The sequence below is a fragment of the Pongo pygmaeus genome, chromosome 12 (assembly GCF_028885625.2).
Source record: "Pongo pygmaeus isolate AG05252 chromosome 12, NHGRI_mPonPyg2-v2.0_pri, whole genome shotgun sequence".
NCBI lineage: Eukaryota > Metazoa > Chordata > Mammalia > Primates > Hominidae > Pongo > Pongo pygmaeus.
This window is the reverse complement of record NC_072385.2, coordinates 35768235-35840323: the sequence shown is the minus strand read 5'-3', so window position 1 is coordinate 35840323 and position 72089 is coordinate 35768235. Positions and strand designations below refer to the sequence as shown.

At 39.7% G+C, this 72089-nt stretch overlaps 1 long non-coding RNA gene across 1 annotated transcript; it reads right to left on the bottom strand.

Moving 5' to 3' along the window:
- Nucleotides 1-32883: 32883 nt before the first annotated feature.
- LOC129030285 (uncharacterized) lies at nucleotides 32884-56586 on the bottom strand. The gene is made up of 6 exons (XR_008500604.2): nucleotides 56403-56586; nucleotides 54263-54414; nucleotides 53014-53167; nucleotides 48927-50190; nucleotides 35456-35539; nucleotides 32884-32914 (listed from the first exon to the last, which is right to left on the bottom strand). It is a non-coding gene; the product is annotated as an uncharacterized LOC129030285 (long non-coding RNA).
- Nucleotides 56587-72089: the final 15503 nt, after the last annotated feature.

Genomic DNA, 72089 nt, shown 5'->3' with positions numbered 1-72089 from the left:
AAAATAAATGAGCTTGAAGATGGGCTATTTGAAAATACACAGTCAGAAAAGACAAAAAAAAAAAAGAATGTTAAAAAAATAAAGCATGTCTACAGGACCTAGAAAGCCTGAAAAGGGCAAATCTAAGACTTTTGGCTTTAAAGGGGAGGTAGAGAAAAAGATAGGTGTTCTTCAAAGGGATAATAACAGAAAATCTTCCCAAACTTAGAGAAAGATATCAGTGTCCCAGTACAAGACAGTTATAGAACACCAAGCAGATTTAACCCAAAGGCATTTAATAATCAAACTCCCAAAGGTCAAGTATGCAGAAAGGATCATAAAAGCAATAAGAAAAAATAAATAAATAACCTATAGAGGCACTCCAATACATCTGGCAGCAGACATTTCAGTGGAACGGTTTTAGGCCAGGAGAAAGTGGCATGACATATCTAAAGTGCTGAAGAGAAACATTTTTTTATCCTAGAATAGTATATCTGGTGAAAATACCCTTCAAACATGAAGAAGAAATGAAGACTTTCCCAGACAAACAAAAGCTGAAGAATTTCACCAACATCAGACCTGTCCTACAAGAAATGCTAAAGGGAGTATTTCAGTCAGAAAGAAAAAGATGTTAATGAGGAATAAGAAATCATCTGAAGGTGCAAAACTCACTGGTAATAGTAAGCACACAGAAAAACACTGAATATTATAACACCGTAACTATAGTGTGTAAAGTACTCTTAAGTAGAAAGACAAAAAAAGAACCAATCAAAAATTATAACTACAATGATGTTTCAAGAGATAGTACAGTAAGATATAAACAGAAACAACAAAAAGTTAAAAAGCAGGGGTATGAACCTAAGGCATAGAATCTTCATTAATACTTTTCTTTTTGCTTGTATGTTTGCTTATGCAAACAGTGTTTGGTTGTTATCAGCTTAAAATAATGGATTATAAGATAGTATTGGCAAACCTCATGGTAACTAACACCAAAAAACATATAACAGGTACATGAAAAATAAAAAGCAAGAAACTAAATCATATAACCTGAGAAAATCCCCTTCACTAAAAGAAAAAAAGGAAAGAAAGAAGGAAGAAAAGACCACGAAACAACCAGAAAACACATAACAAAATGGCAGGAGTAAGTCATTACTTATCAGTAATAACACTGAATGTGAACAGACTAAAACTCTCCAATCAAAAGACAGAGTGGACCGGGCACAATGGCTCATGTCTGTAATCCCAGCACTTTGGGAGGCCAAGGCGGCTGGATCACCTGAGGTCAGGAGTTCAAGACTAGCATGGCCAACATGATGAAACCCTGTCTCTACTAAAAAATACAAAAATTAGTCAGGCATGGTGGCGGGTGCCTGTAATCCCAGCTACTCAGGCGGCTGAGGCAGGAGAATTGCTTGAACCCAGTTGGCGGAGGTTGCAGTGAGCTGAGATCGTGCCATTGCACTCCAGCCTGGGTGACAGGGTGAAACTCCATCTCAACAACAACAACAAAAAGACAGAGTGGCTGAATGGATAAACAACAACAAGAAGAACAAATTATCAGTTGCTTATAGGAAACACACTTCACCTGCAAAGATACATACAGCTTGAAAATAAAGGGATGGAAAAATATATTCTATGCCAACGGAAACCAATGAAAAGCAAGAGTAGCTATATTTATATCAGACAAAACAGATTTTGAGATAAAAACTATAAGAAGAGAGCAAGAAGGTCACTATATAGTGATAAAGGAGTCAATTCAGCAAGAGGTTATAACAATTACAAATATATATGCACCCGGCACTGGAACATCCAGACATAGAAAGCAAATATTTGAGCTAAAGGGAGAGATAGGCCCCAATACAATAATAGCTGGAGACTTCAACACCCTACTCGCAGCATTGGACAGATCTTCTAGATAGAAAATCAACAAAGAAACACTGGACTTGTCCTGCACTATAGACCAAATGGACCTCATAGATATTTACAGAACATTTCATCCAACAGCTATAGACTACACATTCATTTCCTCAGCACATGGATCATTCTCAAGGATAGAGCATATGTTTGGTCGTAAAGTAAGTCTTAAAACATTCAAAAAAACCTGAAATAGTATCAAGCATCTTCTCTGACCACAGTGGAATAAAACTAGAGATCAATAACAACAAAAATTTTGGAAACTATACAAATACGTGGAAATCAAACAATATGCTCCTGAATGACCAGTGGGTCAATGAAGAAATTAAGAAGGAAATTGAAAAATTTTTTGAAACAAATGATAGTGGAAACACAACATACCAAAACCTATGGGCTACAGCAAAAGCAATACTAGGATAGAAGTTTATAGCTATAAGTGCCTACATCAAAAAAAAGAAAAACTTTGAATAAACAACCCAACGATGCATCTTAAAGAACTAGAAAAGCAAGAGCAAACCATACCTGTAATTAGTAGAGGATAAGAAATAATAAAGATCAGAGCAGGAATACATGAAATTGAAATAAAGAAAACAATACAAACGATCGATGAAACCAAAAGTTGGTTTTGTTGAAAAGTTCAACAAAACTGACAAACCTTTAGCCAGACTAAGAAAAAGCAAGAAGATCCAAATAAATAAAATCAGAGATGAAAAGGGAGACATCACAACTGATACTGCAGTAATTCAAAGGATCATCAGTGGCTATTATGAGCAACTATATGTCAATAAACTGGAAAGTCTAGAAGAAATGGACAAATTCCTAGAGACATGCAACCTACTAAGATTGAGCCTTGAAGACATACAAAATCTGAACAGACCAATAACAAGTAACAAGAATGGGGAAAAACTGAAATCCTTTCCTCTAAGATCGGAACATAACAAGGATGTCCACTGTTATTCAACATAGTCCTGGAAGTCCAAGCTGGAGCAATCAGACAAGAGAAAGAAATAAAGGGCATCCAAATTAGAAAGAAAGAAGTCAAACTATCCTTGTTTGTAGATGGTATGATCTTATATTTGAAAAAACCTAAGGACACCATAAAAAATCTATTAGGACTGATAAACACATTCAGTGAAGTTGCAGGATACAAAATCAACGTACAAAAATCAATAGCATTTCTACATGCCAACAGGGAACAATCTGAAAAAGAAATAAAAGTAATCCTGGCCGGGTGTGGTGGCTCATGCCTGTAATCCCAGCTTGTTGGGAGGCCGAGGCGGGTGGATCACGAGGTCAGGAGTTTGAGACCAGCCTGGCGAACATAGTGAAACCCCATCTCTACTAAAAATACAAAAAATTAGCTGGGCGTGGTGGTGGGCACCTGTAATCCCAGCTACTCGGGAGGCTGAGGCAGAAGAATCACTTGAACCCAGGAGGCAGAGTTTGCAGTGAGTCAAGATCGCGCCACTGCACTCCAGCCTGGGTGACAGTACGAGACTCCATCTCAAAAAACAAAAACAACAACAAAAAACATAATCCCATTAATAATGGCCACAAATAGAATTAGGAATTAACTTAACCAAAGAAGTGAACAATCTCTATATTAAAAACTGTAAAACACTAATGAAAGAAATTGAAGAAGACATCAAAAATGTAAAGATATTTTATGTTCATGGTTTGGAAGAATCCATGTCATTAAAATGTCCATATACCCAAAGCAATCTACAGATTCAGTACAATCCCTATCAAAATACCAATGACATTCTTGAAGAAATAGAAAAAAAATCCTAAAATTTATGTGGAACCACAAAAGACACAAAATAGCGAAAGCTATCCTAAGCAAAAAGAACAAAACTGAAGGAATCACATTAGCTGACTTCAAATTATATTTCACAGCTATAGTAACCAAAGCAGCGTGGTGCTGGCATAAAACCAGACACAGAAACGAATGGAACAGAATAGAGAACCCAGAAACAAATCCACACATCTAAAGTGAACTCATTTTTGACAAAGGTGCCAAGAACATATACTGGGAAACACTGTCTTCAATAAATGGTGCTGGGAAAACTGAATATCCATATGCAGTAGAATGAAACTAGACTCCTATCTCTCAGAATCTACAAAAATCAAATCAAAATGAATTAAAGACATAAATCTAAGACCTCAAACTATGAAACGTCTGCAGGTAAGCATTGAGGAAACTCTCCACGACATTGGTCTGGGCAAAAATTTCTTGAGTAATACCTCACAAGCACAGGCAACCAAAGCAAAAATGGACACATGGGGTCACATCAAATTACAAAGCTTCTGCACAGCAAAGGAAACAATTAGCAAAGTTAAGAGAGAACCCACAGAATTGGAGAAAATACTTGCAAACTAACCATCTCACGAGGGATTCATAACCAGAATATATAAGGAGCTCAGACAATTCTATAAGAAAATAATCTGATAAATTTATTTAAAAATTGGCAAAAGATTTAAATAGACATTGCTAAAAAGAAGGTATGCAAATGGCAAACAGGTATATGAAAAGGTGCTCAACATCATTGATCATCAGAGAAATGCAAATCGAAACTACAATGAGATCTCATCTCTTTCCAGTTAAAATGGCTTATATCCAAAAGGCAGGCAATAACAAATGCTGGAGAGGATGTGGAGAAAAGGGAACCCCCTGCTACTACACCGTTAGTGGGAATGTAAATTAGTACAACCACTATGGAGAACAGTTGGGAGGTTCCTCAAAAAACTAAAAATAGAGCTACCATATGATCCAGCAATCCCACTGCTGGATATATACCCAAAAGAAAGGAAATCAGTATTGGAGGAGATATTTCCCATGTTTGTTGCAGCACTGTTCACAGTAGCTAAGATTTGGAAGCAACCTAAGTGTCCATCAAAAGGCGAATGAATAAAGAAACATAGCAGTTATACACAATGGAGTACAATTCAGCCATTAAAAAGAATGAGATCCTGTCATTTGCAACAACATGGATGGAACTGGAGATCACTATGCTAAGTGAAATAAGCCAGGCACAGAAAGCAAACATCACATATTCTCAACTATTTGTGGGACCTAAAAATCAAAACAAACTCATGGACATAGAGTAGGAGAGTTACCAGAGGCTGGGAAAAGAGTAGGGGATTGTGGGGGAGTTGGGGGTGGTTAATGGGTACAAAAAATAGAAAGAATAAATAGGACCTAGTATTTGATGGCACAATAGCGTGCCTATAGTCAACAATAATTTCATTGTACATTTTTAAATAACTGAAAGAATATAACTGGATTGTTTGTAACACAAATGATAAATGCTTGAGGGGATGGATACCCCACTTTCCATAATGTGACTATTACTCCTTGTATGCCTGTATCAAAACATCTAATGTACCCCATAAATATATACACCAACTATGTACCCACAAAGTTAAAATTTAAAAATTTTAAAAATTCAAAAAAGGTATAAGTTGCAAACTGAATGTTTTTAGGAATGATTTAAATGTGAAGAAAGCAATTTTTTTTTTTTGACACAGAGTCTCACTCTGTGGTTGGAGTGCAGTGGCACAATCTCAGCTCACTGCAACTTCTGCCTCCCGGGTTCAAGCAAGTCTCCTGCCTCAGTCTCCCAAGTAGCTAGGATTACAGGAGCCTGCCACCACGCATGGCTAATTTTTGTATTTTTAGTAGACACATGTTTCACCATGTTGGTCAGGCTGGTCTTGAACTCCTGACCTCGTGATCCACCCACCTCGGCCTCCCAAAGTGCTGGGATTACAGGCGTGAGCCACTGCACCTGGCTGAAGAAAGCAATTTCTATATTGGAAGAATATGGACTAACTATACAAAGGATGAAATTCCTTAAGAGAAAAGGGTGGGTGGAGGAACAAAAAACCATGCACAGCACTGAAGAGCTTATTTGGTCATCTGCTTTGTCACTTTCAGATAATGGAATCAGAGGATAAGCATCGTGATGCATCATACAGAATCTCCTTTCAAATAAAGTTATGAAAATGGGGATGGCATTTCATTTCCTGAAATGCATCAATGCAGGTTAGATAACTCATTAAATATAACTTCAGTTTTCAGGTTTTAGCGAACAATCTAACATTAGTTTATTAATTTTAAAAGCTTTTCCCCCAGTAGAGGTGAATACATTATTTAAGCAAGTCAATAGAAAAAAAAAATCCAGCTGTCAATTATACGTTATTTTAGAGACATAGCAGAAAGAGTACAGCAGTGTTCCTCCAACTGGAAGCTGAGGACATTGGGGTAAATTAGAACAGAGGAAATGTTTGGGGTTAGGTATTTGGAAGGGACAGTGGTTGATGGCAGTTTTAGAACAGAAGATCGCTTAGAGGGACCTAGGAGGCTCTTAGGTTGGCAGAATAGTCAAGGTGACCCAGGTGTTGGGCTGGAGGGCTTCAAGAGAGGCAGATGAGGCACATGGACAAGTGAGGGTCCTCAGCTTCTAGTGGCAAGACGGGGCTCATAAAGCCACAGCACACACGGTGGGGTTGACACATCTATAGTCTCTCACAATGAAGACAGGGAAATAAGCACATATGTTTTTATTAATATTATTTTATTATTATCATTGTCATTTGGCTGTGAGACTACATGGTGTATTGCATAGCTGTAGAGTCTACTGTCAGGTTTCAAATTCTGGCCCCATCTCTTCCTGGGACAAATTACTAAACCTTTCAGTCTGTTTTCTCATGGGTGCAATGGGACTGTAAAATCCGGGCTGTAACAAGGATGAAATGAACTAACATTTGTAAAGCACTGAGCCCATATAACCTCTATTATTATTTTTACTCTTATTATGTAATGGGGAGCTAAATAGATGATGCATCATACTTACCATTAATTTTGTGCTCTGTTCCAATGTAGGGTTATGATTACATAAGGACTTTTTACACATTCAGAAGCGCTGACACTGGGCCCTTACTTTTAACTTTTTGTGAAATTCGGTATAGGGTCTAAGTTTTGCTAGTGTTTAAATGTTGAAATATAAATTTCATAAGGAAGGAAGTAACATATGCTTTTATTCATTTAATTTTATTGGAATATCGAAAAGGCATCTTAGATTTTTTTTTATATATTCCTTCAACTCTCATTCAACAAGTGTCTATTGAGTGCCTCCTGTGTGCCAGGCACTGTTCTAGATGCTTGGGAGACAGAGATTCCTGTCCTTCTAAAAGAGTTCTGAAAACCTAAAGAAAAACTTGGTAGCTTATTTTTTTATAAGCAATTTGCCAGATATTGGGGCTCAAAAAATTCTGGGGGGCCGGGTGCAGTGGCTCATGTCTGTAATCCCAGCACTTTGGGAGGCCAAGTTGGGCAGATTGCTTGAGGTCAGGAGTTCAAGACCAGCCTGGCCAACATGGCAAAACCCCCTCTTTACTAAAAATATTAAGATACTAAAAATACTAAAAAATTAGCTGGGCATGGTGGTGCATGCCTGTAATCCCAGCTACTTGGGAGGCTAAGGCAGGAGAATTGCTTGAACCTGGGAGGTGGAGGTTGCAGTGAGCAAAGATTGCCCCACGGCACTCTAGCCTGGGGAACAGAGGGAGACTCCATCTCAAAAAAAAAAAAAAATTCTGGGGGAGAACGTATTTTACAAGATATGATGCAAAGTTCCCTTCTCGCAAATGATATGTAGATGTGGGATGAACAAAACCAAATCTTTATGTTGCATTTTGTGTCATAAATGTTACCCAGATGTATAGGTCATTATCAGATGCTGAGATTCCGGGTCTACCATTGTGGAAATAAACATGCAGAAAATGAGGGATGTGAAAATAAGACAAAAAATAATCCTGGAAGATTGCTCAAGCAATAATTAAGCAAAATAATTGAAAAATATAAAAGACTTAAAATTTGTTACAAATAAGAATAAACTATTTTAATGAAGTCCAGGGTCCCCGATTTCTCAGTATAAAAAACAGGGATTACAATTCATTGAAAATCAGAAGAGGAGAAAAAAAACCTAATGTGTATATAGTGCTTATAATCTATGCGTTGTCCATATTCAATCTTATTTAATCTTCACTCTCAACTCTGAGGAGGATTTTATCTTCTTCACTTAATGGAAGAGAACAGAGAATTGGAGGCGGTGGTAACTTCCTCCAATCGTATTCCAACTGGGTAACCCCAGTTGGAATATGCTGGAGAGAGGGCCTGAATTTACCCTATTTGGCTGCAGATCCTAAACATGTCTTTAACAAATAACACGCAATCCTATGGGCTCCAAAAATTATATTTGGCTCTGAAAAATGATTCATTCTCAATTTATCATAGTTTTATATTCTCAATGCAACCATCTACCCTCATGAAAACTTTCCTATTCTGCTTCAGGTAGGGACTGAACTAGCTACCGGGCCGCACATTCTTCATGCGCTCAGGCATTCATTCCCCAGTCTCACTCAGCACCTTTATGTTAGGCACTCTGTTAGATGTTGGTGATATAAAAATAAATAAGACAGAATCCCTACTCTCAAAGGGCTTACAGTATAATTGGACAGGAGACAATTACTTTAGCAAATAATTTTATGAGATGCTAAGATATGCCAATGTGATTATTATGAAACTCTTTTAATTTAGTTTTTTTCAATTAAATGCAGAAAATACTTATTAAGTGCCGACAGACCATGTGCAAAGGAACTGGAGTTGCAGAAATAACCAAGCTCTGAAAAAGCAGCATACTACATAGGAAACAGTGCAACGAGGAGAAACATATTGATGCTTACAGACTTGGCATTTTCACAAAGACAAAACTGGCTTTGCCTGACAGGATGTTTTAGGAAAACTTACCTAAAGATTTGTCCATGTAGTTTTCAGCAAGAACAAAATTTTCACTTGAGTTCACTAAGGGCTTAAGTGTCTTCCCCCAGGGTGTGCTCAGGTTGAGAGATCAACGGAGCTATTTTCAATTAGGACAGAAAGCACAATTTGTTTGGCTCAACCAAAATTGTCAGAGTGTTATAACAAGGTGAACTCAAACTAACTATTATCTGGACACCAATTTAGCATATTGCTGTGCCTTTTTTTTTTTTTTAAGTGTATGCTGCTCTAACAAAAAGGCTTGTCTAAAGGCATTAAAGGATACGAAACAATATTTGGTTCTGAATTGATATATCTTCCATCAGGAGACCAAGTAATATCCAGAATTATTAAATTAGATAAAAACGTGCATGAGGTTAAGTACAGCTACTATTAGATTATTGCTCTAAGATTATGGTTTTTTTTTTTCTGGATAATTTGTCCTTTGTATCTAAAGTTTTGTTTTTTATTTTAATTTAGTTTTAACTTGTGTTAACCTGTATATTAGCATTTAAGATCATCCATTGAATTTGAAGTCACATGTCTCCATATGTTAACTAAAATAAAAACGCTAAGATATATCTATGGAAAATGGATTTGAAAATATCTAAGTGTTCTAGGTAAAGCTATAAACTCTGAGTACTTTTTATAGGGTTGAAAGAGTTAATCAAAAGAAGTTTTTGAGTCAGAGAAAACTCAGTTCCATCTTAATTTCTACTAAAATGAGACCTTAAATTCTATTGAAATAGAATTTGACACAATTCAGGTCAGATTTCCTATCAACACCACCTTGCACTCTGGGACACATCTGTCTAATTAAGGGACTTCCTTCATTAGTCACCCTGTGTCTGGCAAGCTAAATCCAAATCTGTGGAGGAAAAGCAATGAGATGTTTTAAACAATGATAAGAACATCACAAATAATCAATTTCTGTGTCATTACGAGCTACCTGGTCAAGGAAAAGTCTGTAAGTGCAAGAATGTATTGTAGAACTCCAGCCCGCCTACTGGGCATTGATTCTTTGCAGTGTGCATAGATTACTGAGTTTAAAGAGAGATTCCTAATGATGCTCACCTTTAATTTTTCCCCTCACATAAAAAGAAAACGAGTTGCCCATAAAGGCTTCAGTATAAGCAAATCAGTGTCTTTGTGGTTGTAAAGATGTATTGTGAGACTTTTCACAAAAATAGGAAACCAGCAAACTGCTTGGGAGTAATTAGACGTAATCTGATGCATGCAACCTCATAAAGGAGGAAGAGCTAATTACAATTACAATGCACCGTGCTTAGAAACATATTTATTGTGCTTATTTTTAAGATGTTTACTTCACCTGAAAGAAAAGGCCTACAAAAGCATTTCCGTGTAATCAAAACACAGATCTTCTTTTAGCAACCACATTTATTTCAATTTCTAAAGTTCACGGCAGACAGCAATTTAATCCACATTAACCTTTGGAATCCTTACATGTTCCAAAACTAGCGTCGCTTAAGAAAAACACACATATTCACCCCCAGCCCTACCCACCACCTCTCTATGCTACCCCCACACTGGAGACAGAATGAAATACAATGATTTGACACAATAATTTAACCATAACTTCCTCAAGAAAGGGCATCAACAGACTTATATATTCATTAAAGGATTAAACTTGCATTTAATCCTCAAAACTGAAACAAAACACAAAGATCCATAGAACTTTCCCAGCACACTTTCATACACGCTGCCCTCACGTGGAATATTCATTACTCTCTTTAAAGTAATAACAACTGGAACCAAAATCTACGTTGTGACTTTAAAGTAGAAAAATGGAGATGGATTAATAATATTCTCATTATTCAGGCTTCACTTTCAGTTACTAAGAAGCAAAATAAGGCAAAAAAATCCACCCTAAACCCCAAGTTAATTTCCTTTTAATTCTATCCAGAACGTGACTTCTGTGTTGTATAGAAGATACCTGAAATTAAAGTTTAAGTTGAAGGAAAAGGAAATTAAAAGAGTTAAGCAGATGATTGTAACTTTCAAAGAATTCTGGGGCGATGCATTTGTTTCCTTTAGAGCATGGCTCGTGGAGGCAGGAAACGGTGGCCGTGGTTAGGATTCTGCGCATCTCTAGCCTGTGCCGGGAAGAGGGAGCGCACGCGCAGGTGGGCGCTTCGGAGACAGTCTGTCAGCTCCACCTGGAACGATGACAGCAGTTCCTGACTGTCCCTGGCACTCTGACCACACAGCTTGCAGAGTTCATTGTACAGTCAGAAGGAGAGGCCGTACCTGTGACCTCCCACGGCCTCCTCTGTGATGCAGCCTCCGTCCTCTCAGTGGCCTGAATGCAAACCTGCTCCCTGGAGAGGGCAAATCATTGAACATATGTTTAGTCTAAAAATATAGCTTGCAAAAAATGCACTTTTGAAATGTGCTAAGATATTTCCTTACAGTAGAACCTTCTCTTTGCCCCGAAGATTTGTCAAATGGAATTGAATGCACACACATCAATCTGCACATTGTTGCCAGACTAGGATCATTTCAGTGTGTCCTTGTGTATTTTGCAGAAAATGCCAGCCATGTTGAAACAAGATGCCTTACAAAAGTTGTGAGCACATTACTACTCCAGGTTTCTTCCCATAGAAGATTTAAATTTAGAACTCCCTGAATTAACATTTTATTTTAAGGCATGGGAAAGATATGCAATGTGCCTTATCAATAGTTGAAATGGGATTGGAGAATATCTCTCAAGTTTATCAATTACTAAACAAAAAGATGTATATAACTTCTCCAAGATTAAATGCTTAAAGATTTAAGATGACAGACATATTTTTTATAACAAAGATCTACAATAAAGCATTGGTGGTGTTTAAAACAATGTCCAGATATGTAATAAAGACACTTTTAAAAATATCATGAGCCAAAAATTAAAACAGCAACCATTTTTTTTTTAACGTGGCTCTTTGGTTTTCTTCAACATTTATATTCTCAAAATGTGAAAACTGTAGGAACCACTCGAGAGAATGACTGAGTAGTAAGAAAAACGGGGTTTTCCATAAAGCTTTGGTACCACCTAAAGCAGCTTTAGGTCAAAACCGACGACTCTGAAACAAATCAGAATTCAAACAGCCAGGCCACGCTGCTGAAGGTACACGCTTACTGTGAAGGGCACACTCCCCACCTGACATATTCCACATCTACAGAGAACCTATCAGACAGAGACTCAGACATGACCGCTGACACCAGAATCGAGTTTTCTCACTGAACGCCACATCAGTGGGAGGGACTGTAATGACACACACACACACATGTTCTCTGCCTCCCTCTCTGCATGTTCTCGCAGTGAAAATAACACACGTATAATACGACAACCTTGAGAGAGCACAAACTGCTGGGAAACATTACCTTCTGTGCTGCAGAGAATTCACGAGTTTTCACCAGCTGCCTGGATCTGTCCGGGCATGTTCCAGTGCTCATCCTGTTAAGACTGGCAATTAAACACAGTATTACAGCTAGGAGACCCCAAATTTGATTCCATCCTCCTCTCCTCTTTGCAGAACCCAATTTGATTTTTGTCCCCACTAAAAAAATGCACGCGTAAGTTTAGCTGTATACGTGTGCATGAGTGTATGCATTTCTGATGCACCTAAGCAAAAATGACAACTCTACAATAAAACAATAGGAATTCCTACCACGAAAGAAAATGAGTTTTACAAAAGTACAAGTTCTTCATAGCTGTTTTAAACAACTGTGTGTTTAGCAATACACCTGCTTTGATATTGTCTTTTAACTGTCTCCTCTTGCTACTTAGGCTGGCAAAAGACAGCCTCGATGGTGAATTGCCGAATGTACAGAGAAATGAAATGTGGACTTTTAAAAGAGTAGTAAGCTGGAAAGAAGATTAATAACAAGTTAGTAAATAGGAAAGTCTTGCAAATCTATGACATTTTGCAAAGGGAAAATAGGAGCAGAATCTGTAAAATGTTACCAAAATACAAAAAGAACCTAGAAAAGGAGCACATTGGATGTTTATTTGAAACAATTATTTGCTAAGATGAAACACATTTTAGCAAGGGACTGGTGGGATAGGCAGATTGTCAGGGGAGCTGAAAATGCAGCAAGAATGACCAAAGTTAAGAGACCTAATGACTCGTGACATCTTCCCTTAAAAATAAATCCAAACAGGGTAAAGGAATAATAAATTTTAAAATCGCTAACCGATTGGCAACCCAGATTTTGCTTTATTAGGGAGGGCAAGTAAATTTTATGTGATAGTTTGTTGTATTTAAAGACAGTGTAAAACTCTCATTGCAAACAGTTGTTTACAGTGCGTTTTTCAGCACCGAGCTGTTTTAAAGCTCAATTGTGCATTTTGCAGATAAAGTGGGAAAACTAACTGAAGGCTGTATTGTAAGCAGTGGTTGCCGTGGAAACCCCAGTTTCAAGAGCTGGTTCTCCATTACCACTTAATTTAGGCTTCCTAATTGCATTCCACTAAATCGGTAGCGACAATATCTGCAGAGCAAAACTGCATGCCCAGTCTAGCGCAAACCTCTTTGAAACAGGCTTTTTGAAAGCCAGGAGCTATAAAAACTCAGCATGACGTGGAGCATATGAGAAACCTGTAGTTCAAATGTACTACTGCCTGCTTTCTCATCCTTGGTAACTTCAGTGCGCTCCACACCAATCTATTAGTTCAGTCTACCTTAAAGATCATAAAGCTCTGCCATGTGGAAACTCATCTGTCCAGCAACACATTGGTGCAAAATAGATTTAATTGTACTCCCAACCCTGTATCATGTCCACCTTATTTTACTGCACACCAGCAGGTAGCCAGTGCACAGTCTCACTTCCCTTGAACTGCCCTTGCTCCACAATACGAGGAGAACAATACTTTCTCAGTTTAAATTATTTGCCACTGTTGGGCTGTGCGGAGAGCTAGACCGCCCATATGTGACCTGAAGAAGAGGCTTGTCAGAACCACTAGACATAAAAGCATTCCAATTATCAACCACACTGCTTTAATAGAGGAGGCAACTAATATGATAGTGTAAGTGACTGTACCAGTGAGGAGCTCTTCGTCACTGTCAGATTAACACTTGAGTTAAACTCTTGTAAATCAGTCACATTATGCTGCTGGTGGAGAAATAAACACAGACCTATTAGGCTTAGGATTCCAGAGAGCTCTTTCTGCAAAAGGAGTTACACTGGATGCCTTATTAATATGAAATTTGCCATGTTTATTATTTTGCAATTACTAATATGGGTAATGTTGGCAAATTTAAGTTGCCTGTGATCAGATTCCGAAAGAGAAGCAAGTGTCTTTGGTGGCCAGAGAGCAGGCCAGCCTGGCTCCGTGGCAGGGCACCGCAGGGCACGGTGGGCATTCTGTGTGAGCGGCCAGTGGGAGAGGAAGTTGGCTGACTCTTGATTGACAAAAAACCCCACAATTCTCGTTTTCTCTTTAAACAACGAATGCTTTCAAGCAAAACGCTGTGCTATCTTGGAGCACAGGACTTCATGCCAATCCCCGGCGAAGCTCATCATTTCCTCACTCAGGACCTGAGGATTTGGCATCTATATTGTAGGCGAAGAGACTCTTTTGCTCCAGAGAGGCAAGTAAACAACTGCAGCGTTTTATCCTCTCCCTGGCGTGGGTGCATGTTGCTAAAGCAGCCCAGGCACTGCTGCCAAGCACTCCACTATTGTCTTCTGTCTCCCAAGGTTTCGAACGCCCCTGCCCTCCCAACGGCGGGTCTTCTGCAGGGATGAATGAGGCATTTTCCAGGACAAGACTTTATGAATGAGACAGACTGTGTATTACAAGGCAAGAGGCTCCTGTGCATTTCCTGAAGAAGAAAGCCAATGTGAAGGAAGTCTGCATCCCAGTTTCAGCAGCAATGTGGAGGAGAAATCAACATCACTGACAAGATTTTGCCAGAAAGCCTCTCCCTTAGTCACGATACAAAGAGGAGATGACCGATTCAAAGGCCAGGCATGTAAAAGCCCTGGACAAGGTAGATTCTAAAGGATAAATAGGTGCTCTTCCGAGGTAGTGGGGAGGGGCGCCCGCTGTTGGACCATTTTAATCAACAGAAAATCAGGTGCACTGCTGTGGGTGTGGCAGCTGCAAAACATGGCAGGATTGCAGGTCATCTTTGGATGAAATATAACGACTCATGGTTCTGTGACTGAGAACGTGTGATCTTGGAGACAAAGTTTGAGCAAAATTACGAGTGAAAGTTCTGGGATGTTAGTTATCCTGAGTCATGGAGACCTAATCGAAGTACTCCTTTCCGATCCCCTAGAGTTTCCTTAAGAAGCCCTTGGCATGAGCTTCAGGGTGTGAATACACTTCTCTATTTCTGATGCACCTGCAACCTGGGTGCTACAACCATTCTTTTCTGTGTGTTTCTTCCTCACTATGGATGGAGAAAAGTAAACAAGTGTGTTTTGTACGTCACCTTCATGTTGCCACTCTTCAGTTAAGCAAGTAAAAGCTAGCCCTTCCTCCCCAACCTTGCTTTGTGCCTCTGTTCCCAGAGCAAGGTTCCAACCCTGTTGAAACTCTGTTTTAGTCCAAGTCCAGGGCCCTCAGAGATTTTTTTTCTCCCTGAGGGGATAAGCAGGGCTTTAAAAAGATTCTACTCCCTTTCCAAGCCCACGAAGTGCTCAGAAGCATCCCCCAAAGGAGCCAGCAGGGAAAAGCAGGCTCAACTTTGTCCAAGCATCAGGTTCCTGCTAATTTCCTCTCCTGCTACCCTGATGAAATCACCTCTGATTTTATCTGTGTTCTCCCACTTTGCCACTGCTTATCTCTGATCCACCCATGGAACTAATAAAATAAAGGACTAATGTTTCCTTCTCATCCTTAACAATTAATTCTAATTCTAAAACTTCTTTGATCTCTCTATTATTCTAAAATGAAACCCCAAATCTTTGGGCTTAAAATCAAGCCTTGTTTCAGTACATAGCCTAGGTACCCCATGGAAAGAAAATTGCAGCAGCCACAGAAAATGATTACTGCTGAATTACAAATCACAGAGAGTTGCATAAATAGTTAGGAGGGAAAATTGCAGGATAATGCTGCTGATACAATCAATAGCATGCTTGATAGTGATAGGCCCAGGGGTTCTATATATTATCTATCCACCAAAATGCCAATATAATAAAACCTACAGAGGAATTTATATCACGATCCATTCTCTGTTAATTCCCAAGTGAATAATAAATCAAATTGGATACCTGAAAGATCGTCTCCTCTAATTGACTTGTTTAAGAAACTGGTTATACTGGCCATTATGCTATTCCAACTAATGTGTGTTAGGAAGCATTTCTCTCTCTTTTAAAATTAATAAAACAATTTCACATACGACCCATGGTGCAAAGAAAAAATATATATTCTGTAAGTAGTTAGAACTCATTATAATTATATTTACTAAAATGTTTTAGGTTTACATCATTTCTCCTGGAGCTGCAGTCGTCAGTAAGGGGCCCAGAGTATGAGAGGTTTCCTATTAAATGCTTTTTGAAAAAGCAAATATACGTTGATCAGGCTTTCTTTATCTTTAGCTATCACTGCTCATTTTCTCTTCTTTCCTTTCATTGAACATCTTTTAAATTAATTAATCTATGAATTTCCAAATGTTAGATAGCAATCTATATACATTTCTGTAGAAAAATTAAAGATGCATTTTAAATGGAATCCTTTTGTGATCCCAGAATGACACCACAAATGAGATTTCCATAGGTCTGATGGTTAAGGCAGGTGTCTTTGAAAGTGGCAAGAATTCTCCCAGCTCACTAGGGGATTGATGATTAAATCTTACTAACACAAACATAGCTTTCTTATATATCACTTTACAAGAAATAGATTTTAGAGCTCCACATCATGGCCTACATATTGGAACAATATTTGGTATAATAAAATTCCAGTAAAATAAACATTTCTCTTCTCTCTCTTTTTTTTAAAACAAATCCTTCTACTCCATTTATTTGTTTTGAGGGGAATTTGTCCTGATTTGAATAATAAAGCAGCTATTTCCTATATGTCTTAGGCACCAAAAAATGTTATCGGAAGTGGTCTTGTGGCCCTAGGCTAGGGGCTAACACGTGAAGCCCCCAGAGCTTCATCTGGTGGGTGTTAAGGTCTTCAATAACGTGGTCCTTGTCTTTACACAAAACCTAAGTATCAATTCCGCTTGAAACAGAGGATATTCAAGAAATTGTATTTCAAAAAGTTTAGATTTGCTACTTTAATTCTTAGGAGAAAAATCACATGCAGTCTGGGCAGGACTGGCTACCCAATTTGAGGAGCTCTGTGCAAAATGAAAATACAAAATGTATTCCCCCTGTACAAAAATGGTAAAAGTGAATCTCATGACCGCAACAGCAGAGGATTAAACCAAGCATGGGCCCTCCTGGGCACAGGGTCCTGTGTGACTGGAGGCACGGCACACGCCCACAGCCAGCCTTGGTTTGGAGTCCAGCTGAGGCTCCTCCTTTCTTAGCTGTGTGATCCTGGCAACTTAACCTCATGTAGCTTGGTTTTCTGTGGCTTTCAAGCACACTTTACCATACACTGGTATGGCACTTATGAGCATAAAATGCAAAAGTGTTTTGTAAATTCTGAAGCATGATGTAAAATAACGCGTTGGGATATCATTATTTCATTATTACTTTTAAATTGTTGGGTCATGATTAGGATCGGGAACAGACAAGACCATGACGTCATCAATCCAATGTTGGCTTCACTTTTCTTTTTCTCGCCTTAGAGTGAAGTGACTTGATACTCCTCTCAGCCTCGTTGGGCATCAGGTCACACGAATAGACTGTCTTGTTCTTCTCTGTCACAAAAACCACCACCGTATTCTATCCCTTGTTGTGGGTCCCTGCTTTCTCTAGTCATGGGACCCAAGAGTGAGTCAGTCACTGAGAAGGTGTCATACTGAATTGATGGGATGCCTGGACATATAAAATGGTGATGTTCCCACGAACCATTTTTCTGAGCCCTCATAGCGTAAATATAATGCACTCCAGTTGAACATTGTGTCAGAAGGACATGATTCTCCCCTCAGACTCAGGCAAGGACAATGCTCGAAAACCACAGCCACTACTCCCATCTAAGCTGAGTAGCTCCAGGAGTGAGGGCACCTCCTGAAGGTCTCTGAAGCCACTGCCCTCTCTACGGGTTCCCTGACATTTCCGTTGCTTCTAAGCAAAGGGACAAACCTCAGCCTTCCTTTGTGTTAAGACACTTCTGATCAGATTGGCTTGTGAAGTGGGATCCAGGAGGCTTAGAGTTGAGTCTGATTATAAATTGCAGTAGCTTAACTGAGTCTAAGCAACTTCTCTGATGTTTCCACAGAACTTTTGTGTGCAGTCTTGGCCTAGGAGGTCCTATCACCATGGAATCACTTCAAGATGTCAGATGTCTCAAAACCCATGTGGGCAAAAAACACCATAAAGAGATTCCAAAGGCAAACCTTGGCAGACTTGTATGATAAAGGCTAATGCCATTCATCATAAAGAGCTCCTAAAATTTATGAAGAAAAGATGAAGAATCTGATGGAAAAATGTGTGAAGGACATCAGCAGGCAGTTCCTAGGAGAAAAGAAAAGGCCCTCAAATACAGGAAAAGATGCTAGAGTGAAAGAAACGCAAATTAAGAGTACACTTAGACACCAGACTGGCAAAAACTCACGTATGTCAGCATCATTGGTGGGTGAGCCTGTGAGGAAATAGGCCCTATTCTATATTGCTGGGAAAGGTGTAGAAGGGTACAACCCCTTATGGAGGGAAATTAGGCAACATCCAGAAAACTTACATAGGATTTGACCCTTTGAAACAGAGCTCTCACTTCTAGGAATCTATCTTGTAGACACACTGCCAAAAATACTATAAGGCTTATGCACAAAATTATTAATTGCAGCATATTTGTATTAGCAGAGGATTGGAATCAACCCAGGTGTCTCCATTAATAGGGGACTGTGGGAATAAACAATAGAGCATCCACACAAAGAAAGTCTATACAAAAAAAAAGTGAGAAATGTAGAACACAAACCTTTTGTGTAAGAAAGAGAGGCAATATAAATGTATTTACTGATTTGCTTATATTTTCAAAAAGCAACCCTGAAGAGATAAATGAAAAATAAATATAAATCATTATCTGTAGAAGAGGGAACAGGAGACAGAAAGAAAGGAGATGCCTCTGAATCATGTCTATGTTTTGTAGATTCAAAAAACATACAGTTTAAATTTCAAAATATACTGAAATTGATGTAGAGTTGAATGAGCCAACTCTACATCAATTTGTAGAGCCAACTCTACATCAATTTGGTGACATAATCACACAGAAGAAATAATGATTTCAAGTGACTTTAGAAGACATTATTTAACCTGTGCATCCATGATGCAATATTTTATAGGAACAAATAATGCTGCCACACAGTGTTCAACTCCATTCTGCAATCTTACTTTTAGTAGTAACATGTAGTAATCATACTTTGTGATAATTCTACATAGTTTGTATGATACAGCAAATAATTTGAAGCCAATATTTTTAACATAAGAGAAAAAAAAAGTACAAGTGTAAAGCCAAAGGAGATAAGAAAATTCCTGCAATATAATTGAAAATATCAAGATTAACTCATGATTTATTTATTATGTTTTTTTACTAGCCCCACCTAAAAGCAAAGGCAACATTGCAGCACTAACTACTCCTAGTGCCTAAAGGGTGGTCTGTAAATACTATTTCCCAATGAAAGAAATCAGTTTTCGGACAGAAAATACATAAATGAAGTGGGACATTTTGGTATGTCAGAAAAAAATGGAAGTTATCGAGGACTAGTGGGCGCATGTCAAAATGACACACTAGACAATATGCAAGGGGACCACTGGCCAAAGACAGAGCAAGTTGCGCATCAAAAAATGATGATTAATTATTGAAATACACTAAATGTGTAAAAACATGAACTCTCCATGATACTGACAGAGGGAGTTTAGAAACAACAACAAAACAAAACAAAGTGCACACACGAAACAAAAGAATTCACTGGTGACTATTGTAGGTAATTAGGACTTCAAATCCTTTGAACGTTGGCAATGGAAGGAAAGGAACAAAGTATTTATTGTGACTTTCGAGGACTAGTGTGATAGCCTTAGCTGATGAAAGAAAATTATTTACAAAAAAGGTGGAAAAATAAACCAAATTAGAAGGTCACCCTTTACGACATGTAATGGATGATCTGACTTTGCAAATCACACCAGTGGAGGACACCATGAGATGAAAGTGTGATGGGAACTTTATGGTGGAGGGATTAGGCTGTCACCACCTCATCTGCCCTCACATAATTACGATTGTGCTCCCAAAGATGGCCACAATGGTACTTCCCATCCTCTTTTGCACTGTGACCTTGTGACCTCCCCAGAAAGAGGTAGAGTCTATTTCAAATCTTTTTGATTTACAATGGTCCCATGACTTGTTCTGGCCAATAGAATGAGATGGATGTGATGCTCTGTAACTCTCAAGGCTGGGCCTTAAGAGACCCATAGCTTCTGCCTTTATCACTAGAACACCCTCTTCAAAGCCAGTCACAAAAGCAACCCAGAGACCATCACACTATAAGGAAGGCCAGGCTAGCCATTTGGAAAGAGAGGATGACCACTGAGGAGCCAGGCCCATGAGCAAGACCTTGTTGGACTTGCCAGCCCAGCCACCAGCTGGGTGCAGTAGAATGAAAGAATCCAGCTAATGCCACATGGCTGGATCAGAAGAAACTGCTCAGCAAAGCTCTACCCAAACTGTGACCTATGGAATTATGCACAAATAATTGTTTTAGGCCATCAAGTTTTGGGATAGTTTGTTATGCAGAGCTACTGCATAATTTAAAAGTCACTGTTTTTGGAACTATCATGAAGTATCTGATTCAGAGGGGCACAAATCATCAATGAGGAAACCAATAAATGCAAGTTTGGTAGCGATTTTAATATTGGAAAAAACGGCTGTCACCATCTGAATCTTACTAAGAGAGGGACAGCCTGACAGTAGGGGTCTTTTGATAGGATGTAATAAAGAGTGCCCAGCTTCACTTATGAAATATTCTTATAGCACTTTGGGAGGCCAAGGTGGGTGGGTCACCTGAGGTCAGGAGTTCGAGACTAGCTTGGCCAACGTTGTGAAACGCTGTCTCTTCAAAAAATACAAAAATTAGCTGGACATGGTAGTGCACACTTGTAATCCCAGCTACTCAGGAGGCTGAGGCAGGAAAATCGCTTGAACCCAGGAGGCAGAAGTTGCAGTGAGCCGAGATCGCAGCATTGCACTCTAGCCTGGGTGACAAGCACAACTCCATCTCAAAAAAAAAAGGAAAAAAAAAAGAAATATTCTTGTAGAAAAAGCAAAACACAAAAGATTTAGAGTTGAATTGGAAGAATCTAATGGATTCTTTAGCACTAACCTTCAATTTAGAGAAAATACAGACAGGGAAATATCAGTTAAACGACATCGAGAAGAAGCAAACAGAAGCACCCAGGGAAAGAGACTTCTATGGGACAACTGACCTGTCTGACCTTCCAAAAACCAGTGACACAAAAACAGGTGGAACCAGCTGTGGATTGAAAGAGTCTTAAGAGGCTATCAGCCACAAAATATATGAATCTTGTTGGGATCCCGATTCACACAGGCCAAATGGCAATAGACAAACTGATACACTCAGGGAAGTTTGAATATGGAAGGAGTGTAACATTCCACCAAGAAATTAGTTTGTAATTTTTAACAGGTGATAATGGCATGTTAGTTATGTAACAAAATATCTGTTTTTTTTAAAAAAGATACATATGCTAAGTACATAGGTGTGAAATGACACGAAGGTTGGAATTTATTTTAAATTTCTTTACCAATTAAAAAGAAAAGAAGAAAGGGAGAAGGAAGGCAGAAAGAGAAATGTGAATAAATGATACAAAAAAACTCACTAAGAGTTAAGTTTGGAGACGCAGTACAAGGACTCGCTATATTAAAATTTCTATACTTTTGCTTATAGTTGAAAGTTTTTATAATAAAATTTGCAAAATAAAAATTTACTTTCCAGGCCTGGTGGCTCATGCCTGTAATACCAACCCTTTGGGAGGCAGAGGTGGGAGGACGGCTTGAGCCCAGGAGTTTGAAACCAGCCTGGGCAACATGGTGAAACTCCATCTCTGCGAAAATTACAAAAAATTAGCCAGGAGTGGTGGGTGGTGGTGTGTGACCACAGTCCCAGCTACTCAGGAGGCTGAGGTGGGAGGATCACTCGAGCCCAGGAGTTTGAGGCTGCAATGAGACATAATCACGCCACTGCTATCCTGCCTGGGCAACAGAGCAAGACATTGTCTCAAAAAAAAAATTACAAAATATGAAAATGTATGTAAACTTCTTTTTTAAGTCATGTCAGTACCTCTTCTAATATAAAAGTATGACTTTACATTACCAGTGAAATAAACTACTGTCTTCCCCCAAATATTGGAGTAACATTGATGTTCCAGAAAGACCTGCCACCACTTACATTAAGCTAAGCAGCCAGGGCTTCTTATATCCTTCCCCCAACATTCTCCTATTACTTGCTTTCAGCTCATTCTTGTTGTAATGGTTTTCAATGTTATGTGTTATCTATTTAATTATTTTAGTAAGTTGTAAGTACTTTTTGGGCATTGATGGGCTATGAAGAAAGAAATTTAACGTAAATATGATAGTTCTTGACCCTCTTACTCTGCTTGCTTGTAATAAATGGATCAAGACACAAATGTACTTGGTATGGGCTTTGGGGTCCACTGCTCTGGGTTCAAATCCTGGCTCCACTATCATCAGTTGTGTGACTTTTAACAGTGACTTCCTTCTCTGTGTCCACGTACTCCTTTACAAGATGAAGATAATACTAACAGCTCCTATTTGTACACCACGTTCATGGCAGCGTTATTCACAATAGCCAAAAGGTGGAAATAACACAAGCGTCCATTTATGAATGAATGGGTAAATAACAGGTGGTCTATCCACACGATGGACTATTTCTCAGCTGAGAAAGGAAGGAAATTCTGACGCATGCTGCAACATGAATGAACCTTGAGAACATTATGCTAAGTGAAATAAACCCGACATAAAAGTACATGATTCCACTTACATGAGGTGCCTAGAGTAGTCAAATATATAGAGATAGAAAGTAGAAGGGTGGTTGCCAATGGCTGGAGGGAGGAGAGAATGGGGAGTTTAACAGGTACAGAGTTTCAGTTTTGCAAGATAAAAAATTTCTAGAGATGGGTTGCACAGCAATGTGAATGTACTTAATTCCACTGAACTGCATTAAAATAGTTAAAATGGTAAATTTTATGTTAAGTATATTTTACTCCCATTAAGAAAGAATTAAAGCTGGAAAAGTCTCTGGCAGCTCCTGTGTAAGAATGTTAGAAGAATCATTTGAAGTAACCCTGCAGAGATGTGCAGAGGAGTGCCTTGCACATAACCAGTGCTCCATAAAGGACAGCTAGTAGCCTCAGGATGTTCCTTACTGTCACTTTCCTTCCACCCCAAAGACAAGGATTAACCCCATCAACTAATGCCTTGTAAGGTTGGGGCCTTTTTGGGGGACAGTGGGTCTGGAAGAGGGCTCAGATTCACTAGAGAATCTAATGAAAATCACAACCCCTGTCCTAGAAACAATTTTGGTGCTTGCTGTCCGTCTCTCTCTCTCTGGTTCTCTGTCTCATTTTCTGTGTCTCTCATTCCTGCCCTCCACAACCATTTCACATTCTCTTATAGATCCCCCACTCCCCAGCGGGAGCCAGAACCCATGGACCCCAGATTAGGTTCGTACCCTGCTCTTCCCACATTAGTGACTGTTGATGAAGGTAGGGGCTGCCTCAGGGTAATTGCACTTTAATGGAGGCTTGTTGGAGAGAGGCCATTACATAAGGAAATGACAGGAATGGTGAAATCTTTTTTTAAAAAAATTACAGTAAAATATACAGCTCCAGAAATGGAGATGAATGGTGATGATGGTCGCACAACAATGTGAATGTGTTTAATTCATTCATCTTCTCAAACCGAAAATCCATTAACATCGACTCCTCATTCTCCTCTCCCCCCCAGCTCCTGGCAACTACCTTTCTGGCCCTATGAGTTTGATTATTCTAGGTATCTCATATGTGTTAGTCATTTCTGGCTGCTGTAACAAAAATATCATGCACTAGGCTCTGGTGATGGTTTTCTTCCCGGTTTGCAAATGGCTGTCTTCTTGCTGTGTCCTCATATGGCAGAGGAAGCAAGTTCCTGGGTCTCTTCTTATACTGGCACTAATCCCATCATGAGGACTCCACTGTCATGACCTGATCACCTCTCAAAGCCCCCACCTCCTAATAGCTTCACATTGGATGTTAGGATTTCAACATTTGAATTCTGGGGAGACACAGACATTCCGTCCATAACATCTAAGTGAAATCGTGCAATACACAGGCTTTTGCATCTGGCTTATTTCACTTAGTATAATGTCTTCAAGGTTCATCCATGCTATAACGTGTGTAAGAATTTCGTTCTTTTTGAAGACTGAGTAACATTCAGAATGGTGGACTCAGCATGATGGTAGGTCTGAGGAGTGGGGCTAGAGATGGGCGTAGGTTGGGATCTCTCTGGGGGACGTATACTTTCTTAAAGGTTTTCATGTAATACTGTGGAATTGGTTGCCTACTTGGCTGCTCTCTGAAGCCAGTCCAGGCTATGTCTTTAGAAAACAATGTTTATAGAAGGCACGGACCATGGAAATGGAAGGAATTTACAAGGAGTCCTTGAAACTAGCATAGATTTTGCATCACTGTATTAGGAGTTCCTTTAGAACTGCTCGGTGGCTGCAGAGCGTGAAGGCAGCTTTGCAATGTCATAGTCTTTTCCTCTTCCACGGCTTTTCGCCATATGCCCATGTTTTTCTTGACATTCAATATGCTTGCATGTATTTCAGGATGATTTTTGGTCATGAGAGCAAATATTTACTGGGTTATTCGCCAAATGAAAGGAAAACAAAACATGACCTTCCAGGGCCGAGCCCATTGTCTAGGATATGAGTTTAAGAAACATAAACCCTTCCACAAGGATTGGTTGGGTACGGGCCTGAATGTCTAAATCCTGCAGGGATTTCCCATCTTTCCCTACCTTGCTAATATTCAAGAAAAACAATGATGCGTGTGGAACCCAATGAGATTAGACTAAAACCCAGAATAAATAAGGATTTTGATATCATCCTGTCCTGACTCATGTCTTGCATGTTTTAAATTCTCTTGGCCCCATAAACACATTACAACTAATTATGGCTGAAGCTCAAAAAGCTTGGGAATTGAGTACATAGTGGATTCCAAGCCTGAAAGCCTAGCTCGATTTCTCTACATTGGCAAGGGCACACTCCTACTCAAGGGCCAAAAACGCTGGGGAGGTGGCTTAAGTAGTTTGCAGCCAAATGCAGGGGAGGAGGAAAGAGAAATAGAACTCAATCATCAATCATCACGTTGTTAAAACCGCTTGGGGTTTTGGTTTTCCTTTATTTTGTCCATTTATTGTAACAGCTGGAAGGGTGAGCTCAGCTGACTTAATGATATTTTGTAGCACTAACGTATTTGGTGACAACGCAACACTTGGAAGTTTAACAAAAGCAGAGGATTAAAACCGTAGCCAGAGATTTGAGAATTCTCTGACATCATAGAGAAGAAATAAAAGTTTTCCTTCTTTGCTCTTCTATTATGACATGGTTGTGAGTAGTTATCATTTTTGAAAACTAAAACACAACAGCAAAAAACAATAGGGAGAGAAGGCAGAGCATGTGGCTCAGGGTTGGCCTGGAATTTTGAAGCCACCTCTGGCCTACATATTAGGCCTAGGGGCGCAGTGCCTAAGGTCTGCAATACTTTTAGTAGAGCACAAAAATGTTTTCATTTCTTATAAATTCAGAAAAAAAATAAAGTTTAAGGTTAGAAAAAAATTTAATATAAAATATTAATATATTTGTTTTATACCAACACAGTTGGAAAATATTATTTTTAATATTATTCTTATGGAGGAAGGGACTTACGCAGGCAAAAGTGTTTGGGGTCCATGAAAGCCATCTGAAGTTCTGTTTGAAGTTATTGGCATATGGTTATAAGTCGTCCCTCTCCAACACCGCTACTGACATCTGGGTCTTGGAAGCAGCCCTGGGGAATTGGGCAATCTCCCTTGGCCATATATCTCTTCAAATTCACTGATTCCATCTAGGAGATGTACATGGAGCAAGAAGGATTTGGATTGTGGCCATTTCCCTTTGATACTCAGTTATCATGAACTCGTTTGAGTTTCCTCCCCTTTTGAGGCTAGTATCCTACTTTCCAGCCAGCATTTTGGGCTAGAGTTGAAGGAAGCAGCTCCCAGTTCTGGAGAGAAGAGTAAGAGATCCCTAGTCCCCAGGGAACTGGGAATTAACCCCAGTTAATTCCCTCAGGGGTCTGGAGCAGCTGACTGCAGAACTGTAACTATCTCTGGCCAGTATCTGGCTATAAAGGAGGGCAGTGAGGTAAAAAGTGCAGGAAACTAGAAACCCAATGACCTGAGTTCTAAATCTACCATATATCAACGGTGCAATGTTAGTCCCTCTGACTTCTACGAAATGGGAATAGTTATACCCATCTAGGTCCCTGCTGTAGTTGTTCTGGAAGCCAAATAAAATAATACATGTGAATGTATTTTGTACATTTGGAAAGTTTTCTACAATATAAAAATCTGGGCAGGGCACAGTGGCTCACTCCTGTAATCCCAGCACTTTGGGAGGCCAAGGCAGGCAGATCACCTGAGGTCAGGAGTTCAAGACCAGCCTGGCCAAAATGGTGAAACCCCATCTCTACTAAAAAAAAAAAAAAAAAAAAAAAAAAGCCTGGCATAGTGGCACATGCCCATAGTCCCAGGTACTTGGGAGGCTGAGGCAGAAGAATTGCTTGAACCCGGGAGACGGAGGTTGCAGTAAGCCAAGGTCTTGCCATTGCACGACAGCCTGGGCAACAAGAGCAAAACTCTGTCTCAATAAATAAATAAATCTGTGATCTATTTCACATATTATGCCTCAGTTTCTTTACAGTAAAATGGGGAGAAAATGATCCTGGCCTGCAGTTCACCTCAGAGGAGCTTCACATGGCTAGGACTGGCTGGCGAGAGAAAGCTCACTGCAAACATTCAGTGTGGCCGTGCAGACCACATGACTCGCATATCATGATACAGAACGTGGACCCTGGTCGGGTCTCCCCAGAAGTGTTGTATGTTGGATCTGAAAAACCTACCCAACAGCTGAATGCTTGCATTTAGCCCATCAGAAGCAGATTTGACACTTCCCGCAGGAGAGACGCAAAGGCATCTCAGCAGCAGCTGACCTCTGTTGCCACTATTCTGGTGCATCTCCGCTTCCACCCTGCTAAAGCCCTGCCCATTAGCCTTTACCCCATGAGCCCTTCCTCATTAAATACTCCGTCCCTCACTCGCCAGTCAGGTATGATTTGGGGAAGAGCCTGAACTTAGTCACAGCAATTATGTTCTCTTCTGGGCCAGCCTTTGATGTGCTGCAGAATAATCCAGAAGGAAAGGTACCTGCTGTTTGTGAGGGCTCAGCTACCCCAGGAGAAGATGAATGGCTTCACAACCATCTCCACCTTCAGTGAAGTCAGGACTGCACACCGAAGGGGCAACAGGCCAAGGAGATACTACCCATCTTCCCAAAGGGTGAGAAAACAAGTGTACTGAGTACTGAGTATGGAGGCAGGTAGGGTGTGCTGGGGATAGAGTCCTCATTCAGCACATCCAGTTCATGAGGCCACAGCACGGTCCCATCAATTCACAAGCTGCAAACCATTTCCAGATTATTTGGCCCCTGAGGTGTTAATTATGTCAAATTCACACCTTTTTCTAGGAGACAAAGGCTAAACCTGAATAATGATTACATTAGGCTATGAGACCTGACATCTCTTCCTCACCTGCCTTCCTTGGTCCCTTTTTTCTACTAACAACTTTGCTGAGTTCCACCATGAGCCAGGCCCTGGGCCTGGGGGTAGGGCTTCTCACAGAGTTCACGTTCTCATCAGGGAGAGAGACAAAATGCAAATAACAGATAAAGAGACAAAACAACTAAACATTGTGAAAAGTGGCGCAGAGGAAGCCGTCCATTCCACTAGACCCTCTGGTTCCCCTGCTTTCCCCTTGCCGGGACTGGCATCTCTCCACTGACTTCTACATGCCTCCTCCACCTTCACACTCAGCCAGGGCAATTGCTTAGATGTGATGCATTAAATGGAAGCAGGCAGCCTTGCCCTTCCTCATCCTGCCATCACCAAACCTCTGCCTTTTTCCTTCCTGCATTGCTAGGCGAAGGCCACCTGGCTCACCGCTAGCTCTTGTTGCTTTGAAAGGACTTCCCACCTGTAGCTCTCCTCCCGTCCCCCTCTCGCTGCCTCAGTCTTTCCCTCCTATGCGTTTATCCCCAAAACCATACACACATACACAGCACTGCCCACCCTAAAAAATGACGAATTTTGTTTGATCTTACATCTCCTGCCAGTTTCTGTGCCACCTCTCTGCTCCTTTTCAAAGTTGAACCTCATGAAGTTATTGCCTTCACTAGCTACATAATTTGCCGGGCCCCATGCAAAACGAGAATGTAGGGCCCGCTCAGGTGGGAAGTTAATGTTCCCTTCCCAGGTGGCTGTGCAACCCCGGTGGAAGACACTCCTCCAGGGATTTCAGCCTCTGCACCAGATGCGCTCTGGACCTGGATCATGGGTAGGCAGGAAGACACCGCAGAGCTGCCCCCAAATGCACTGAGGGATGGAGATGGCCATGGGCCCCTGCCCAAGATGTCTCAAGGCCCACGGCAAAGCCCGACCTTCACACATCCTGGCCCAGGTCCCCACTGGGGATCAGGGGGCAGAACGGTGGTCTCTCTCATCAACATGTGGTGGAGGGTGGCAGTGGGGAGACCCCAACCCCTGGAGGATGAAGGAGGAGGTGGAACTATACAGACATGAGAGCCCAGGGCCCCAGTGCATGCTTTTCTGCCCATCATCCCATCAGACTTCACTTACAAAACAAATTCAAAGACAAAAGTCATAAGAATGTCCAGGCTGGCATGGGGCACTGACTTCCAAGCACACGGTGTCAGAGCAGGCAGCCCTGCGGGTGGCACTGACCATACCGGACCCGCTTCTTCCATGCGGGCTCCTCCTGGTCCCATGGGGGCCAGGCTTCTGCCCCTCGCTGCGCTCCCTGTGTTCTTGTCAAGGCTGCCACAGGCTGGGCTGCTTTGTCACCCCCTTACTTAGCCTTCATTCAGCACGTTCAGCAACCCTGGAAGCTCGGGAAGCTCCCTCCTTCTGGAACTCCTGGCCTTTGACACAGCACCTTCTCCTGCTGGCCTCACTTAGGCTGGCTGCTCCTGAGTGAGCAGGAGGCTCCCTGGGGTCCCTGGGGTCCATCCTGGGTCCCTGGGGTCTATCCTGGGCTCCTCTCTTCTCACTGGCCTGCACTCCCTAGACGACCCTTCAGCTTCTGGGACTGACACCATTTCATGACCATAGCCCCTACATTCGCCTCTCTGGGTCTGCAATGTCTCGTGAGGTCGCCTCCACATCCAGCATGTCGTTAGCCAATTCTAGCAAGGTTGGGCTTGCATCTGTGGTTCTCAAGCTTGTAAAACGGCGACATCCATTCTTTGTATCTGGAACAAAATCAGACCTTTTCAGGGCATTTGCCACTTGCAGTTACAGAAACCAAGAATACATTCTGGAAGTTATGTTTCTTGGTTACCCATATGATCATGATCATGACTCACGGGTTCTCTTTTTGTAAACTGGTTCCCATAGGAATTCTAAAAAATTATATTAGTTGAGGCTATAGTTAGGAGTGTCATGATCATACGGCTTAGATTGATAGGTACCTGAGTACTCAGGGTCCCAGAGTTTCACTGAGAGGCCCAGAAGCTGTGACCAAGGCATCAGGAGGAAGGCTGCCTGGGTGGCAGCCAGCAGTTCCTCTTGTATTTGTTTTCAACATTTTAATTTTATATACAATTTCATTAGAAGGAAGGACACTGCATTCTAAGGAACATAAGTGACTTGTTAAGGTCACACACCGGGGGCTGGAGGAGTGGGGATGAGAGCTTTGATTCCCATTGCAGGTTGCTTCCTTGGGGCTTCCAAATGGTCCCTGTGTATATAGAACTCTGTAACGCTGAAATTCATTTTGAGCTTTAAAAACTTGGTCTCCGTTTCTCTTGTCAGCATATCTAATTTTGAGGAACGTGTATATTTAGAGCTGTTTTGGTTTTAAAGTTTAGTAATAACCTTTGAGCAAACACCGAAAGACTTGGAGAGACTGGATCAGTGTCTCAGCTCTCTTTCACGGGCATGGCATCTGGGGCTGCTCAATTTGCACTCAGGATGAGTCATTCCAGAATTCTGCCAGCCGTGGGAGCAAGGGGTGAAATGAGTGACTGTGCTACCTGAAGATAGGCAGGTACAGTTTAGACTGAATCCTGACTCTGGTGCATTTCAGCTATGCAAAATAATGCACAAAGAAGCATTATTTCACTTCTTCGTGACATGGAGAATGTAATTCCCTTTGTGTGCCTATGCTAAGAATTAATTTATTTGTATTTTATATAAAAATAAAATTTTTGAGACAGGGGCTCACTTTGTCACCCAGGCTGCAGTGCAGTGGTGCCAGCACAGTTCACTGCAGCCTCGACCTCCCAGGCTCAAGCAATTCTCCCACCTAAACTTCCCGAGCATCTAGGATTACAGAAACACCACCATGCCAGGTTAATTTTTTTTTCCCACTTTTTGTAGAGATTGGGTCTCACCATGTTTCCCAAGCTGGTCCCAAACTCCTGGGCACAAGCAGTCCTTCTGCTATGACCTCCCAAAGTGCCTGGATTACAGCCATGAGCCACCGTGCCCAGCTGGAATTAATTTATTAAAAAATATGTGATGTGGAACATTAAACATAGTAGATATATAATCAATAGGAAATATATAACTGTGATCAAAGGATGAATATATATCATTGTATCTATATATCTATATACACGTATATGTTTGTATACTTTTTCATATTATTTTAGTTTTTTTTGTGCTTGGGGGATGCTTTCACTAGCATATAGACTTGGAGAAAAAATAGTTTTTAATCATGATATGAACACCACTCATTTTCGCATTTATTAATGCAACAATATTTTTTCTTGGGTAAGCATCATGTATAAAGAGACTGTATTCAGGATACAAGGGTAAGAAACAGTCTTCACACTGAAGGAATTTAAAATCTAGAAATAGGATATAATACTTCTATGTGGCCACATGATTTTTTAATTTATCTTGAAAATTTCAAATGTCAGGCACAAATTTCTCTGCAAACTAAAAGACAGTTTCTGATGAGTGTTCAGGCATTTTGTCTTGAATTTATATTATCAACTTGATATCTCTGCTGTGTTAGGGGATGCTCACGAGACAGCTGAAAGGGATAATATTAAAATAGATTAGGTGATTGTATTCAGTGTCTATAAAAAGCCACAATCTAAAGGCCTCGATAGTTTATTTCCATAACTACTAAAATGTAAATGGACATTCAAATGTAGCATTCGTATTTTTAGCGAAACATGGCTTTTATCACATATAAACAAACAAGTAATCCAAGATTGTCAAAGAAGTTGTTAGAAGTATAAAATGACTAATTAAAATAAGAAATACCGGTCTTATTACTCTGAAATGGTCTGGAACTGAATTGAATGCTGTTTGATTTAGGAATTATAGCAATTCATATCTTAAGGGCTCTAGAGTCTTCATCAAACCATGGAAAATATGGTACATTAACTCTGGAGACCATACATAGAGATGCTAAGCTCAGGAACATTCTAACCAACAGAAATTCCTAGAGGGGGAGCCTGCTCCTTTCTGCATTCTAGTTTGATCTGCTTAGTTTGGGATAACCTTTGTTCAACATGTAACATTGTCATCAAGTCTTTTTCTGAATCGGTACCAAATTCTCCTATTTTAAAAAGTCACCTATTTAATAGGCATATTTCCTTGGTCCATCCTCTTTATAGGATTTTTGTGAGCTTGAAGATGGGGAAGGTGATAAGAAACCTGTAGAACTGGGTGAGAGGGCGACATAACAGGCCTGGCCCAAACCTGGGGTATTAGGTATGTCAAGTTACAAATTTTATTAGAACACAAAGGTGAGTTAGGAAAAATAGTTTGTCAGAAATCAATCAATGGAAACAATGTAGTGTGCTGCTTCTTTAGTTCAGAGGTTTCTATTGGGGTCCTGACGTGCTTTCTCTCTGCTAGTCTCTAGCCTTGAATGTGACTTTTTCAGGCCTACTTTGGGTCTTATTTTAATTTTTTCTTGCACATTCTTTAATGAAAATATTACTCTACTGCTAATGGTAGCTCTTCTTTTCTTAAAAAAAAAAAGAAATAAAACAAACAAAAAAAATTTTATGTGTTTTTTTGTGAGCAGAGGCTCACACCTGTAATCCCAGCACTTTGGGAGGCCAGGGTGGGCAGATCACTTCAGTCCAGGAGTTCAAGACCAGCCTGGGAAACATGGTGAGACTCCATCTCTACAAAGAAATACAAAAATTAGCCGGGCGTGGTGGTGTGCACCTGTAGTCCCAGCTACTCAGGATGCTGAGATGGGAAGATTGTTTGAGCCCAGGACTTGGAGGTTGCAGTAAGCCAAGAACGTGCCACTGCGCTCCAGTTGGGGCGACAGAGTGAGACTCTGTCTCAAAAAAAGAAAGAAAAAAACCCAAAATATTTTAATGAGGTATGATTGAGCATTTTAGTATTATGTGGTCCAACTTACATGGATAAAGAGGTGTGCAATTCTTTTGGTGGACATGAATTAACACTGGTTAAAATTTTGCCATAGATTTTCCATTATGTTGAACAAAACAAGTGAAAAATAAAAATAAATTTTAGCACACATCCACACAATCGACATTCTCAGAACACTGGTCTTCCTCCACAGTTGCTGCTTGGGAAGAAAATTTCTGTTTGCCCCTCTCCTTTTTGTTTTCATTTTCATTTTACCTCCCTTCTTCTCTCCTTCCCTTTCTTCTTTTATCCAGATACTATGAATGAATCTTTTCATTTGTAAAATTCCTATGTACCTTAAGAGAATTATCATTCTGCCTCTTCTTTCTGAAACAAAACAGAATTTTGATTTGTTATTAAATTGGCCTTTTAAAAAATACATCATTACTTATAGGATGTTTTCTCACAGGATAAACACCTGGGCTTGTATTGTCAGTGCTCCTCTCCAAATCGCAATAATTTGATCTATCTATAGATCTATACCAATAGGTGAGCAATAATAGATATCAATTTTGGAAAATGAAAGAAAATCAATTAAACTATTACAAAGATATTAAAAAAGTGTGTCTTGAAGTCTGAGGATGATTCCTACAGAAAATGCTTCTTTGTTTTTGCTTATCAAATCTATTTAATTTATCCAGTATTTATAGAGAGCCTACTATGTGACATGTAACAAAAAAAAATGTATCCAAGTGTAATACTTTGCCACACCATTCCAGGAAATGGTACTTGGCTTCCTACTGACATTCACCTATTGTCATTTAAAAACATTAAACACTGGACTTGTAGAAATGATTCTCTGGAGAGCACTAGTAGGTTTTTTATAGGACATTGTCTGGAAGGGAAAGTTCACGGAGCATGTGAATGAAGGCACTGAGCCACTGCCATGGATGAAAGGCGACAGCTCAGCCTCTTAGTCTCTGCTCCTTATACCTAACAATAGCACACAATTTGCTATCCAGACAAACAGTCCATTTATTACTGAATCAAGTCCAGAGGTACAGAATCGACCTACTTCAAATATAGAAGTAACTAATCTTGCTAGCTTAACAACACTCTGTGGTTACATCCGTGGCAAGGCAAAGATTCTTGAAAATTTTGTCTTTGATTTTCAAATTTAGCAGATAGCACATTAAAAAAAAAATCACTTCCTCAATTATTTTTCTTCATTGATTCACAGGTGACATTTTATATTTTTAATTCTTGTGTTCTTAAAAAGTAACTGCATTATGCCCAAATGTCCCATACTCCCAGACTTCAGTTAGAAATAAAATATGAGCAGATACATGTGATAAACATGTAGCTGTGAAAAAGTTCAAGCTGGAGAGTCCAGCTGCCTGTGTTTGCATTCTGGCTCCATCATTCACCAGCTGGGCAGCGCTTGGTGACTTACTGACCCTGTCTGTGCTTCTGCAGGATGTGATCGATAATGAAGCTCACTCATAGAACTGTTGTGAAGATCAGTGCAGTGAAAATATTTAAAGCAATTCTTGGGACACAGTGAGTGCTCAGTAAAGGCTTATAGTTATATCAAAAGATACAGAAACATTTAAATCTTAATGAATGTAGTCCAATTCAATTTCACAAGGACAGTTTTTCTTGAATATAGGAGGGCATTTGCCTATGGAGAAAATAGTGTGACATGAATTAACCATTATCAATGGCAAATCATGGTTAAATACAGACATTCAGCAGACAACAGATGGAAGGCAATGGTTCTGTCTATCTTGTTGGTTATTTTTCTCATTCATGTGGTTACTTCATGATATTCTGAGGTTCTGTACCTTGAAAGAATCCTTTCTCTCTTAATTTTCAGCAGCTTTAATCTTCCATCAACTTTGCATCTCCTTTGAGGTCTAGAGTGGTCTCCTCATGCTTTTCAGCTCCTTTAGGGCCATTCCCTTTGTCTTAAAAACCTTCTAAAGATACACGCAGCATTTGGATCACACTCTGCTTGTAGATCGGGACTGCTGCAAAGATATCATTGTTGAAAGGAACTCAGGGGCCATGGAGCTTTGGGTGCTCCGCTAAGGAAACAGGCCCAGAGAGGATCTGGCTTCCTCATAATTACTATCTATGATTAAGCATGAATTAGTAACTACTAAATCCATACCAAATTAGCCGTGTGAAAAATTGGGACTAAATAGGCACCTGATCTGAGTTCTCTGAATTCCAATTCGGAGGTTTTTGACACTGTTCCACATTAACTTCCACAGCCTTTGGACTAAGAGTCACTTGGGGCTTGGATTTTTAGTTTTGGCCTTGTCATAAAATTACTTATTGGCAAACACCACATACCTTATGGCAACCACAGAAAAATGAAGGAATCGTAAGGATGGTGTACTGTTATAAATTCGAAATGAAGCCTTATTTGCCCCCCTAGAACTTCTTAGTTAAATCCCAGCCCTAACATTAACTATGTCTCTATCTGCCTTTATAAGGTTAGTACCTTGGTAAGAGAATAAATACTACTTTGTTCTTTATTTCGTTAATTCCATAAATAATAGGATTTTTATCCTAACAATGTTTATAGTCTACATATAAGCCACTTTATAAATACTTAAAATTTCCACTTATGTAGTTAACACAATCTTAAAAATTATGTTTGAATGGACTTCACCAACTGTCAGAGTGTTAATTGAAGAACACTTAGGAGAACAGCAAAGTACCTGTAAAGTCAATGTTTACGGTTCTTACTGGTTTTTTTCTCCAAAGTTTAGAGAAACATGATCAACCCTCATCTATTCTGTGTTCCTCAATGTGATAACATGAATGTCATATTGACAAGGATTCAATTTCTTTCCATTGCAGGGAAAGAAACTACTCCCAAGATAAATTTAAAAAGTCAGCTGGGCCACACAAACTTACCAAAGCCATGTAAATCAAGTGTGTGCTGTAGTACACAAGTCTCCAAGTAAAGAAGATCTGTCTAGTATTTTTCATACACACTTTCTGAAAAAGAAAAACAAAAGCAAAAACAAGTATGGTGGTAGCTTTGGTGCCCAAAGCAAAAACCTTCAAAACCAAACACTTAAACTACACTGGTATTGTGAGAATAAATGCTGGTGTTCGGGAATAAATACTGTACCAGAAATGCTGATTAAAATATTAACAAAGCCTTATCTTTTTCGAAATCTCTTTCCTCTGTAAACTCAGCAGTTTTAATGGGGTTTGAGTAATGATGGACTTAGTAACAACTTCATCAAGGTTAGAAAGGAAGAAAGCAATTTTATGGTAACTGTCGGCTAATTAGTGAACTAAAGCCTAAATTGGAACACATACACATATACTTAAAAGACTTTGGGCTTTGGAAAAAGAAAATCCATTGTAATAAAAAGTCAAGCAGTCTCTTCAGTTGACACCAGGAATTCTTCTCAGTTTACTATGTGGGAATGCAATCCTGTCACATCAAATTATCCAACGAGTTAGTAAAAACAAATTCCTCTGGAATTGCTTATTATTTCAGTGATCCAAATAAACGCCAGTCACCTCAACCTGTGCTTGGTGACTCCCAGGGATGACTGGGCCAGGTTGTGTGGTCCCAGCTGAGCTGTTCAGTTCAGTAACTGGCCTTCATGAAAATGGCCTGGGCCCTTCCTTCTCCAACATGATGGAAATAATTTCTGGAAAACCCAACATTATAGATAAACCCTGATGGTTTGCACCTTTTTATAACTTTCCAGATCTGACCCATAAGTTCAAGCCAAGTTCAAACCTCCCCTTAGGTTCTAGATGTTCTGAGAACGAACTGGTGATTGGAGAGAGTTTGAATCTACAACTTTGGCCTCAGAACTTAGAGAGTGCAAGTCATCTTGCTGGTCCTTGCTGTGGAAATCGTTTACTTTCTTCCTTACTACGTACTGTACAGGAAAGCTGCCCAAAATGTGTTTTTTGTTTATTGGTAAAGGGTCTTGTTGGAATTAAGTTACTTAGGAATGTGTCTATTGCAATTAAAAGAGGCATAATGTTTATATTAACATTTTAAAGTTTGGTTACTCAGGGAATATTGGTTTACATGAGTGTAAATAGGGGATAATGAATACGTTGAATTATTCCATATTAAAACTGTAGCTTCCTAGGAAGATATTAGTGTGGTTAAATAGACTGTCTAGTACCAGCTTCAGGACAACAGACAATACTACTGTTAGCATTTAGTCCCTGTATGTCTTAAATAGGTAAACAAAAAAGCTGGATATCATTTTCCCACTTAGAATTTTAGTGAATGCATTGACTACAGGTTGCTTAAGATATGATTATGAAGAACCAGATTAGGAAATGATTGTAGGAAAATAAAACTAAGTATTTGGATTTAAATAATTTGCCAAAAATTCAGATTAAAATTATACTGGTTAGGAGAGGAAGCTTCTGGATCCAAGGATACATTCCATTCTATTTCCTGGGGTCCGCTCAGCATACTGTGGTTACCTGCATGTGTTGACGCAGGACCCAGTACGCACAGTGATTCCTTCTCCTTCTTCTCAGTGACTTAGTTATCTCCTAAAACACTACAGGTGCCTCTCCTCTTCTCTCATTCATTTTCATTCCACTTAGCACGTCATCCCGTGGTGGAGAAGAAGCCTTGAGTGCACGTTTCTTTTTTTTTATGGTGTAAAGATACATATTTAGAATTAGCCAGCTGGACTTGGTTTAGATGATCTCGATTTTGTTGGCAACATCCGAAGCATCTTAATCAGGAGCCAGTGGAACATATGCCTTCTTCTCTCCATCAGGGCTGATCAGGATGTGGACTTGGCCACATCAATGTCAGAGAGCTTCTTCACAACCCATTTGATTTGGTGCTTGTTGGCTTTAACATCCGCAATGAGCACAAGTGTGTTCTTTCATCTAGCTTCTTCATGGCAGACTCAGTGGCTGGGGGAACTTGATGGAAGCATGGTTAAGCTACTTCCTCCTGGGGCTACTTTGGGAGCGTTGGTGTCTTGGGCTGCTGGAAGGTGAGTGACATGTGGATGTTTTGTGTGTGTGTGTGCGTGTGTGGCTGTGGATGCCTTTCAGCAGTGCCTTCTTGGCCTTCAGAGCTTCTGCTTTGGCTTCATCTCTGGGGGAGGAAGGAGCTTCCTTCTTGGCCTTCAGCACTACTTTGTTAAATGCACATCTCTTAAGCCCTGCGGTCCTCAGGTGAAGTTGTATTCCTGCTGTCATCCCCTTCCCCAGACTCTGATCTGTCTTCCAGAATCTCGCTGCCTCGCGGTGGGCAGAGCCTAGAGATCAGAAACACATTTTTCATCTCTTCTTTTAAATTCTTAACAGGACTGGGCTTTGTCTTTCTCCAAAGATACTTTAGTTTCTGTTCATTTTCCTAGGGATGTTACAGCTTCCACATTCAAGAGCTCCAGTGGTCAAACTGAAAGAAGGAAACCACACCTCTCATTGTTCTTCGGGAGGAGATTTTCAAATCAATTCAGTAAATACTTATTGCATGCTTACTGTATTGCAGATACTAGATGCTAGAGACTGATGGAAGGAAGTATATGCAGATATACACAGATGAGAGTTCCAGCCATGGAGAAGGCTAGGCTTGGGTGGAGGAAATCTATATGCACACAAGTCACTGTATAGGATACAATGTAGGAATAGAAAAGAGATTTGAAGTGCTGCAGAGCTACAGAATGGGCAGCTAAATTATTCTCCATGAAAGGATGAAAACTTCAGGGGGGTGGTAGCACTTCTGATGGGCCTCGAAATGTGGTTGGGATTCGGTTATTAGAGATCAGAGGTTGGGTGTCAGGGGAAGATCACTAAGGCCATAAAGACCAGGAATCAGAAACAGGTAGGATGATAAATGCTAAGCATGGAGTGGTGACCCAGGCACTGACTACGTGTGTGCATACATGCATATGTGAGCGGGGGTGTGTGTACCAGCGGGGAGAGAAGAAGGGCTGTGAGAGAGGTGATGGGTGTCGTGGCAGTTCATTGTGGTGGACCAAGATGGTGGTTATGATCTCAATCAGAGCTGTCAAAGGATTTTCCAAATATTTTATTTTCTGAGAAAATTCAGAAACAATTTAGAGGCATCGAGAAGAAAAGTATCCCTTGTAACCCTCCTCTGTGTTCTGAATGCTTGTTTTCCCCCACCTGCCCCCAATTCATATGTTGAGATCCTAACTCCCAAGGTGATGGTATTGGGAGCCTTTGGAAGGTGATTAGGTCCTGACGGTGGAGCCCTGATGAATAGGATTAGTGCTATTAAATGAGCCCCTTCTATGCTGTGAGGATGCAATGAGAAGGCACCATTTATGAACCTGTAAGGAGGCCCTCACCAGACAGTAGATTTGCTGGTGGCTTGGTCTTAGACTTCCTTCCCAGCCTCCAGAATAGTGAGACACAAATTTATTTTCTCTTTTTTTTTTTTTTTTTTTTTTGAGATGGAGTCTCACTCTGTCTGGGGTACAGTGGCATGATATCCGCTCACTGCAACCTCCATCTCCCATGTTCAAGCAATTCTCCTGCCTCAGCCTCCCAAGTATCTGGGATTACAAGTGTGTACCACCATGCCCAGCTAATTTTTGTATTTTTAGTAGAGATGGGGTTTCACCATGTTGGCCAGGCTGGTCTTGAACTCCTGACCTCAGGTGATCCGCCCGCCTCGGCCTCCCAAAGTGCTGGGATTATAGGTGTGAGCCACCGCACCCGGCCAACAAATTTCTGTTGTTTATAAGCCACCCGGTCTATGGTGTTGTGTTAAAGCAGCCCAGACTAAGAGACCCTTCGACCTAGATACAAATTGCCACTGATCTTCAGAGGTGTTTCCTGCTTATTTCTGCTTTATGAATTTAAGAAAAACAAATAAGATATTATATACATGTTCTGAATATTTTCCTTATTATAAATTTGTATGTTATAAATTTATATATAAATTTGCATATGTATAGCTTTGTATAAATTTCCTTGCATATGTTCTTACAATTTAATCAGCATAATTTTAATGGCTCTATAATATCCCAGAATTCACATATATTTTCCCCTGTTTTAGGGTGGCCTGTTGATGTAGTACTGCCGTTCAGCATTAAACTTTTAAAAAGGGATTGTATTATGCATTGCCTAACACTTGTTTTCATAATACATCACAATTATACCCGAATTTACTCCTTTTCCTTACTGGAAATCCATGCCATCTGATGAAAACTCATGGCAGCAGGGTCCCCGATCCCTCTTGGACCACAGCCAGCTTCCTCCAGTGTGTCAGATCCACCTATGGGCGCTCCTTCCCCTGCTCCTGCATTTCCAGTGTCCACTCCTAGATGTCTCCTTTCACTTCTGCTACACTGCCAGTCGACCTAACAGATCTAACTGTGGTCTGTGTGGTCTCAGGTACCATGTTCTCCTTGCCCACCATCATCTCTGCCCTCCATCTGCCTTTGGAGGCCTTTGGCACGGGCCCTTCCTGGACGGGCGCTGCTCCTCTGCCCATCACAGGCTTCATGGCCAAAACCACGCTGCTGCCCAGGTGATGCTGTGAAGAAACCTATCCATCTTCAGCGAGACTTCCCATCTTCCACCCACCATGCGAGCGCACGCAAACCTGGAGCCTTCTCCCTGTTCATGTGTCCTTTGTCATCATTATTAAAAACCATAATATTCCTTCCTTTATTTACTTCTTATTGTTCACATCATGGCAGTTATTTCAGATCTTTTACTCTCCGTAATTTTAATTTCCACCCCTGCTCGACTCAATCCTAGAAGCTTACCTTACCTTCTATTAGGAAGATTGAAGACACCTAGAAAATCCCTGTCTGTATTTTTACTTATCTTTTAAGAAATCCCCACTTCAGTGCTCCCCTTCTGCTTCACAAAATGCCATATTAAGCATAAAAGTGCCAAAACATATAAAAGGCAAAGCAAGTGGTACATTTTCAGAATCTAAATAATTAATGAGTAGAGTTAAAAAAAACAAAACTGTGTTCTGCTTTTAACAAATCAAAAATATCCTGTTCATTTCAGTAAGAATATGAGTTTAATTTCAGTACTTATGCTAATCACTCTCACTTTGCACACTATTAAGAACCTTTTAAAAACTGGTTATAAAAGTAATATGTTTATTGAAAAAAATTGGAAAAATACACAAATAACGCAAGAGAGAAAATAACCCATAGAACAACACAATGGATAGTGTTATGTAGGACATAGATCGTCTAGGATCAAACACTGGCTACCCAATGTATTAGCTGAGTGATCTTTGACAGCTTAATCTCTCTTTGCTCTGGTTTTCTCACTGTCAAAATAGAGATCAAAATATTTCATTCTGTGAATTATTTTGATGAGTGAATAAAATAATTATGTAAAGGTTTTATTACATTCCTTGGCACTTAGTAAACTTCAATGTAGTTTTTCTTTCTTCCAAATTTTATATACACATATTACATGTCATATGCATATGTAATATTTACAAAACTGGGGTCACGTTGCATTTAACATGCTGTAGCCTACTTTTTTAACTTAACATTATCTTGTCAGCGTTTCCCTGAGCCATTTTGCATTCTTTGAACACATGGTTTTTAATGCCTGAATAGCATTCTGTTCTATGGATTTACTATAATTTACTTAACTAAATCCCTATTGTTGCTTAATTAGGCAGTGGCAATTTTTTGCTATTATAAATAGCATTGCAATGAACATCCTTGTACATAATTCTTTGTTTGCTTCTCTGATAATTTCCTTGGGATAAATTCCAAGAACTGTAATTATTAGGTCAAAGGATAAGAACATTTGTAAGAATCTTGATCTATGTGGTCAATCTGCTCTCCAGAAAGTTTGCCCTCATTTATATTCTCTGCTTCAATATGGGAGAGAGTTTTTGTTTCACCAGACCTTGGCCACTGGTGGATAATGTACAAGAGCTTGTTTTGGAAACTGCTGGTTTCTTAGATGAAGGAGACCTTACGCACTTTTCATTGGCAGGTTTTGGTTGCATGAGTGATTCGTGGGCGATGTTAGGAGAGTAAACCTGAAGAGCAGATTTCCCTTAGGCGGCTACCCCAGAGTACGGAAATGAGATTGAAAGCTTCAAGATACAAATATGAAAGGTGAAATGCAGCTCTCAACCATCATTTTGTAGACAAATATTATACCTCCTTGAAAATATTTATAAAAATAATGCCATTTATTTAAGGTAATTAATCTGGAGTCCTCGGCCACCCAGTAATCGTTTAGCAGCCTCACCTTTCCTGTAATGTGGATGATGACAGTGTGTCACCCGGAAGTGAAAGGGGTCCACAGCTTTTTCCACACCAAGACTTTCTTCTAATCTCTTTCATGTTTGGGCACCAACTCTGGGTACTGACTACTGGGTGCTTGTAAGGGCTTACTCTTGACATTTGAAGAGGGATCAAAGGGAGGCCTTTTTTGTTTAAAATGCACTGCTTCCCAAGAGTCAGTGGTGGAGAAAGAGGTTGGTTATTGGATCAGATGAGAAAACAGAGTTCAGGAATGCTGACCCCCATCTGAAGTGCTGGACTTACCCAGATGCTCTAACTCATATTTTTGAATCCCTTTTACCACTTACTCTTTAGCTAGTAAGGTCAATGTAATAAGTTATATCCATCATTGCAATGGTGCACTTCCTATGTATGTATGTTAATTGTGTATGTGCGTGTTTAAGCTGTGGGGATTTTTTGCTTGAAAGAATGTGTGCTGTTTAGAGAAGAGGGGCTTGTCCTTGGGTGAGATGGAGATTGTAGTTTGTGTTGCATCTAGGCGGGTGGACTGAGGAGGGTAAAAAGACAGTCCCTTCATTCTGCCTGTGAGTGTGATGGCAATTAACATGTTTGTCTGTAAAAACAAGAAGTAGTCTCTGCGCTATGGAGAACTGATTAGAGCCCTGCATGCTCAGAGTAAAAAGCAGATGGGGTGAGGGGGGTAGGGAGGTGGTCGGTATTAGTGAGTTCTGCGAGCACTTGTGCAGGGCCAGACAGCTGAGAACAGACTGGAATAGAAAGCAAATCATTCCGGATGGTGAGAGTCCACAAGACAATCCATAGCTGAACTACCGAGAAAGAGAAAAAGGCAGAGTTGATGTAAACAGAGCTTAGTAGCAGTTTGCTCTATTAAAATGGTGGTTTCATATCAGATTTAACGGTTCTCCTCATAGCTTGATTAACTGGTTTATCACTTTGTTTTTGGTTAGAAGTTTGAGTTTGTTCAGTCTACATATTTCTTAATTTTTTTTCTTAAAAAAAGGCTCCAGTTTGATATTGTCTTCTATATCGACAGGGATTAATTTTAACTTAGATCCTTTGCTGATGAGCATGCTGACTTGTAAAGCATAATAACTGATGTTTTCATATCACACTGTCATCATTTAGGTGTAAGGGGTGACTAGATTAAGACTGCAGTTTTTAAAGTTTTTGGTAGCTTTGTTCAGCAAATCCTCTGGAAGTTGTGATGCTTTGCCAGACACAGTCTTTGATTTTGGTTTAGACTGTGCTTTTTTTCGCTGGCTGCTTGGGATAATAGTCTCTGTTAGCACAGAGTATATCACTGACTCAGATGAGAGCCTGGTGTGGAGATGGCTCTGTCACTACAATCATCTAGTAAGTCATTCCAAGTTGGGGCTTAGGACTCTGATTTCCTCTCCCAGGCTTGAATGTGTGCTTTTGGCACATGAATCCTTCTTGATTCTTATCTTAGTCTGTAAATAGCATAGAAATTACACATGGAAAAATGGAACAAATCATACTTTCTTTCAAAGGGCAAATTAAACATTCCATAGAATAAGGAAAGAGTTGTTAGCGAGGGAAAAAAAATGCAACCTTGCTAGCTCCAGTGTGAAAAAAGAACAGCATAAATTGGACTCAAACGCAACCTTAAAGAATGTTTTGAGCATTTGCACTTTTTTTCTTTAACCGCCCTCTTAGCCCTCCTGCCAAATACCAAATCCTAAGTTTTCCAAAGGTTTGAAAATATTCCCATTAATTTTTTTTTTCTCTTATAGCCCTGTATTTACCAGGGCTTGAAATGGAAATACTGAAACCTAGTAATGAAGGGCTCTATAGAATTCCTGGTCTGTCGGAGGCCAAGTGCTCCTGGCAAAATGCTCAGGAAGTCCCCTTCCTACCAGGCTACAGTGGGGTTTTCAGTTACAGACTGTTATGAAAATTCAGGTAAATTAAGAATAAGCAGTTTACCTAAAAAAAAAAAAAATGAAGTGAGCTGTTTCTTTGATTCAATAAATAAATAAATTTGCAGACGAAATTATGAAACCATCTTCCTGTAAAGGGAGAGGATGAATGTCCTGTGAGAATGACACGGAATGGTAAGATTCTGCCCATCTTCTGGAGGAGACACTGGGTATGTCAACTCTGAGTTGGACAGAGTTCAACAACACACATGGATTGTCACTCATTCGTGGAATTCTGGAATGCAACATCTCTTATTCCATCCATACTGCTTTCAAGAGGCAGCTGTTATGTGAGCACCTCTAGGACAGTGAGGGGGGATCCTGATTCATTCAATTACAATTGTTCAAGGGATGACTGGACAAATTTGAACAAGGGCAAGAAGTGAGTAAAAAGTGAGTGAGAACAAGGCAGGCTCTCTCATTTATTAGAGAGCTACTGGCTCTGGCTCTGAAGAGGCTGCAGGCAGGGAGGACTGTCTTGATCACATTTGCACAGTTGGTGAGTGGCCTGTTAGGACTAGAATCCGGATGCTGCTTTCCAATTCTGCATCCGTTCGCCAACCATGCTGGCCCAAGGCACAACCAGCTCCATCACATTACATCTTGGCCCCGAATATTAAACTCATGCTCTCTCCTGGTTCAATTTTTCATTTATAACTGTGGCACCACTCAAGTTTCCACTCTGCCCTTCTCTGTCTCCTGGCTCAGGTGCACATTTATTCAGCTTCCCCACTCTGCACCTCTAGGCAGAGCATCTTCACCCATCTGTCCTCTCTCTCTCTGGGAGGGCCATCACTATTCCTTTATTGGAGAGATACCTTTAGCTAGGCTCTCAATCCCGTCCTCTTCCAGCCCTCAAAGGTGACGGATCTTTCCATCCCTCGTGACCCTGGGACTGAGCCATTCTTTGGGCAGGCTGTACCCCGTGCTGTGCCAAGGCTGCTCCAGCCTCCATCCTCTGCCTGGACAGCCCTGCTGGGGCTTCCCTCTTCTTTTGCATGGCTATTGTCATTCACTGACATTTGCTCTTAATATGTTAATGTACATATAGTCAATTTTAGGAGTGGTAAATCTCCTTTTAGAAAATACAACAAAATAGGCCAGGCACGGTGGCTTATGCCTGTAATCCCAGCTCTTTGGGAGGCCAAGGTGGGAGGATCACCTGAGGTCAGGAGACCAGCCTGGCCAACATGGTGAGACCCCGTCCCTACTAAAAATACAAAACATTAGCCGGGCATGGTGGCACATGCCTGTAATCCCAGCTACTTTGGAGGCTGAGGCAAGAGAATCGCTTGATTCAGGGAGGCAGAGGTTGCAGTGAACTGAGATGGTGCCACTGTACTCCAGCCTGGGACACAGAGTGAGACTCCATCTCAAAAAAAAAAAAAAAAAAAAAAAGAAAGGAAAAAGAAAGGAAAGAAAATATGAGAAAACAAATCATGCAATAAAGCAGAAATCACTATAGCTCCCAATGTGTCTTAGGCTACTTTCCCTTCCCCCACCCAGGTTTTTAAAAAGCAAAATTGTAATCCTATAGTTTTTTTTTTTTGTTAGATGGACTCTCGCTCTGTCGCCCAGGCTGGAGTGCAGTGGTGCAATCTCGGCTCACTGCAATCTCCACCTCCTGAGTTCAAACAATTCTCTGCCTCAGCCTCCTGAGTAGCTGGGATTACAGGCATGTGCCACCATGCCCGGCTAATTTTTTTGCATTTTTAGTAGAGATGGGGTTTCACCATATTGGCCAGGCTGATCTTGAACTCCTCACCCTTGATCCACCTGCCTCGGCCTCCCAAAGTGGTGGGATTACAGGCATGAGTCACCACACCCAGCCATAATCCTACAGAATTTTTAAAAATCCCCAACTGCGCATGATATTTCTTTGATTGATTTTAAAAGTATTTTCTTGGTAGAATATTTAAAATATATAGAAAGGTCCAAAGGAAAACATTTCCTAGAGTTTCACCCTACATTTCAATGTACTTCCTTAGGACATTTTTTTCCATGCTCATCTAAAGGGCATACTTTCGGCATGATTTTTGGGAATACCTGGCACAAGAATAGTCACAGCTTCTACATGGAAGAGCATGTAAAGGGGGAGTTTGGCAGTAGGTAACAGCTGCGGCTGGGTGCCTTAGTAGTCTTTATTGATTAAAAGAAAACAATCCTAAATGGTTTAGATCATTCCTCTAAAGATGCAGTAAAACATTGGTCAAGTTTTTGGCAATAAAAATGCCATAATGCCAAAAATATCATATTATTTTATTTACACACTTCTTGGAAGAAAAAATGCTTTTTTAATTTAATAGTTCTCTTAGTGTCTCAATTTTGTAATAAGCTAACTGGAACAGGATGCTGTGATTTATTAGACTGAGGCAGCTTAGTTTCCTGGTTAAAAGTAGGATGCCCCGGCCGGGCACGGTGGCTCATGCCTGTAATCCCAGCACTTTGGGAGGCCAAGGCGGGCGGATCACGAGGTCAGGAGATCGAGACCATCCTGGCTAACACAGTGAAACCTCGTCTCTACTAAAAATACAAAAAAATTAGCCGGGTGTGGTGGTGGGCGCCTGTAGTCCCAGCTATTCAGGAGGCTAAAGCAGGAAAATGGCGTGAACCCGGGAAGCGGAGCTTGCAGTAAGCCGAGATCGCACCACTGCACTCCAGCCTGGGGGACAGAGCAAGACTCCGTCCCCCCGCCACCAACAACAACAAAAAAAATTTGGATGGCCCTGGCTTGATGGGCTCTGCAACTTACTATCTGTAACTTATTAGCTGGTGATAGTATGAATTCTTATCTTCTCCGTCTTCATAATTATCTCAGCAAGAAGCTGGGTGAATCAAGGCTAGCAGCCACTACTAGTCAAATGCCTGACCGCTTTTTCCTCTTTCAGAATCCTCTCAGGCTTCCCCAACCTGCACCCACCCTCCCAGGAGTAAAACTAATTTCTCCATTTCTTGTGCTCTCATAGAATATGTACTCAAGTCTCTCACAGTATTGATTGAAATGTGTACTGTATTTTTTAAATGTCCATCATCTCTCACTTCCTTCTTACCAATACTGTAAGCCTGTGAGCTTATTACGTATGGGGACTTTAAAAAAAATCTTTGTGTCATCAGAGCCCAGCCTGGACCTAGTGGGTGCTTAATACAAATGCCTCTCAGATGTATAAATACTGTACTCTGGAACTGATTTTCAAACTAAAATACATCGCCTCCTATTTATTTCTACTGCATTTTACCTTTTGGGCCTCAACATCCCAGTGGTGTTTATTTTTACTTGGTTGGAAGATACAACCAAAAAAAAAATCAAAACAAAACATAACAAAACTGTGCATCAGCAGAATGCAGTGATATAACTTCCTTGTCTGAATATTCCATGTGCATTTAGTCATTTATACAAAAATTACTCGTGAGTGAAGAAGGTGCAGTGGAATTTACAAAAGTAATAATGGCCAAATAACAAGGAAGATGTTACTTATTATTATAATGTATTCATGTTTTACAAATGAGCAAACTGAGGCTCAGAAAGACCACATGATGAAGGGCAACACAGATTTACTGGCAGAAATAAGACTGCAACATGTTATTCAGGGGAAATGATAGCTGTCCTTGAAATACAGTGGTTAAGTATGGGATATTAGACAAGGCAGCCCTGATGGAGGAGGTATCTCTAACTGAGTCTTATAGGGAATGGACTAGAGAATGGAGAGATTCCAGGTTAGAGAGCCGTAGTCACTGAGGACATCATGGTGCAAGCACCAAAACAGAGTAAGACCCTCCAGAGTGGCCAGATGTGCGGCAGAGTAGCACACAGTCATTTTTTGTGTGTAACTTGTAATTCCTTTTCCTCCAAAAGGCAGTAACTGGCTCTTGTGTTGGAGCAGCCTACCATTTTACTCACTTTCCCTGCAAAACCTATCGCCTTCCTCGAATACCTCCAAATTCAGAGGGACCAGAATACGGTTGAAGGAATAACAGATGTGATAAAGAAACAGTCCGAAAAGACATTGGGTTGTCTATGGATACTATGGTCTGGGTTTTAAAAATTTATAATCCCATTAAAATACTAATTCATAATCCAGTTAACATGTGCACAAACATGAAACATTACTTAAACTATTTTAAAAGATCTGGGAAAATATTATACATTATTTTAAGTGATTTACTTTGAAGGTATGTAGCATACTAGATAGATATGATAGAACTTTTGACTTTTTCAATGAGACAGAATATGAGAAGATAAAGATTTTCTTAAGAGTGCAACAATACTCATTATCAGAACAATTTCAAAGTTAATATAATAAAAGGAATTTGGAAAAATTGAATATTGTAAATGAAAAAACTTTTAAGGCTTGTGTTTGAGAATTGTGCATTGTCGTGTGTTTTTGGCATGCTTTAAATTCATGAGCCACAGTCTGCTATAAAAATTCTGCAAACTTTTTAAGGCTTTTGCATCCCTAATCAGTTTCTAAATGTTATCAATTAATAAAATATATTTCATAACAAACATTTGGTAAATATTTAGCATCATTATTGATTTGCACTTACCTCAGGTTTTTTATTCTTTTTTCCTCCACTTCTAAAAAAGCATGCTATAGATTTCAGTAGAAGTTGGCAGCCACACAGATGTTGAAGTGTGAATTTTGGATGTTTGCAGGTTGTAAGTATGTGGAATTTTGATCGTGAATGGGAATTTAACATTACAACCTTACATGGTTGGAAAGATTCTGCAATAGCAACAATTTCACATTTGCATAAACAGCTTTATTATAGTTGGAGTAATATATAGAAAGAACACAAATTACTCTGACCAGAGTTAAACCTATAAAGCAATCACATTTGAATGAGGATTTTACTTAAAATCATAGACTCATCAACTTTAAAGTGTTTTTATCTTTCACAAGAGACAAATTTAGCCTGTTATGAATAAAATCCCTTAATATCTGCATTTTCTGCCTGGCATATGTATATTGCCTCAGTGGAACTTTAAAATAAAACCATACATAAGAAAAATTAAAAAGAGGCAAAGAACTAAAGCACTAGATAAAAAAATCTATTTTTTACATCAAATAGTAAAATAATTGTCAAAAGTGTTTGCTTTAATTGAATTTTAAGCCTAGAATCTTTTTCAGTGCTTGATTTCACTGTAAGAGTACAGAGAGTACAGAAACAGCTAGAACCTTTTGAAATTTACCATTCTCTTACCTTTTGTTGATGTTAGTACCATCTCTGTCACTTTGCTCGGTGGTGGTATAGTTTTGATTATGTAATTTTACAGGTATTTTATTAAAATATTCAGGAAGTTAGGTAGCTACATTCCAAATGCAACAAATTACAACGTGTTCTTGATAAATCAGAATGCTTTATGACACATCTTTTCAAGCCTCAGGTTGAAACAATTTGTATATCCCCATCGAAAGTGTGATATTCATTTGAAGAATTATGCAAGTTAGTTCAGCATTTCAGATAAATGTTGGATTAATTATTTGGCTCCTAGGAAACTTCACTCAGGCATGTCTTAGTTGCATACTGTTTGAAAATAAAAAGCAATTGAACTGAGAAATACAAATATAATATTGCATGATATTGCTATTTTTATTGTAACTCTAACTCAGTTTTAGATAGCAAAGCTCCGAAATTCAACTGAGGAAGCCTTTATAGTTTTTAACTGGTTATTAACTCCATCTCTTAAAAATATTAATTTGTAAATTTGAAGGGAATGAAACAAAATTGTCTAATCACTTGAAAGTTGGTAAGACGATTTAGAAGAAAAGCACTCATATACAGAATGTTATTTCTCTAGTCTCATTCACATTGATGTTAACTTGTCAAAGCTATTCTCATTTCTATATATTTTACCCACTCTTAAAACACTGAATGGAGTTTTGCTGCCTTAAATTCAGAAGTGGAGTGTTAATTCAGGAGAGAGAGCAGCAAAAATGTGAAAGTCTTTGTATTTCTCTCCTGACAAATCAATGGCTTGTACAGATATGAGGGAAATAAATGCATGTTCCCAGTTAGAGTTCTTTAAAAGGAGGGGATGAGGAAAGATGAAGGGAATACTACTAATGCTTCTCCAAACTAATGCTGGAGATTGGAGTATAGCTCAGCTGATTTTAGTCTTTACTTTAAATTTGAAAACTGAAAGAAAGCTAGAATTTAATAATAATAGGTAGCATTTATGGAAAGGTTTCTGTGGGTTCTCACTTTCTGCACCTATAATCTCATCAGATTTTTATGCACAACCCTATGAGGGAGGAGCAGATATTACCCCATTTTACAGGTTGAGTAACCTGGGAAGAGATAAGTTATGGAAGCTGTCAATGGTTATACTGCAAGCATTTTGATCCCAGGCAGTCTGCCTCTAGAGTACACACTCCATTGAAATCTGTGTGACTGCATCTTGTTTTCAGCCCCAAGCAAAGGGCATGACAAGTAATTCTGAAAATCATTCATGTCTTGTAGTGATCTGAAAATAAAGATAAGGAAAAAGAATTTAAAATCACATGGGATTCCGGTATCCAGTGACAATGATGGTGTAGTTTTTGGAGTGTGTATTTCAGGGTTTTCAATACTTACGGACATACCTGCACATTTGCATACATTTGCCAACCTCTCAGCTTTTCTCAGGAGAACAATACTCATTGACTGATCAATCAATAAATCCCTGTTGCTTCTCACCACGGAGTGTACTACACAGAGTAGCCCAGATAAGAAGCAGCTCAATAGCAAATCAAAGTGTGCGAATGTCTGCCTGTGTATGTGTGTGTGTGTGTGTATTTGTATGTGTATGTGGGTATATTGCCCAAATAGTTGCTGGGTATCCTAGAGTGTACTATGTAGAATTGCCCAGATAAGAAGTAGCTCGATAGCAAACCAAAGTTAGCGAATGTCTGTCTTTGTGTGTGTGTGTGTGTGTGTGTGTGTATGTGCGTGTGTGTGTGTATTTTGCCCAAATTGTTGCTGATCTTCTTCTTTGTCCACACTATTGTGATATGTGAGACATTTCTTTCCCCACAAGCTGTTATAGGGCAGTCTCATGACTCTATTTTATTAATGGTTGCTTTAGAGGTTGACTGCTTAGATCCTGGAGGTATTCTCAAGGGCTTTCCAAGTAAATTTTTGGATGTCAAGTAACATGTATTTAACCCAGATGATCTTAAATATACTTTCCAAAATTTGTTCTGGCCCCTGCCGGCCCCCTGCCTCTTTCTCTTTCTATGGCATTTCTTAGGACTTCTCAGCATTGATTTCCAGTTAGCTGTCTTCCAGCTGCATTGTGGGATTGCATTTTCTGGCCTTCCTGAGATTGGGTGTGGTCATGTGACTGATTCTAGCCAATGAGGTGCAGCATTCAATTGCTAGTGCAAGACCCTCTAGAGCACTGTGGCTCCCACAGATTTAAGTCAGGTGTGTAATTTTAAAGTTTCTAGTAACACATTAAAAATGTACAAGAAACAGGCGAAATTAATTTTAACAATATATCTTCTTTAACATAAGATATTTAAAATATAATTTCAACATGAAATCAATATAAAATTATTGAGATTATTTTATATCCTTTTATAATTACTATTGTTATTTGGACAAAGTCTTGGCAATCAGATATATATTTAGCACTTATAGCAATCTCAATTCACCCAAGCCCCATTCCAAGCACTCAATAGCAACATGCGCCAAATGGCTACTAGGTTGGGGAGGCCAGCTCTGGAGCGTTCTTTGACTCCGCTGCAGTGCAGACTTGTTTGAGATGGTGGCTGCTGTATTCTTGGGTCACACAGTGAGGGGATGCGGAGCAGAGCTCCCTGTTGCCAAGAGGGACCTGGAATATGATGAGCACTAAACCTTGGTTGTTATAAGCCTTTAACATTTTTGTGTTTTTGTTATGTTACAGCAGATGCTACCCTATCCTGCCTGACATTTCATTCCTCTCCATCACAGCATCTTTTCTATCAGCTTTATAACAATGCATGTTATACACATATCATAGTGTATTTAACCAACTGCTCCAGTGTCGCACACTTAGAATTGTTCCCATTTACTCAATTTAATGATGCAGTAATATTTATCCCTATAGTTAAATCTTAGGGTACAATAATCATAATGATGATGATTTTTTTTTAACCACAAATTCCAAGAAATGAAGTGGTTGAGATAAAGGCACAGCACTTTTTATAGTGTATGATAGTTACTTCTGGTTGTTTCTTCAGAAAGTATCAATGTATTCATCTATTACCTGATGTATAGCACAGAGTATTAATGTTAGTTTATTATTTAGATTAAATACTTTTTCATGTGAGTTAGACACTGTATTTATTTTTTTTTCTAATTGCTTGTTCATTCCAATTGTCTTTTCCTACTGACTTGTTTGTCTTATTGATTTGTAATAATTCTGTCTGTGTGTAGGCTATTAAACTTTTGCTGTCATATTATATGCTCTTCATTTGTCATTTTTTCATCTTTGAGATTTAATTAAAGAGAATATATGACTGTATATGACTTTAAGCGTGCTTTTAGATATAACTTGTTTTTAAACCTGAAAATTTTGATTCTTCAGAAGTAAATGTGGGTGCAAAAGCATAGGTTATTGCATGTCAAATATTCAATTTTATTAAAAAATACAGTACAAATAAAGACTGCTCCGCTTAGGTCCAAACTAAAGTAAAGCATTACTGAATATTTTTAGTTAATCATTACATGTTCTTTCATTCTCTTAAAAAGCTACCTGTGAAATCTTCCTGCATTACAGAACAAGATATGCATTATAAATCCTAAACAAGACATCCTGTTTTTTTTTTTACATGAAATACCTTCTCTAAGTTGTGTATTTGCTTTCCACATAGAAAACATGTAACGCTCAATCAATATTTCTAGAAGAATTTTAGACTAACTCAAACTAAGTATATGTTATGGTTTGTTACACCGACATTACTTCTGATAATAATTTAAATTAAAAAATGAGAGTTAATTCTCCTTTCCCACTTGTCCATTTTGGTCCAGTGACTCAAGAAGTCTTTCTGAAGGATTCCCTTGGTTGTAATTGGCTTGGTGGTCCCTAATTCTTGTTATCATTCTATGCTTGCAACATCTGCCTGTTGTTTCTGGAAAAGTGTATTGTGAACTACAAGCTTATGCTATTTCTTAGCACTTGTATGTCATTCTTAACACACACAAGATGATTTGCATTCATTTGTAATCATTGTTCTTTGCAAAATACTGGTAAGAGGGTTATTATAATAACCACCATTTTGCCCATGGGGAAACTGAGACCCAGAAAGGTTAAGTGACTTACCCAAAGGCATACAGTGAATTGATGGCAGAGCCGGAATTGCAGGCGAGCATCCTTAGAGGTTGTCTATTGTTCAGCACACTCAGCAACAAGGCCTCTCGGCAGTGTGTTCTTTCTTCCAAGCATCACATTTTCTTATTCCTTTGCTAAACAAATTCTTTAAGAACATGTGACATGCTTATAATACAAGGTTAGAATAATAATATCTTTTCTTCTATTTTTTCCTTCTCTTACTTAAATGTATTATTCCAACAACTTGGAAATAGGTGGAAAACAGAGAAATCACTCAAGCTTTTTACATGGAAAACAATTGAATGGCATCATTGAAGAATCCAAAAGTGTATCTTGTCTTTTCCCTTAGGGGATGGGAAATGCACTCAAGTGAAAAGGAAAACTATGTACTTTTGTACACTCACTTATGTTTACATAATAAGAGGTGAAGAAGAAATATTAATAGTATCACAAATAAGTGCTGTGATTTCAAAGTCTTTGTAATTGTTGAGAGTGACTAAACAGTATACAGTGCAAAGTCTGTAGGGATATTAATTCCAGGTGATCCTTCGAATTTATTTTGGCACTACAATTTTTTTTAACCACCCCAGGTACTATAAAACTGTTAAATAGTATAACACTATGCTAATTAAACTGTTGAAATAACAGGTTATTAGTGGAAAAGAATTTTCCAGCTTTAAGTAATCAAAGAACAGAATGAATTATCCTTTGCAACGTTTTCTTAAAGTGTAGACTAGTATTGTTTTCAAGATAAGATTTTGGGGGGAGTTTGGGAACTTTGCATGTGTGTATGTTTCCATATTGATTTTGTGGATGTCAAAATCAATACTGTATTCAGAAAGAACAACATGCTGTAACTTAGAAATTCCTATCTCCTCCTTCTCTCATGCCCCCATTTTCCATTTTAAAGAAATTTTGTGTTTGTCCTATTTAGAATACTGTTTGTGGATAGTTTCCCTACATTTTAAAAGATATAGTTTTAGCTTCTCTTTTATGTAAATTATTTAAAAATGTAATTTTAATAGGGATCTTTGGAAAGAACATGAAGGATATGAACAGAATTGTTGTTCAACTTAATTTAGGACCCTAATTTAGAACATATACCATGTTCTTTTTGCCTCCAGATGGTTTTTTAGTAACCCTCTGCTCCAAGAAGTTATCAATTCTTACCCACCCTCAGGAAGCAAGTCACGTGTATTCAAATGTAATCAGATTAACAGAGAAACTTAATCCGACTTACCTTAGAAGTAAGATTTCTTTCTCCAGCTTTCAGGAATAACACTTAAATACATAATTATCTAATTTTGTGGTTTTGTATAAAGAGTATTCTGTCGCATTCTTCCTGGAGAGGCTACTCGTTATCTCCTTTCTCCTTATTCCATGGTGTTCTTCCTACCTCAGGAAAAATTGGAGATAAGAAGAACTCACTGTCTTTTAGGCAACCCTAGACTTCAGATTTCAGAGAATAATAAAAAAGGAAAATCAATCAAACAAACAAAAGATCCTTCAGATTACCCTAAGTCAAGTGGCTCATGCCTTTTATATGAAAGCATAACCGTTCTCTCTCGCATCATGTCCTCTCGGCCTTGCTAGCCACCTCTTTGGATTATTTATAGTTCCTCCTTCCCTACCTACCCACCACCCCTTTTTTTGTGTGTGGCTACCTCCTCTCTACCCAACAAAGGAGGAAGCCTGAGAGATGTTATCACTGTGGGGTGGTGGGGGGCGAGGGTTCCCCTGCCTCTGGGAGGGTGGAGGGAATCAAGTTGAACAAACAACATCACAGAGCATCCCCTCTGCTCACTTCTTGTCGCTGAGGCTGGGCACCAATCAACCACCTTAACTCTTGCACCTTGTGCCTTGGAGCTGTGGAAATCGAACTGTCCAGCCCCAGTGGGGTAGACCAGGAAGGCAGGCTTTATAAACACTGTCTTTCTTCTCTCTCTCTCTTTTTTTTTTTTTTTTTTTTTGGAGATGGAGTCTCCCTCTATCGCCCAGGCTGGAGTGCAGTGGCGCAATCTCGGCTCACTGCAACCTCTGCCTTCTCTGTTCAAGTGATTCTCCTGCCTCAGCTCCTGAGTAGCTGGTACTATAGACATGCGCCACCATGCCTAGCTAATTTTTATATTTTTAGTAGAGATGGGGTTTCACCATGCTGACCAGGCTGGTCTCGAACTCCTGACCTCATGATGCACCCCCCCTCGGCCTCCCAAAGTGCTGGGATTACAGGCATGAGCCACCGTGCCCGCCTCTTCTCATTTTTAACAGCATAGCTTGGGCCTTATGTGAGTCCTTGTGTGATGTGATTTGGAAATCTTCAAGAGGATATGGGGCTCGGGGTGCCCTCAAAGGCTCAGCACCCAGCAGAATGTGCTCTTGCTTAGGGTAGTAGTAGATCACCCACACTCTCATCACCTGTCCTGTGTTCAACTCTTTGTCCTCTACATGGTCATATTCTGACCTCCAAAATAATTAAGAAAAAGAGAACTTCCTTCAACCTCAGCATGTGCAAACACAATTTCAGAGGTAAATAGTTACCATGTCTAGCAATCAACTCTTTGGGCTCATTTGATTGAAATTCATGAGTTTGGGGAGAACATGACTGGCCAAGGAGTTTGGCAGCTCCAAGCCTGCAATAAACAGAAACTCCTGAATCACCCTATGAAAACCAGATATCTGGCTACATTTATCGATATTATTTTGTCTAACTCTTTTTAACATACTTTTTTTCCAGTTAAAAGCTCACTGAAAGCCTCATATAAGAATCCCTCTCTCTCCAGCCCTCCCTGTCCCTCTATTTCTCTGTCTGTTCCCTGGAGAAATTAAAAAAAAAAAAAAAAAAAAAAAAAAAGAGCATATTGACGCTAAATAAAAACCAGAAAGAGCAACCTTATGTCATTTATTTCTCTGAAATTGAAAAAAAAAATCATTTTTCCCCTTAGAAAACTGTTCTGGTTTAAAATAAAAACACTTCAAAAGGTACTTTGCATTATATGTATGTCTTCCATGAGAAACAACACCCACATCTAGTGATTTTCTCATCTTGTCCCCGTCTGACAAGATCTGCACTAAAATATATTAAAAAAGAAAAAAAAAGATAAAGAAGAAAGAAACAAAGTGGGGGAAAAGCTGACTGGGAGCTGCAGAAATCTCTCCCTCAGGCCGGGGGCCTTTCCTTTCTCTCTGGGGCAAGGGTGGGGGCCTTGGCCTGGGCTTCCTGGGGCTCCAGCTCTGAGACCCCGCGACCTTCTGACTCTGGGGCCCCCCTGGGTTCCCCGACTTCAGCTCCCACCCCATTCATTCAGCTCGACCTGGGAGCCGGGCTCAGCTTCCCTCCTGGAATTCACCCAGGGACCCAGCTATTGTCCCTCTCGTCTGACCTCTGCTACGCTAAGTTCCAACAAGGTGATCTGGAAAACGCGCCACTCGCTCCCTGGCGGGCTCCCGGACTCGCCTTTTCGCGCCCTCGGCGGCGGCTCTTTTCTCCAAGGGGGACCACCTAGCGCTCGGCTTTGCACGGCCAATTTATGGCGCTGTCAGGGGCTCGGGCGCCGCGCCCATTGTGCGGGACGCCGCGCCTGACCCCGCCGCCAGCGCAGTGTAGCCCGATTGTTCCCTCATTAGGGCGGCCGGGAGCGGCGGAAAGGCTCGCGGCCCTTTCCCACAATCGCTGACAATGTGCGGCCGCAGGCTTGTCACAGTCGCAGGCGAGGAGAAATGGAGAGGATGTGCCACCGAGTGGGGCGCAAGGGACATCGCATTCCCACGCGAGGAAGTGGGAGAAAGCCACCACTCAAACACCCAAACCCAAACTCCAGACCCTGCACAGCCTGGGGTAGTTTCTTCTGGGGTTTTGGTGGCGGCTGTCAAGACCCATAGGAAATACGCTGGGAGAAGACTCCAAAGCGCCTTACAAAGAACTAAATCAACGCTTGAGCCCAGGAGTTCGAGGCTCCAGTGAGCTGTCATCGAGCCACTGCACCCAGGCCTGGGCCCCAGAGTGAGACCCTGTCTCAAAACAACAACGACAACAAAAAACAAACCAAACCAACACACACACACACACACACACACACACACACACACACACTCCTAAAGCAAGAGTTACAAAGAGCCAGACAGTCGGCGAACTTGGGCACAGGAGAGCCCTGTGCACAGGGGCAAGAAGTGCCCTGATGCAAGCGGGGCTGAACTGTGCACTCCCGGCGGCCAGGGCTGAGGCCACGTGGAGAAAGCAGGAAGGAAGCGGGCGGGGCTGTCAAGCAGGCCTAGGGCGATCAGCCCTGGCACAGGCTGCCTTCATAAGCAGGAGCCATCCGCAGTGTAGCAATCTCTTTTCCAGCCTGGCTCCTAGAAGGAGCCAGTTAATCTTTTTCCCTTTAGTGTTCTTTGCCCCACTGTGCCTGTTGCTGCTGTTCTTTCCCAGTGAAAATGCCTCCCAGAGAGGTGAGGCAGCCTGAACACCACACTTCCACGCTCTCACTTTTCCTCCTGGCCAACAAAGTGAGGACACTGCCCAGACAGCCCTTCTCTCTCCCCCTCCTCCACCGGCCTGTTGCGTTGAAAGGGCCCTCTCTAAAACTGCAAATAAAGAGCACAGCTTCAGAGAAACCAGGCAAAGGCTCAAGGGGAAGGCACAAAAAGGACTATCTCTGTCCTGGCGCTTAGATGTATACAAAAAGCTACGCTCAGATTCTTAGGTCTGTGAAATGCTATTTGAGTTGAAACACAATACTCGCCTACAGGGCATGCATAGAAAGTGATTTTAGGCGGCAATAACTTAGGGTAATTCTTTCTATTTTATAAACATCATTAACTCCTCTTATGAGATGATGCAAAAAGATTCAGCGTTTCTTTGCACTTTCTCAAAAAAGTGAATTCTGGGGCTAAGGCCGTAAGCGACCACATTTATTAGCAGGTAATTCAAAATTGCGCACCCAAAGGGAAACTTCAAGAAGTTTCAGGGATACTATACACAGACTTTTAACTTGAAAACTCTTCCCAAAACAGTGTTTTTGAATTGAAAATGTGTTTAATCCTTTAATAGAATATAAAGCTAGAATTGAAAAGAAAGTTTGCATTCCAATATATGACGTCTAAAATATGTTGAAAGATATCAATTGTCTATATTTAAACTACATTTGAAAAATTCTAAGTACTCCAGAATTTTAAATTATTCTTAAAACAGAACTGAAGATTTTTTCATGATGGAAAAATAATGTGAATTGAACTTCTTAAAAAAAGACCAAGTCTCATCTTTGGGGTGCATGTTGTCCTATTATTTTGTCCAAAGCTTTCTTGACAGGCTAAAAAGGACTTTAGGTTCTTGTGTTTAATATTATAACAAGAACTAGGATACAGTTTGCATTCGTTTATAAAATCCATTGCAAAAGTGATTTTGGTTGTGGCAGTTTTCCCTTCTTGTTTTTAGCAGTTGGCTTTCTATTGACTGTTAACCTTAAAATCAAATGTGTAAAGCTTTTTATTTAAAAGAAAATAGTAATCTTAATTTGAGGTACATTGTGTGTAGTCTTAAAGTTTGTGATGGCTGGTTTATGGTGGTGGGGAGTGTTTCTTTGTAACTTTTAGTTTTCTCTGAGTCTTTAAATTTCACTGTTCTCGTAGTTCTGAGCTAGTATATCTGCACTTGATCTGGGCCCAAACATATTTTGATTGTAAATAAAAAGTCTTCTTTTACGAGGATGTTCACTTCACAGCTTGAGCAGTGTAATTTTTATACAGGTCTCAGCAATCAATAAAAAAGCCACAGGAGGAATGATTTATCTTGTTGGTTACAGAGACTGTCACCGAGAGAAATTGTAAAAGATCAATTTACACAACCTGGTGTGAGAATGTTATTGATATAACACGGTTGATCGGTTTCTGGTTGTCTGTGTGCAGGCACTGCGGAGGGAGCACCACCACCACTCGCCAAGGTCTTAATAGACTCCGCGCTCCATAAAGTGGACACCGAGCCAGTGACGGCGGAGATGGCCCGGCGGGCGCCCACCGGCATTGGCTGCGCTCCGATTACTTCGTTAAGCAGTGTCATGCTTCTTCTTCTTTTTTTTCTTTTTCTTTTCTTTCTTTTTTTTTTTTTTAATTTTTCCCTCCTACTGTGAGAACTGTTCACTTGGAGACTCCCTGTCTTAATTACAAAGAACCCTTTTAACCACAGGTCACAGGACTTGGCTCTCTTGACAGCAAATAAGGAAACAAGCTACCTTCCTGGAAAAAAAAAATTCAAACTTCTACTTCTCAAATTAGTTAAATGAAGCTTGTCGGCAGTTGGGAGTTGAGCCTTATGACAGTTGGCTAATTGCAGTTAGTACATTAACTATGTTTTAACCAGAGCTGTTTGGGATCTAAGTAGATTAAAAAAATAAAGCAAGCCTAGGCATTTCCAACGAAAAACACTTAAAATAACCACAAAGTTAATATTGGTTTTCCTTGCTATAGGTATTACAATACAAAATGGATTACTGTATCTTTAACATTGTAATTTAGTAAATTTACAAACATTAACATTTTTAAAATGACACTAAAGCTACTTTAAATCCTAGGAAGGCCTCTCTCTCTCTCTCTCTCTGCTCTTTCTTTTTTGATTCTACCTTCAAAATGTCCTCTGTCTATATTTTTTATATTAAGTATTCTCTGCAAAGTCTATCTAGTAAATATCTGGTTCCAAGTCTGTGTACACCATTCTCAAATATAAAACTTTTCAAATGAAGATAAACCTTTAGTTGAATTGGTTTATTTTCTGATTTGATTCTTTAACGTTATTATAGAAGATGGAATATCATTTATAGTAACATTAAAAAAAACTCTGGTGGTTTTCTTATTGAAAGGCTTATAATTTAGAAAAATATCTAATTTTTCTAAATTATAGAAAAATATCATAGTGTTTTTGCATATTTAATTTATTATTTACACTAACATATAATGTCAGAATGATAATTATAATGTGGCCTGAGTTACAAGAATATAAAAGAATAAAAAGTCTAAGAAGAAAAACTTCCAGTGTAGACTTTCAGTTATAATTTTAGTCATATTTTTTCATGTTGGTTGTCTTTCTAACAGATTCCACATTTCTGTGTGTGTGCGTGTGCATGTGTGTGTGTGTGTGTGTGCACACGCACCAAGTCTTTTACATTTAAACCCTGTTGTTGCCATTTTCATTTCCTTGGGGAACACACACACATACACAAAAACACACACATCTTTTACTAGGAAAATGGATGAATCCCGTGCTTTCTGAACACCTACTTAAAAGGTAAGAATCAACTAGTTTTATGCATGCTATTAGATCGAATTTTAATTGCTAAATGTCCAATTAGTATTTATTTGCTTTTGTTTACAAAAGAGTGAATAAATGTGATTTTGCTTTCATATTTCTGTATATTAAAATTACCTAATAGCTCTCATTGTCTTTTCATTAGCTAAAATTAGTCCTCAAATCTCTCACCACATTCATTATAAACTGAACACAAACAAAAGACTGCTCACAAAATATGCTTTCCTTTCATTTTCCCCCTACCCAGGCTCTTTCATGGCATGTAGATATTCCTATCTCAATATCGATGATGCCTGTAATCTGGCATCAGAGAACTTTGCGCTTATTTCCTCTTCAGGGCTTTAACTGAATCAGCACTTATATTATGTAGCTGGGAAGGATGCTACAACTCTATAGTGGGAGCAATATTCCCATCAGATCAGAGAAATAACTCCTCGATTTTTTTCACATCTGGAAAAGACAAACTTGCTCTTATCTTCAACTCGTGTCTTTTTTCCCCCTAAATGCAGTTTCCATTCTGGCCAATCTGCTTATGGCCGCGGGCCCTATGATGGTCTAGTACTGACTGTTCTCTGCCCCTGTCCTCCTCCCAGCTCCACCCTCCTAACCAGATCAGCCCCTCCCCAGCATCCTACAGATCCAAGTTAAAATGCAATTTCCTGCTTTTGATAAGTAGACACTATCCAGCCAGAACAAAACAGAACACTCTGATACAATTGTCTCATGGCCAAAGGCGAGGGCAACTCCCACCCTTCAAGTCTCCCCTCATTTAATCCAGGCAGGAAATGCAATTCTGATTTTTATTCCTGTATTTTTTTAGAATTTTTTTTTTTTTACTATACTCTCTGGGAACATATTGACAGGGTCTGCGCATGCAAATCATTGAGGGATGCGAGGCCAAGATCCTAATTACAGGAACATTTCCAACCATCCCACCTACCCTATCAGTGCAAACATTTATAGATACTTCTGATCTTGAATTTGCAAATAATCAGAAGTACCCTACTTCCAAGCTTCAAAAATGTGTTTTCATACCAGGCATGATAGTCTACCAGAGTGCACCTTATTTTGGGAGGGTGCCAAACTTCCTAGAAATATGGCCAAATGACTTTCTGTGGGAGCTAGCTGGCTGCATTCTCTCTCCTTAAGACAATCAGTTCCTATTCAATAACCATTAACCTTACTTGTTTGTCTCTGCTTTTCTTGAAGTAGCTAAAGTACATATAGTTATGAATAAAGCCCTCCAGGTTGTTTCATAGTGCATACAGCAGGCAGATGGAAGAGAGCTATGTAATTAATCAACCAACATGTTTCTTCAGCATGTAAAGCACTCTAATCACCCCCAAAGGGGTAGCAGAAGAATGGAAGACATGGACTTTCACTGGAAAGAGCTCATAAATTGGTAGGCAAGAAGTTGTGCTCAAGAGTAAAGAGTAAATATGAAATTGGATGAACTGACCATAGGTTTTTCAGGAGAGTTGTTGATGTCAAAGATAGAAATAATTTTGTTTGAAGGAAATCAGAATGGAGAGGATTAGAGGTGAAGAAAGAGCATAGGAGATGGTGTGAATGAAGGAATGATTCCGCCACTGTCATGGGATGGACCCATATTATGCACTGTGTAGTGATGGGAACAAGGTGGAAGGATAGGCAGCATGTTTGTGAAGAGTCTTAATGGGTATATCAGATGTTTAATAAATGTCTGGTGATTAAGTAAATGAGCTGAGATTTGAGGCAGTAGAATGTAAACCAATGAGTATTTCTGGGCAGTAGCATGGCTTAATGAAGGAGACCTTTTCAAGATACTGCTTAGACAGCTGTGGGCTTGCTGTCTGTTGGGGTGTGTATATGTGGCCGGAAGGAGCAGGGGCAGGAGAGTGCAAAAAAAGTCAGTGGTTGCAGTTACCAGGTGACAGATAACGAGAACCTGAAATAGAATAACAGCAGAAATGAGAAAAAGGAATGTTTCAGAAATTTCAGACAAAAAGAGCCTGGCTCTCAGTGGGCAGTCAAAACAAGGTTAATGATAGACTAACGTGAGTACTGGAGATGAGATGGCCCCAGATGTGGAGACTAGCATCATGGTTGTGCCACTGGCAGGGGGGATTTTCTGGTTTGGCTGGGGAAGAAGTACACAATTTGGGGCAAGTATGAGAAAGAAATTGTAAACACTTCAAGTAAAACATCCAATAGAAAGTTAGACATTGACTAGGTTTTGGTTAAAAGAGTAGAACTGGAGATATCTGTGTGAAGTCATGAAGATCTTATATTGGCTGGGTGTGGTGGCTCACGCCTGTAATCCCAGCACTTTGGGAGGCCAAGGCGGGTGGATCACCTGAGACTGGGAGTTCAAAACCAACCTGACCAACATGGAGAAACCCCACCTCTACTAAAAATACCAAATTAGCTGGGCATGGTCGCACATGCCTGTAATCCCAGCTACTTGGGAGGCTGAGGCAGGAGAGTCACTTGAACCTGGGAGGCAGAGGTTGCAGTGAGCTGAGATCACAGCACTGCACTCCAGCCTGGGCAACAAGAGCAAAACTCCGTCTCAAAAAAAAAAAAAAAAAAGAAGATCTTATATTAATCAGTAAATCCTGTAAGCCATGCTTGTAGCCTGTATCTACATGCATTTAATCTGGGTTTGAAGAGGAACAGGCTCTGTTTAGTCACATAACTTTTTATTTTTAATTATGAAAGTAGTATATGCAGATTAAAGTAGCATAGAAATAGCATACAAATATAATGTATGTAATCTAAAATAAGCAAAATGAAATCTTTTTAGACTGAAGCAGGTTCTATTATTATATTTTTGGGAGTAAAAGACTCATCCTATTTTAGCATTTTAAAAATAAACCATAAAGATGTGTGGACAGAGAAATGTGAGAAATGCAACGTCTTATCCTGCTAAACAAAGTGCCCTATAATGAAAGTTCTCCACACTCACTCATGTTTCACAACTAGGAGTTTATGAGCACTGAAAAAAAATCTTTTGAGGAAAAAAGGAGTTGAGTGAGTGATTGATGTAATAAAAGCAGGACTCAGGGTCAAATGATCAGGCAACAAATTTCAGGCATGTAACTAGGCACCATGGTGCTTCTCAAAGCCTGGCTTGTTTAGGAGAGCTATGTTCTTTCAAACAGTACCTTTACTTCAGTCTTTGCCAAAATTAACAGTAGGAAATGAAGAAAAAAAAAGAAGTTATTTATGTGACAAACATTCTAATGACAATGAAAATTTAACCATTGACAGTACCACCAGCTCAATTGTGAAGAGTATTTCATATAAAGAATATTTTAATTTTAATTTGAACTGACACTACTTAATACTGAAATAACTGATATTGAATAAAACTGAAAAATAGCAACAAACTAGTTATAATAATAACACCTTGAAACCCTTTTAAAAGCAAATGCATAGAGTCATAAGTGACAGTTCTCTCCTTTCCAGAAGGCCTGATCTGATCTCGGGTGAAAGAACTCTAAATTATTTGTGAATTAATGATAGGAAAACTAAAGTTATAATAGGCGGGACCTACCAGACATAGACACAAGAACAGAATTAAAAGGAAAGAAAAATATATTTGTGACAAAATGCTCAGGGCTCATTTAAAATTCTACGACACAGTAAATGAGGACATCCGACCTGCTGAGATTAATTGAAAGCACTTTTAAATTATTAAACCTCGAACTTATTTTAAGTGTGAGGTCATACGAATATCCTAAAAATCTTTGTAATCAAAAAACAAAGTTATATGAAGCCAAAGAATACTGATATCCTCAAAGAGAAACAAACAAATTTGATCCGTGAATGTAATAGAAGAAACTATTCATGCTTAATAAGAATTCATAGGAAATTAAGAATAGAAGAAAATGTCCCAGACATAAGGGGGAGCTTATTAGAAACCAGTCCCTGTGAACTTCTAGACACATCTGTTTCAGAGTCAAGAACAAGACTAGAAGCCCTCTCTCACTGCTAGGTCTAGGCAAAGCAATAAGATGAACACAACAGAAAAGAGAATATAAAACAGAAGATAAGGCAGCAATAGTATTAAATAAGGCTTATCATTTTGGGTGCACTTTTATTGACATGAATGGAAAGATCTGCTCATATTGGATTTATGGATTTTTTATCAGGAGATTTCAGTGAGTAGTGGTACTGGTCCTTATTTTTAAAATTGTGGTTATGTACACATAACACAAAATTTACATTTTTAGCTATTTTTAAGTTCACAGTTCAGTGGCATTCACATTGTACATTCAAATTGTTGGGCAACCATCGCCATCATCTATCTCTAGAACTATTTCATCTTTCCAAACCAGACTCTACCTGTTAAATACTAACTCCCCATTCCTTCCTCCCTCCCTCCCTCCCTTCGCAACCCCGTTCTATTTTCTGTCTCTACGAATCTGACTACTCTAGGAACTTCATATAAGTGGAATCATATGGTACTTCTCTTTTTGTGACTGTCTTATTTCACTTAGAATAATGTCTCAAAGATTTATCCATGTTGTAGCCTGTGTCAGAATCTTCCTTTTTAAGGATAACATTTGATTGTATGTATAGCCCACATTTTGTTTATCCATTCAGCTGTCGACATATGGGTTGCTTCCACCTTTTGGTTATTGCAGATAATGCTGCTATGAGCATGGGTGTGTAAATATCTTTTTGAGATCCTGCTTTCAATTTCTGGAGTATGTACCCAGAAGTGGGATTGTTGGATCATATGGTAGTTCTATGGTGAATTTTTTGAGGCTGCCATACTGTTTTCCACATTAGCTGCATCATTTTACATTCACATCAGCAATAAAAAGGGTTCTGATTTTTCTACAGCCTCACATCTTTCTTTCTCTCTCTTTCTCTCTCTCTCTTTCTTTCTTTCCTTCTTTCTCTTTCTTTCTTTCTCTCTCTTTCTTTCTTTCTTCTTTCCTTCTTTTTCTTTCCCTCTTTTTCTTTCTTTCTCTCTCTCTTTCTTCTTTCTCTTTCCTTCTTTTTCTTTCTTTCTCTTTCTCTCTTTCTTTCTTTCCTCCTTCCTTCCTTCTCTCTTTCTTTATTTCTCTCTCTCTCTGTCTCTCTCCCCCTCTATCCTCATTCCCTCCTCCCCTCCCCTTCCCTCCCCTCCACTCCTGTCCCTCCTATCCCTTCCCCTCCCCTTCCCTTCTCTTCTTTATTTCCTTTTTTCCTTTCTTTCTTTCTTTTTTTTTGTTTTAAATAACAGCCATCCTCATCTGTATAGGCCCTAGTCCTTTAGAATCCTCTTTTCTGTGTGAATCAGGGAACACATCATTTATTTTCAGCCAATTGCTTTCTAAAGATAAGAATCTAAATATATGTTGAGGAAGCACAAATCCCAAATGGTGAAGACTAGCCCTGATTCTTTCCTTTTGCAAGAGGGTAAGATGTAGTCATGCAAGCATGATGTCATATGTGCCCGTGCATGGAGAAAAGAGCCCATAGGTAGGACTTTCCATTGCCTTGAAGGTACTAACACACTAGATTAGCATGGTCTTGATTCATTTCAGAGCTTCTCTGAGCAGCTTTTTGAAATCTAGGGAAATGGGGATATTTATTATTAAGGACAACTGCATTACCTGGTGCTTGGTGAACTCTCCTTTCTTCAGACACTGAGATATATACTCACTTTTTTTTTTCAGCGATTTCTCTTCCTCCCTCTCAAACCCTCCACTTTCATACTCAGTTGAGAAACAGAGAAGTTACTTCTCTTATTTATACACATGATATTTCATACATACTTTTTTTTGCATCAATTCTATACCAACCTCCCAATACTCTTCAGTCAGGTGGCTTCCAAATCAAGCTGAAGGACTAGGTCATTGTCAACTGCCACTTGTGTTTCACCACTTCAAGATAAGAACTCTTTCCCCATCTTTTGGGAACTCCACATCTGTGTCTTTATCCAAAAGCCCTGAGAATCCAGCCCCTGTGATTGGCCATAGTGCCCAGTACATGTGGAAGGAAAGAAGGCTGCTCAGAAGGGAGCACACAGGCCTGCGATGTGACTAAGAGGAGGCAGAGGGAGTGGATGGGGTGTCATGGGGATGGAACTCATGGAAACAAAGAAATCTGGAGTGTGGGATTCCTAGTAGGGGAACGTTGAAAAGTAGGATCAAGAATTATGGGAAATTTAATTTCCCATAATTAGGAAATGGTTTACTGGGGAGGGGCTTTATAAGCATCACTAGTCATGTCTGATGTTTGAGTCAGGGTAACGTTTTCTAACAATGAATACTTTTAATCATCCATTGGGCACAAAGGGTGAATTGGCTTCCTAGGAAACACAATAAAGTTCAGATATAACCCTTTACCTTCACAAGCCTACAGTGCAATAAAGTAATGCCCAAATGCAAGTGAGGCTGTGCTAGATACACACACACACACACACAGACACACACAGACACACACACATGGATAGTAGAGACATAATTTCAATGTATGCTCTTAAGACACAGAATTTATAACATGCTCATAAAAATCCTCTTACCTGAGCTATATTATTTGAGCACATTATCTTAGGTAAATATAACAATAGAGATGAATTTTTCCCACAGTTTCATCATAAAAATATTGTAGAGAGCTGTGTTGTCAAGTATGTCTTAATGATTTTGATAATAATGTTACAAAATGTAAATCCTTTGTATTGCTTGTACTTTTTTTTCAACATAGAAAGGCGTGCTGGGGAACATTCACTATGCTATGCTTTTATTATAAAATAGATTTGGCCAATAAAATTATTTAATAAGTATATTTGAAAACAAATTCAAAAAAGCAAACACTTTAAACAGTATCTTGCTCTTTTCTCTATGAAACTTCAGAAGAATTGCACTAAATACAGCAGATAAAAGACACAGCTCTTATCTAAAATGAAATGTCTTACATTAATAGGATATGCTGATTCACTGTTCCTTTATTTTAACAGCATGAACATTTAAACCTTCTTTCAAAACAAAATGAAGAGAGAGAGAGAGAGTTTGGATAGGGGAAGGCAGTCAAGAAAAGGGGCTACCAAAAAAATCCTTTTGCTTCCAATGGGTCTTAATGTTTAAAATCTCTGAAGTTTTCTAGTATGTTATGAAAAACTACAGATTTATCTTTTGCCATTTTCCCAAAGGAGGCTGACCCAAATCCAGCAGCAGCAGTTGAAAAATTTCTCTAAGCTTTATCAAATGGCCCCTACAGAGTCCAGCTTAAAATTAAAAGCTCCCCCACCAGAGGGAATATATGTGACTTTAATAACTGAAATGTGTTTTTACTTTCTATTACAGAGGTCAAAAGGTTTCTAAACAAACCAAATTTATCAATTATTTAGAGCTGATTTCTTCTGAAGTGGTATTTCTGAGATATTATTTGGTGGATAAATTCAATGTTCTAGGGCCAACAGCAGCATTTTATTCATAACAAATTTCCACTAAACTGAATTTTCTGGGGCAACTTAATTTCCACTATCGTGTTTGCACTGTAGAAATATCAACTGAACTGTTATAATGCCTAACTAGTGGGCTTTTCAAAGGAAAAATTCCTTATGAGCATGCTTGTTCAGCACCCCCCACCCCGGCTTTCTGTTTATTGCCTAAGAAATGAACTGGCTTCTCTATCTACTGGGATTTAATTTCTTTAAACAATTTTTTTTAGCTCCTGGAACATTTTTCAAAACCACAGAGGCACCTTTAAAGTTAAAAACAATATCTAAAACTACATTGTCATCCTAGCGGCTGAGGAAAATGAGATTGTTGTCCAGATTTTGATTAAAGAGATATTTTTAAATGAAAGAGACATAGGTTTGCACACCCACGTATATGTGCCAACAAACACACATGTGCATGTGTGCATTGGGAGGAGGTCAGGGCCTCTTCTCAAGAATGCTTCTGGAATCTTGATGGACCCCTTGGTTTAGGGCTGTATGTTAGAGAATTCAATAACAGTTTATAGAGCAACTGCTCTTGATTCTTCACACAGTGCATAGCCCATGTAAATATTATGTTTATTATATACTAACTAAACATATATTGGGTTTCTGCCTAAAGTCTGCCATTTGGTGTATGCAGAAAACATTATAGAACAGTTCATAAATTCATTTGAAGCTGTGTTAAATGAAAGCAGCCATCCAGAAGCTGAAATTTTTTCATCTTTAAAATAGCAGCCTTCCCAGCTCTAACGCAGTAGGTTTATTTACGCTGGTGAATGCAACGCACCAAAGTAATCAAGGAGCTGGGCTGCATATTCTGTTTAAATGAAAGCAAATTTTGTTAAGGTGAAAGACTGAGTTACATTTCCCTTATCAATATGGGCTTTTATCATATTGTTGTTGTTATTATTATTATTATTATAAATTCAGAAGAAAAAAAAGCCTTTCCTTCTCTGACTCTCTGATACCTATTAGCCTGTTCAAGATGGAAATAACAGCAATTAGGTTTTCCAGACGTCCGCTGATAAAGACAAATGAAAAATGAAGGAGGAAGAAAGGAACGGGGCAAGCATAGGCAAGCCATTTACCTTGCAGGGAGTTGGATGGCTGTGGGTTGTCAGAGCTGGACAACTTTTACTCTGAATGACTGGCTGACATCCAACCAGAACCTGCAAAGCCCCAAGAGACACTTTTCACCCTTGCATGGGCTTGGACTGTGGGGTGAGTTGGTGGGCTCAGGTCGAATTCCCAAGGGGACATACTTCTCCTTCAGGACTGTGACCCATGTGAGGACTGACTGAAGGGTTTTGAACTCTGACCTGTACACTTCATTCCTAGAATTGGTCCAGGGTAGGATTGGCAGAATACAACTACAAACACAACACTGGGATTTTTACTAGTTCACTGCATCAACAATTTCAACCCTGCAGAAACAGATGACTTTAGTGTTCTATGCCACTGCTGCCATTTTTATTGCCTCATCAAAGTGTATGTATTAAAGTGTCTTTGATTGTAAGTGAAGGTTAGAAATTAATACTCCACAAAAACAAAATTGGGTTGTCTTGGTAACACTCTTTGTGGGGATATTTGAGGGTGGGGATGTTTTTAACAAATCAATACACAGACATTTTTTGCTCCATGAAGGCAGAGATTTTTGTCTGTTTTGTTTACTGACGTATCTTTAGCACCCAGAACGGTAGCAGGCACATGGTATATGCTCAACAAAGATCTGTTGGCTGAAGGGAAGGATCAGTTGTTTGAACAGTGATTTTAAACCTAAAATGTGCATTGCTTTTCCCAAGCGACCATCATTGAGCTGGAAATTGAAGGCTTCTGGTTCAATACTTTAAAGCAGTTGAGCCTTTACTCCTTGTCCATAAAAGGAAACTTGAGGCTGCATAGGCAGATCCTATTTTGACTCTTTGACCCTGCTTATGCAAAATATTCTTTTTTTTTAATTTTTTATTATACTTTAAGTTTTAGGGTACATGTGCACAACCTGCAGGTTTGTTACATATGTATACATGTGCCATGTTGGTGTGCTGCACCCATTAACTCATCATTTAACCTTAGGTATATTTCCTAATGCTATCCCTCCCCCCTCCCCCCACCCCACAACAGGCCCTAATGTGTGATGTTCCCCTTCCTGTGCCCATGTGTTCTCATTGTTCAATTCCCACCTATGAGTGAGAACATGCGGTGTTTGGTTTTTTGTCCTTGCAATAGTTTGCTGAGAATGATGGTTTCCAGCTTCATTCATGTCCCTACAAAGGACATGAACTCATCATTTTCTGTGGCTGCATAGTATTCCATGGTGTATATGTGCCACATTTTCTTAATCCAGTCTATCATTGATGGACATTTCGGTTGGTTCCAGGTCTTTGCTATTGTGAATAGTGCTACAATAAACATACATGTGCATGTGTCTTTATAGCAGCATGTTTTATAATCCTTTGGGTATATACCCAGTAATGGGATGGCTGGGTCAAATGGTATTTCAAGTTCTAGATCCCTGAGGAATCGCCCCACTGACTTCCACAATGGTTGAACTAGTTTACAGTCCCACCAACACTGTAAAAGTGTTCCTATTTCTCCACATCCTCTCCAGCACCTGCTGTTTCCTGACTTTTTAATGATCGCCATTCTAACTGGTGTGAGATGGTATCTTATTGTGGTTTTGATTTGCATTTCTGTGATGGCCAGTGATGATGAGCATTTTTTCATGTGTCTTTTGGCTGCATAAATGTCTTCTTTCGAGAAGTGTCTGCTCATATCCTTCGCCCACTTTTTGATGGGGTTGTTTGATTTTTTCTTGTAAATTTATTTGAGTTCATTGTAGATTCTGGATATTAGCCCTTTGTCAGATGAGTAGATTGAAAAAATTTTCTCCCATTCTGTAGGTTGCCTGTTCACTCTGATGATAGTTTCTTTTGCCATGCAGAAGCTCTTTAGTTTAATTAGATCCCATTTGTCAATTTTGGCTTTTGTTGTCATTGCTTTTGGTATTTTAGACATGAAGTCCTTGCCTATGCCTATGTCCTGAATGGTATTGCCTAGATTTTCTTCTAGGGTTTTTATGGTTTTAGGTCTAACACTTAAGTATTAAAATATTCTTTTGAGAGCAGCAGTTTCCATCGGTTGCTCGAACATCAGGTCAATGTTTGATAAATTCTCTCTTGTGGAGAATCAAGTGCTAACAGAAGGAAGGCTTCTTTTCTTTCTGGTTGTAAACTTTTTGGGAATTGGTATTTGCAGCTGCCTAGGTATCTTGGAGCCCCATGGTGACACTTCCTTATGAGGTTATAGCAATCAAGTCCATAAAAATATTGACTAAAACTCAGAGATGCCAGAATGTTTACTTCTTTCACTGATTCTCTTTCTACACAGCATTTGAATGGCTTGGCTAGACTGAAATTCCTGCTGAAGCCTGTAGACTTTAGGTCCCTAGCTGGGTACTTAGTGAGTAAAGAATGCACCCTCTCACCCTCAGAAGGTATACTCAAGGCCTGGATCTTGATGCTGTTAAAATATCACGTGACCCCATGTCCTTTCTTTTTCCGGTCTGTTTTCAATGCCTGAACTATGCGGCATTGATTTGGAGATGCAGTTTGATTTTGGAGATGTAAACACAGATCATGGATATAATGGTTTTTTTTTCCATCTTCAGCTGCTCTTATAACTGTGGTTGACAATCACATGCAGGGTATGGGTCATGCCAGTGCTTTGGAAATCTCAGTAGAAAGGTGAGGTGTCGGATCAATGCCTGCCTTCTTTTGCTGCCTAGCAGGAAAAGCTACATTCCAAACAAGGACAAATGGGGACTGAGCACCCACCTTGGTTTCTGAACCTAACCAAAGGACCCTCTTGCCAAGCACGTGATTCGAAAAGGCAGCAGAAAGTTTAAGTGTGGCTGGCAAGTAGGATTCTGCCCAGGCTCTTCCCTTGCCCACCAAGTTTGTCCTGGGGTAAAGCATAGCCTGAGAAGTAGTTTCGAATATTGTCAACTGCTAAGGAAGCACCTCTGATTTAAATCCCCTGGAGCTTCCATATGCTGCCCTTCACCTTTAGAAGTCTCAGCCAGGCTCTGGTAGAAAGCACAAAGGAAAACAGAACCTGAAAACTAAAGGTTGTTCTAAGTTCCTGCCTGGTCTAAAACAATCAGTTCTTATGGTCCGTCTTGCTTCTAGGTAAGGAGAGAATGGAGCCCTTTAGGCTTTGGCTAAACTGTACCATTTGCCAAGCTGGAGAAAAATTTGAAACTATGTATGGACCCATTTTTAAGAAATTTGACTGTAATAGAACATGACATTATGTAAAGACAAAATTAAGATGTCAGCTTTTGGAATGATG